The 70,214-nt window shown below is 47.4% G+C and overlaps 3 protein-coding genes across 13 annotated transcripts in view; 1 reads left to right on the top strand and 2 right to left on the bottom strand.

The window, feature by feature from the left end:
- PXN (paxillin) overlaps positions 1-24,859 on the bottom strand; it is a 48,088-nt gene extending 23,229 nt beyond the window's left edge. For 3 of the 10 annotated variants that reach the window (XM_082699699.1, XM_082699705.1, XM_082699701.1), the window contains exon 1: positions 24,662-24,853. In XM_082699699.1, coding sequence (XP_082555825.1) covers positions 24,662-24,674 — 13 coding nt within the window. In that variant the 5' untranslated portion in view covers positions 24,675-24,853. Of the gene's footprint in view, positions 1-24,661 lie in introns of all 10 variants that reach the window. The other 7 variants (XM_082699706.1, XM_082699697.1, XM_082699703.1 and 4 more) reach the window with 4 other exon arrangements.
- A 20,611-nt stretch (positions 24,860-45,470) lies between these two features.
- On the top strand, positions 45,471-57,563 carry SIRT4 (sirtuin 4). Of its 2 annotated transcripts, none has more exons than XM_082699719.1 (5): positions 45,471-45,543; positions 47,942-48,166; positions 51,775-52,069; positions 52,166-52,376; positions 56,863-57,563. In XM_082699719.1, exons 2-4 carry the CDS (start codon positions 47,943-47,945, stop codon positions 52,316-52,318), a joined length of 672 nt encoding a protein of 223 aa, XP_082555845.1. In that variant the 5' UTR covers positions 45,471-45,543; position 47,942; the 3' UTR covers positions 52,319-52,376; positions 56,863-57,563. The 2 variants fall into 2 exon arrangements, with proteins under 2 accessions (XP_082555845.1, XP_082555844.1); XM_082699718.1 differs by having other exon boundaries at positions 47,942-48,439.
- A 4,085-nt stretch (positions 57,564-61,648) lies between these two features.
- Positions 61,649-68,635, bottom strand: PLA2G1B (phospholipase A2 group IB). The gene is made up of 4 exons (XM_082699608.1): positions 68,482-68,635; positions 65,338-65,497; positions 64,486-64,613; positions 61,649-61,857 (listed from the first exon to the last, which is right to left on the bottom strand). Exons 1-4 carry the CDS (start codon positions 68,513-68,515, stop codon positions 61,733-61,735), a joined length of 447 nt encoding a protein of 148 aa, XP_082555734.1. The 5' UTR covers positions 68,516-68,635; the 3' UTR covers positions 61,649-61,732.
- Positions 68,636-70,214: the final 1,579 nt, after the last annotated feature.

The following is a 70,214-nucleotide window of genomic DNA, read 5'->3' as shown; positions in this document are numbered from 1 at the left end:
CTCTCTCTCTCTTTCAAATAAATAAATAAAATCTTTAAAATAGATAAATGACAATTTTATTTATTTGAAAGGAAGAGAAGGAGAGTGTGTGCAAGTGGGGGAGGGGCAAAGCAAGAGGGAGAGAATTTCAAGCGGACTGTGATGAGCGCTGAGCCTCACGCAGGGCCCGATCCTACCACCCAGAGATCACAATCTGAGCCAAAACCAAGAGTTCGACACCTAATCGACTGAGCCACCCAGGTGCCCCTAGGTCTTCCTTTTACAGACAGGCACACGTCTCACCCAAGCCTAACTCCTCCCAGTAAAAAAGTGACAGGCCTCAGCTTCCTCCCTCTGTAAATGTAAATGCTGTTCCCACCTCCCACTAGGGGAAGAGGGGCAGACTGCACTAACACACCAGGGAAACACAAGCCCAAGTTGGGAGCCGGCTTCACGCTGGTTCTCACGCTAGCTCTTAGCTGTCAAGGGTTGCCACTGGCCGGCTAACCCTCACAAACTACTGATGTTCACAAATGATTTGCTTGTAATTTTAGAAAATAAACTGAAGTGGGTTCAAGACTACTCCATGACTGTCAGTCCACCCACATGTGCTCGATCTACTTTATTTTTTTTTAAAGATTTTATTTATTTATTTGACAGAGAGAAATCACAAGTAGTTGGAGAGGCAGGCAGAGAGAGAGAGAGGAGGAAGCAGGCTCCCTGCTGAGCAGAGAGCCCCATGCGGGACTCGATCCCAGGACCCTGAGATCATGACCTGAGCCGAAGGCAGCGGCTTAACCCACTGAGCCACCCAGGCGCCCTTTCTTTATTTTTTTTTAAGATTTTATTTTTTTATTTGACAAAAAGAAAGTGAGCACAAGCAGGGGAAGCAGCAGGCAGAGAGAGAAGGAGAAGCAGCCTCCTTGCTGGGCAGGGAACCAGATGCTGGGCTCCATCCCAGGACCCCGAGATCATCAGAGCCAAAGGCAGACGCTTCACCGACTGAGCCAACCCAGCGTCCCTCAATCTGCTTTCTTAAGAGAAAGAGCTGGGCAGGGCACAGAGCTCCAGGCATGGCCTCAGGAAGAAGGACAGGCAGCAGGTGATTCTCATCTGCCCTACGGTCACCTGTCGTGTTTGTCCTGGTAGAACAAAAGTTGGGACCATTCTCTGAGATGGTCAAGAGCTCTGAAAGGAAGGGGAAGATGATAAAGAAAAAGACGGGACCAGCTGCCCCTGTGCTCCCCAGCTGACCCCCAGTGGCACTTTCACTTCTCTAGAGGACTCGTGCTATCCAGCCCTATTCTTCATGGTCTCACAAATTTTGGAAGCCACCCGCTTCGTTCTGGGCAAGACAAAACTCTCCAGAGGCCACTTGGCAGCTGGTGTCACAACTGATGGATGGCACGTCCCAAGTAAGAGGACAGATGGTCTAGGGAGGGCCCATCACACCTACAGAAGCCCTAAGCCCCTCCAGAGCTCCCCACACTCGCAGGTGGCTTGCCTTGGTGGGATGGTGTCCCTCATCTTCAGAGGAAGGACGCCTCCAGCCATTGCCCTGAGGAGGGCAGGACAAACTTCTCTGGAAGCCCAGATCCTTGCCAACTCTCCACATCAGAAAATCCGCCTCATTCTGGACAGGGAGGGAGCAAATGCAGGCCACAGTCCTCCCAGCTTTGGCTAACCAGAGTCACACTGGAAAACCACAATAGAAAAGGCGGCAGGAAAGGCGGACTTCCCAGAAACAAAACGCGTCCAGGGAGACCTCCGGGCTGTCAGCCTCACTGGCAGAGCTCACATGCAAGGCCAGAAGGTGCAGAGGAGTAGGACAGGGCAGGAAAGAACCAAAGTAAGACCCTGTGGTCTGCGGGCAAGAAGACCACCAACCCCAGAGCTGAGATGATGACCAGCAGACACCAAGACTCCGTGGCCCGGGGCTCAGGCGGCAGAGGGTCCCAACGCTCCAGCTCAACTCAGTGTAGCTGGCCTCCCTCCACCAGGCCCCGCTGGTTACACCAGAAGATTGATGGGGAGGAGGGGGAAGTATCCACCTCACTGCTCATTTGGATTTTATTGCAGGAGACACTCTGAGGCCCTGGGAATCCAACCCAGCAGATCCAGGACAGATGGCAACAGCAGTGCCGGGCCATGATGCCCAGTTTGCTTGGAAGTTGGATTTGAACCACATGGAATGTCTTCTAACAGAAACAATGCTCTGACGACCAGATCTGGGTGACCGTGCAGGGAGACACTTATATCCTTCACTCCCCGGCCACCAGGCTCTCCAGTGTTGGCAGGGAACGCCTGCTCACTCTGTGGGGTCACCGGGAAGGCCCGCCTGGGGTGGGGGTGGGGCAGGCCCGCATGACCCAGGAGCATTGAACCCCACCGTTCCTCACTCGTCATGCCCGCTCTGCGCCTGGCAGTGGGCTGTGCCCTGGACGCCCCTCGTCTAAACTTCCCAAGGATAAGCCTGGTGAGAAATCCCGTGCTTCTGCACACGTGTCTGGAAAATTCACGGATGACCTGGCAACCTCTGATCGGAACAAGCCTGCCAGTGAAGGCTGCTGCCTCTCCTGTCTCCGTCTACAACAGAAAGGAAGTGGTCACCAAGCAAGTTAGCAGGCTATCCAACACCACCCTCTCACTGCCCTCTCTCACCCCACTGTTCTTCCTTTTCAAAAGTGGAAGCTTCGGTCTCCACCTACCCTGCCCTGTTGTTCCCCAGACTGTCTTCCTCCATGGGCACTGTCCCTTGGTTGGGGGAGGTTACCTGGAAGCTAAGGGGATGTCTGGCTCTCTCATGTTCTTACTCCAAACTGAGTGGAGGTAGGAAGAGAGTTGAGATGGGTCAAATCTCACAGACTATGAATAATAACTCCAGCTTCCATGTGACAGGGACAAATCTTAAAAACCCAGGCACAAAGAGCAGCCACAGCACTCTCCCCTGGTCCTCCAGGTCCTCTGAGGGAAGGTCTCGGGGGGCCAAGCCACCCTTGGAGCCATGCAGCTCAGTGTGAAAGAACAGACAAGTGCTACTGGCCTCTAGAGGAGGGAACAGGCACCCGAACTGCTCTGGCCCATGAGAATGGGTTCTCGAGGGCAGATTTCACAGTTCCTTCCTTTCCACACCTCCCTATCTTTCTGGTAAAACAGGCGTCATAAACGGCTAAGGACTGGCCCAGATAAATCTTCCAGGATCTCTTTCAGCAATGAACTTTGATTCTCCTCCTTCCGAGATGAGGGGGATGGGGAGCTCAGGGAGACAACACAGAATACAGCAAAGGCCACCAGCCCAGGGCCCGCACGCTGCACCCTGCTCCCCGATGAATGTGGTTATGCTTCTTACGAAATCGAGTTTGTCTTAAGAAATCGAGAGACTTCACTTGAGAGCCAGGATTTCTGGCTTTCTGGGAGTAGTGAGAAGAGCAAGCAACACTGGTCTGCTCCTGCGGGGCCCCCACTGGCTGCAGCAAGAAACCCCGCTTTCTCCTCTGGCCCACTTCCTCCGTGCACAGCACCTGCCTGGCCTCAGCAGGCAGGTGAGTCTGCAACACAGTATAGTGTGGGGCTTGCTGCTGAACTTCAGTTCAAGTCCCAGCTCTGCCCTTGCTAGCATGGAACCTCTCTGAGCCCAGTTCCCTTTTCTACAGAACAGGCGGAACAACAGCCCCTTACATCATGCGGACTGTGGAATCCCCAAGCCTCACCAGAGCCATTTGGAGGAATAACTCCGAGAATGAACAGAAAGCACACCTGGCGCATCACAAGCACACAGTCCGTACATATCCTTCGTGTCTACCTTGCAGGGGACAGCAGATGACAGATGGGGGCCGAGTGGCTGTCCCGCCCACAAAGCTGGCACCCCTGACTGCCACACCTGAGCAGGTTCGAGAGGCACCCAGCACTACAAGCCACACGTGATCACAGGAAGGTGCTCTAAAAGGTGTCAGGCAGGCAGCCCAACTCCCCCACACAGCCCCCCACCCCAGATCCGGCTGTTAATACACCAGGACCGATCACTGCTCTCTGCTAACAAGATCTTGGCTACAAAGCTGACGGGCTTATGCAGGCCCCAACCAGAACTGTGGTCTCTCTCCCTGGCTTCAGAGCCATCCCCGAGTTCAAGGACTTGCCAAGAGGGAGCATCTGGAGTGCCCTGTGCTCAGGGCATGGGGAGCTCAGTGCACAAAGCCAACAGGAGGAAAGCTACTCACTGCTGGTCTACTCCGGAGTCTGGTCCAAAGTCCGAGCTTCCACCCCACGGTGCCATCTGCTCCCAACAATCCAAGCTCTGAGGAAGGAGGCCCGGTATGGGCCAAGGTAGTTCCTGTTGCACATGCCATCTCAGGGCTCTAACCTCTAACTCGGCCAGAGAGCTCAGCCTTTACAGCAGCACTGACACAAGCCTGCCCCGGACTTACTCCAGGGGCTCTGCGTGTCAGGCATGACAAGTGCTTACCTGCTCTGTGTGGTCTGCACCTCGCCCCACACTCCCCCTCCTGCTGACTCAGTTTAGCGCCCCACCTATGGGGCAAAAGGAGTCCTAGGTCCCATTGAAGGGCGAGAGAGGCAGAGGAGAGCCCCCACAGCAGAGGAGCTTAACCTGACCCGGGAGGTCTGAACCTGACGCTTAGAGGAGAACCCTCTAAGGGATGCGCAGACCCCCTGAAATTACACATGGGACATCTTGTTTGTTTTTGTTTTTGTTTTAAGATTTTATTTATTCATTTGACAGACAGAGATTACAAGCAGGCAGAGAGGCAGGCAGAGAGAGAGGAAGGGAAGCAGACTCCCAGCCAAGCAGAGAGCCGGATGCAGGGCTCGATCCCAGGACCCTGGGATCATGACCTGAGCCGAAGGCAGAGGCTTCAACCCACTGAGCCACCCAGGTGCCCCACATGGGACGTCTTGTGCATGTCCCCATGGCATTACTCCTGGGAGACGGTTCATAATATTCACGGTCCAAAGGGGTGGGGTGCAGGTGAAGCCACTGTGGGAAACAAGGGCCAACAGTGTCCTCTCTGCCCCTGCAACTCAAGTCAGGTCCCTGGAAGACACGTCTGGTTACCCAGGCCTCATCTCTCCTTCAATCCTAAGGGACCGAAATTTCTTCCGGAAGGGGGCTGGGCAGGAGAGGCCCCACTTGGGTATCCAAGACTAACCTTGAAAATGGGTGAGTTCTACATACCTGTCCCACCTGCCTCCGCCAGTCCCTCCATCCTCCCCCCAGGGGCCACCTCATCTTTACCAGTGGTGGCCCCTACGATGTCCATGAACAGGTACTATTCACAGGTGCACGCTGGGGAGACAAAGACCCAGTGTCTGTCCCCAGGCAGCGCTAACTAGCGGGAGACCATCAGCATTGGGGCAGGAGAAGGACGGAGGGGCGTCTTCCAGGCAGATGGAGGAGCAGAGGCAGAGGTGAGAAACAGCCTGGCAGACAGAGGGGGCCGGAGCTCAGAGTACAAGTCTCGGCTTGGTGGAAGAGGAGTCAAGGACCCAGGGCCTGTTGCGGAGTCTGGACTTAGAAGGGCAAGCCACGCAAGGCTGTGGGCAGGGAACAGGGAAGGCAGGACCAGGCTTGTGTTTTGGATCACTCCGACAGTGAGTGCAGGAGAGAAGGGAGGGAGGGGGCCTCGCCCGGAGGAATGTTCTAGATAAAACTAGGTAAAATCAACAAGACCTGGCAACTGAGCAGCTATGGAGAAAGAGGGAGGAAAAGAGGCGGCCCACATCTGCTTCCTGTGGGAGGATGGACATGCAACAGATGAGACTGTAGGACGCGAGGGGGAGCAGGAGCAGGGCGAGGGCGAGAAGGAGCACGGAAGGGTCAGCAGCTGAGGACAGGCAGGACACAGGGCCACGGAGCCAGGCTGAGGGACTTGCTTTTCCCTTGGCCACGTCACCTGTGAATCTTGTAGGGGCCCAGAAGGTAGCTATTTAGGAAATGATACAGTATTGCCTCTCCAGCTTGTTCTTCCTTCGAAAACAAGGAGTTCTCCCTGCCGGGCCTTGGGGGAGCTGTAAACTACAGGCAGTCTGCTCGGGGTTCCTCAGAGTGCCCAGGATACTGTGGGCTCCCACTCTTCTGGTGAAGTCTGCCCTGGTATCCAAATACAAAGGTAGCTCCATCCCCCGACAGCCTCCCTCCGGAAGAGGGACCAGGCCAAGCGCATTATCACAGGAACCAGGTCCTTCCTGCCCTGTGAGCACGTAGGCCAGTGGGCCCAGGATTAAATCTCAGGCCCCAAACTCTCAGGGAAATGCCCTTCTGAACTGGACCCCAGCACAGTCAGAGCGCAACATCTGCCAGAAGACAGAAGAAGCCCCAGAGATGGCCCGGCCTTGGCTGTCATTCCAAGGCCACCCCAAAAGCTCATCCCACTGAAGAAGCAAAGGACAGTAACTGTCCTGCGCCTTGTAGCTCAGGCTATTTGATTAGCTTGTAAGATCAGCTGGGAGCACACAGGGTACCAAATCATAGCCCCCCACCCCCCCACACACACAAGCCTCCTCCCTCCAGCCCTCTGCACGGGCTGTTCCCTGAGCCTAGACCACCGTCCGGTCTTCTTCACCATGCTACATCCTTTCGTATCCCTTGAGACTCATCACACTTCAGTCTCCTCTTCTACAACATGAGGATAAAAAAGATCTGCTTTGCCTACCTAAAAAAAAAAAAAGGAGGGGCGCCTGGGTGGCTCAGTGGGTTAGGCCTCTGCCTTCGGCTTGGGTCATGATCCCAGGGGCCTGGGATCGAGTCCCAGGTTGGGCTCTCTGCTCAGCAGGGAGCCTGCTTCTCCTCATCTCTCTCTCTGTCTGTCTCTCTGCCTATTTGTGATCTCTCTCTCTGTCAAATAAATAAATAAAATCTTAAAAAAAAAAAAAAGGAAAAAAAAAAAGGAATGTGTGTTTTTTTATGATGGGGCCCTCTTCTGTAAGACATTCCCAAATCTTATTATGGAATGGTATCTACTTAAAGGATGAAGGTTTGGGCCCTTTATAAATGTCAACATTCCAGTTAAAATAAACACACAACAAAGAGTGAGCTTAGGGTACCATTTCCTCCAGGAAGCCCTCCTCAACCATATTCTCTGCACAGGGTTCAAGGCCCTTCTCCTTTGAGTTCCCAAAGCATCACGAAGTTCCCCTATGAAAGCATGTATCCAACTGGTAAGAGCCATCTGCCTGGGTGTCTGTGTCCCACCAGCCTGTGAGAGCTCAGTGAGGACAAGAAGTGTGTCTTTATTACCCATCTTCAGTGCCTCCCATTGAGCAGAGCCTAGAACATAAGAGGAGCTCCGTGGACAGGTGCTAAACCAATGAATGCCCCTGCCAAGCCATGTGCAGCAAAGATCTGCCCCACCACTCCAGTCTGTGCAGCTTCTAGGCCCCCCGGGAGCACTCACTACATGCAAAGCATGGGAAGGGTGGGCGACGCATGCGCACAGGGCCCAAGCCGCTCTATTCTTCTAACCAAAGAAATGTCCCTCTACAGGGATCTAACTGCCACCACCTCCCCAACACAGCACCATGCTCACCCTTTAAAAAAAAAAAAAGAAGAAGAAGAAGAAGAAAGAAAGAAAGAAGAAAGAAAAAGGAACACTCCACAAGATTTTGTGGCCAGAGCACAGCAGCCTTCTGTGGGTACATAAGGTTTAAACTCACTGTGTGGCCTGTCTAGCTGCCTCTGGGGGGGAGGTGAGGGGGGCGAGTCGGTGAGGTGGGCTGGCTCCCAGAAGGGAGGCACCTGGAGGGGTCTGTGTAACCCAGGCAGAGTCAGATCCTGGGACTAGGTGGCCCTTTCACTTGGTGCTGGAGGAAGAGGAGGAGGGGCGAGCAAGGGACAGGTCAAGAAAGAAAAGGGAGATCCCATCTTGTCACACCTCTTCCCGTGGGGCAGGCAAGGCAGGAGACATAAGCTGGAATGTGAGGATTTCTGAAACGCGTGGCACTGGAACATGTTAGCAACACCAGCCGTGGGCTCTGGAGCCCAGAGTGGCTGATAGCATCATTGATTCTCATGACCCAGCCGCAGAGAAGCTGAACCACAAAGCAGAGCCCAAAAATAGTGACACTAAGGGAAGCTCCACGGGCAGGGAAACTAGCCAGAGAAAGACAAGTTTTTGAAAAGGGACAGGAAGGGAAGAAAAGAAATGTTCTGCAAACATTTTTTTAATTAATTTCCTTAGATTTTAAAAGGCCCTTTCTACAAAGAAACAGAGAGTACCAGGACATAAATTTGCCTAACAACATAGTGTGAGCTTTACATGTATAGAATATAGATGTAGATGTATGTGTAGAATACAGAATACGTGTAGAAATAAAACTTAGGGCAATTGTAACACAAAGGACAAGAAAGGGAGGAAATGGAAATATACCGTTGTCAGGTCTGACATTGTATGTGAAAGGGTGTCACGTGACCCGATGGCAGACTGTGATGAGTTCCACCTGTAAACCAGAGAGCAACCACTAGAAAGCGTAAACCAATGAAGTATGGCTAAAGAGGCCAATGATGGAGAGCCAATGGAATCCTAAAAAATACTCAGCGAGGGGCGCCTGGGTGGCTCAGTCGGTTAAGCGTTTGCCTTCAGCTCAGGTCATGATCCCAGGGTCCTGAGACTGAGGCTCCCTGCTCAGTAGAGCCTGCTTCTCTCTCTGCCTGCTGCTCCCCTGCTTGTGCTCTCTCTCTGACAAATAAATAGATAAAATCTTTAAAAAAAAAAAAAATACTCAATGAATCCAAAAGAATGCAGGAAAAGAATAAAGAACAGATGGTATAGAGGCACCTGGCTGGCTCAGTAGGTAGAGTATGTGACTGTTGATCTTGGGGTTCTGAGTTCTAGCCCCAGGTTGGGCACAGAGCTTACACGAAATAAATTAACAAACAAACAGATATATAAAATTTTTTTAAAAGATTTTTATTTATTTACTTGACAGACCGAGATCACAAGTAGGCAGAGAGGCAGGCAGAGATAGAGGAAGAAGCAGGCTCCCCGCAGAGCAGAGAGCCCGATGTGGGGCTCGATCCCACGACCCTGGGATCATGACCTGAGCCGAAGGCAGAGGCTTTAACCCACTGAGCCACCCAGGCGCCCCCAAACAGATATATAAATAAGAAACATGGCAAAATGGTAGATTTAAACCTAGTCATATGGCGCAACCCCCGCAGGAGCTTTGTACCATCACTTTGCTATTGCTCAATAAACTTGCTTTGCTGCCCACCAGAAAAAAAAAAAAAAAAAAAAAAACCACCAATAAACCCAATCATATTGATAATTATTGCAAATGTCAGAAAAATCTCTATAATTATATCAATTAAAAGTAGAGATTATATGACTGGATAAAAATGCAAGATTCCACATATGCTATCTATGTGAAACACTTTAGGTACAACTAATAGCTCTTACCAGTTGTGAGGCATGAAACATTGGAGAAAAATATAACACACTGATACCAAGAAGTTGGATTGGTTCTCTTACTATCAGATAAGGTAGACTTCCACGCAATAATATCACCAGAGATTAAAAAAAAAAAAGACATTTCATAATGATAAAACATTAATGCATCATGAACATTTAACAGTCCTAAGTGCATACACATCTGATAACAACTTCAAACTAGATGAAAGAAAAATGGACAGAACGGAAAGGAAAAAGGGGATGTCTGGGTGGCTCAGTGGTTAGGTATCTGCTTTCACAACAGGTCATGGTCCCAGAGTCCTGGGATCGAGTACCACATGGAAGGGGGGTCCTGGCTCAGCAGTTCCCTCTGTCTGCCTGCCACGCCCCCGCTTGTGTGTGGTCAGTCTCTCTCTCTCTAAAAATACATACATACACACATACATAAAATCTTAAAAAAAAGAAGAAGAAAAAGAACTGAAAGGAAAAAGAGACAAATCCCCAACCGTGCGTGGAGATTTTAACTCTCTAATTGAGAAAGACCAGTCATTGAGAAATAGCCCTTCAAAAGGAAGCCAGAGGAAGACATAAGAGGACATAAGCCAGAAGACATCAGACAATAATCGAAGAGCTGAAAAGCAACAAGACATAGAGCCAACAGAGCGCTGGTCTGAGAAGGAGACCCCAGGCCTTGGCTCTCCGCAGCAAAGCAGCAGAGAGGTGGCCACAGAGCAGGAAAGGATCCTGTTCTTTTGCTGGGTCCACAAGCCTACCCAGAGGGAGGGAGGCACTTCAGCTCACACCACACTCCCAGTGGCTTTCGACAAATCTGACGGGGGTCAGTGTTAACAAACCCCGCCCCCATGCCACTGGTTGATCACTTTCCCAAGTTACCACACTCCCAAGCACACTGCGATCCACATACACAGGACACACACACATGTATCCCAGCCTGACTCCCTTCCTCCTTCCCCTCTAGTGGCCCTCGGTGGCATCACTGGGTGGGAATCAAATGGAGTCCAGGGGTGCAGGGTGGCTCAGTCAGTTAAGCCTCCAACTCTCGGTTTAGGCTCTGGTCATGATCTCATGGTTGGGAGATCCAGCCCCAGGTCAGGCTCCGTGCCCAGCGTGGACTCTGCTTAAGATTCTCTCTCCCTCCCCCTGTGCCCCTCCTGCTCATTGCTCTCTCTCTCAAATAAATAAATCTTGGGGGGAAAAAAAAGGAAGGAAGGTAGGTAGGTCTAATCAAAGGGGCTGGATGGGACACAGTGGGCTAAAGCCACCTCCAGATTCCAACCCTGACTCCTCTACCAGGTACCAAGAGTTCCCCTCAGGCAAATCCCTTACCCTCACTATGCTTTAGCACTGGCATCGACAAGATGATCTACTTCAGGGGCACCTGTGGCTCAGTGGGTTAAGCCTCTGCCTTTGGTTCAGGTCATGATCTCAGGGTCCTGGGATCAAGCCCCGAGTCAGGCTCTCTGCTCAGTGGGGAGCCTGCTTCCCCTTCTCTCTCTGCCTGCTCTGCCTACTTGTGATCTCTCTCTCTTCAAATAAATAAATAAAATCTTAAAAATAAAAAAAGGAATATCTACTTCATAGGGTTGTTATGAAGGGAAAAAATAATTTAAGTAAGGCACTTAGAACAATGTCTAGCATAGGGTAAATGTTACAGTAATGGTGGCATAATAGTGGAAATTATTAAATTATGTAAATATATATGCACTGAGATTTTACAGAATGCACTAAAATATTTACTGTGGTTCTCTGATTAGATCTGTGAGTTTTCACCATTTCCTTCTTCGTGCATCTCTGTAGCTTTTTTTTTTTAAAGTAGGTTCCACACCCAACCTGGGGCTCAAACTCACAACCCTGAGATCAAGGGTCACATGCTTTATTGACTGAGCCATCCAGGCAACCCTGTAGTTTTCAAAATTTTCTACAATAAACATGTATAACATTGATAATCAAGAAAAAGACAGCTCAATATTAAAAGTAAAAATGGCGGGGGGGCGCCTGGGTGGCTCAGTGGGTTAAGCCACTGCCTTCAGCTCAGATCATGATCTCAGGGTCCTGGGATCGAGCCCCGAATCGGGCTCTCTACTCAGCAGGGAACCTGCTTCCTCCTCTCTCTCTGCCTGCCTCTCTGCCTGCTTGTGATCTCTCTCTGTCAAATAAATAAAATCTTTAAAAAATAAATAAATAGGGGCGCCTGGGTTGCTCAGTTGGTTGGACGACTGCCTTCGGCTCAGGTCATGATCCTGGAGTCCCGGGATAGAGTCGCACATCGGGCTCCCAGCTCCATGGGGAGTCTGCTTCTCCCTCTGACCTTCTCCTCGCTCATGTTCTCTCTCACTGTCTCTCTCTCAAATAAATAAATAAAATCTTTAAAAAAAATAAAAAATTAAAATTTAAAATAATAAATAATAAATAAATAAATAAATAAATAAAGTAAAAATGGGGCACCCGGGGGTCTCCGTTGGTTAAGAAGCTAACTCTTGATTTCCTCTCAGGTCATGAGCTCAGGGTTGTAGGACTGAGCCTGTGTGGAACTCTGCCCTGGGCGTGGACCCTGTTAAAATTCTCTCTCTCCCTCTGCCCTTCCCCCACCTGGCTTACACACTCTTGCTCAAAAATATGTTGTCTCCCTCTTTCTTCTCTCAAAAAAAAAAAGGTAACATGAATATGATTATAGTCCTTTTATTAGGCTTTTACAACAATAGAGAAAAATAAACTTTAAAAGCAATGAACAGACATAAGCCAAAAAGAACTGAAAACGGGTATGCAAATAAAAATCTGAATATACACGGTCGTAGCAGCACTAGTCACAACAGCCAAAATACGGAAACCACCCAAACATCCATCCATTGACAAATGAATACACAAAATTCGGTATATCCATACAATGTACTATTCAGTCATAAAAAGGAATGAAGTGGGCGCCTGGGCGGCTCAGTGGGTTAAAACCTCTGCCTTCAGCTCAGGTCATGATCCTGGGGTCCTGGGATCGAGCCCCGCATTGGGCTCTTTGCTCAGCGGAAAGTCTGCTTCTCCCTCTCCCACCCCCCCCACCCCGCTTGTGTTCCCTCTCTGTGTATGTCTATCAACTAAACAAATAAAATCTTAAAAAAATAAAAGAAAGTCTCAAAACTTGTGCAACTGCCGTCTTTGATAAAAGTCCAATATATAAATTGATAAAAAGCGCATTACTCTGACTGAGGAAGGTGGTAGGCTGGAGAGCCCCCACCCACACCGTAGGGGATATCCTGAGACTTCTTCGAGCTCTGTCAGTGTAGGGAGTCATCCAAGGAAGACTGGATGGGTCCAGAACCACAGAGAGGGGAGTGCTGACTCATCACACCCAAGAGAACGTTCTGAGGACAAATCGCACAGGCAGGAGAAGCAGGGGAGAAGAGGAAAGGCAGAGCAGAGATGACGTCCAAGCCAGAGATGGCAAAAGGAGCTGCTACCAGCAACACCATCAAGAGTGACCAGCAAACCCGGGGTCCTGGGGGACAGATGGACGGTGACACCCCTGGCCCCCATGCCTCTGAATGAAGTCAGGCAGACAACAGCTCTCTCCAGGTCAGTGTTCCTGCTGCTCTAGAGGCGCAAACAGGATGTTTGGAAGCAAATGACCACAAGTGACCACAGGAAGCTGTGACAACCGCCTCCAGGTGACACTTCTCTTCTTTCCCCAGCTTGTTTCCGGTGTGGCTGCCTCAGGCAGGCAAAATGACTTCAAGTACTGACTTCCAAAGAGAGAAAAGGGGCAGAAATTCTTGGAAAGTTCAGGCTATCTGACAGAAGAGGCTATCTGAGCTGATGAGGCGGGGTGGAAATATGGCCAACCTGCTACCCAGCAGCTCACCCGAAGGGTGCACCTAGGCTGACTCTACTGAGGAAGGCAGAAGAAGCCACAGTCTACTCACGGGACCAAGACAGCCAAGGTGTGACCAAGCAAGCCCAGCTGGGTAGCCACATCGGGTCTCTGAGGCATGGCCTCTCCTTCAAGCCCACCCCAGAAGAACCACCGTGACCTGGCTGTCCTGGAGTTCAGCAGTGATAAAAAAAAAAAAAACCACCCTAGTGGGGTAGCCAGGCCAGGAGTCTAGGGGCGGGGAATGGCAAATCCAGAGGAAACCAAGTGCAGACTAAAGGACGCTCCCATTCCACCTAAGGAAGAGGAATGTTCCCGGAAACAGAGAACAAGGAAAAGCCTGGCCAGGACTCTCTGAGCCACTTCTACCTCCCCAAGGGGTTCAGGGCTGACTTAACACTTGATCTTAGCCAAAAGGCCGAGAAGCAATCAGGGCTGACCTAACAGATCCACTGCCCTGAAAAACGCCCAGAGGCAAGCAGGGCAGCCCAGCCACTGGACCAGCTTCTTGCTATTAGCTGGGCTCACTCAATGGACAAAAACCTCAGTTTATGATCCATAAAACCAAAACCTCCCCTTTCTTTACTGCTACTAGGAGCCTCGGTGGCCTAGACCCATCCCATGAGGCTTTAGAGATGTCACGGGCATCCTTCATGGCTTCCTTGACCGGTGAAAGGCCTCTTAGTTCTGGGAGAAGTCCAGTGCTAGACCAGAAATGGATCCCAGGACCACTCTCTGTGGCAGCTCTCAAATATAGTGTTAAATGAGCAATCAGTATAAACCAAGCCACGGAATGACCTCCTTAACCAGCCACTTCCTTATCAAAGCCACCAAAGAAGCTCTGGGGCAATGTAAGGTCTTATAGCCAAAACCCAATTTCACACCACCAGCACAAGGGGACAACCATTTCACCTGCAGAGCTGCGCCCCCAAGCCCTCTTTACCCACTACTATTCAACGCTGGAAAAAAATTTAAAAAATAACAATTAAAATTTAAAAATAAACAAATGTTTGCCACCAAGGCCGCAGCAAACACAGGCAGCAGACTGGTGAAGTGGAGAGTTGAGAGAGAAGGCCAAGGCCATCGCTTCTTGGCCTTTTGGCCAAGATCAACTGTAAAGGGGTGCCTGGGTGGCTCAGTGGGTTAAAGCCTCTGCTTTCGGCTCAGGTCATGATCCCGGGTTCCTGGGATCAAGCCCCATATCGGGCTCTCTGCTCCTCGGAGAGCCTGCTTACTCCTCTCGCTCCCTCCCTGCCTCTCTTGCCTACTTGTGACCTCTGTCTGTCAAATAAATAAATAAATAAATCTTAAAAAAAGGAAAAAGATCAACTATAAAGAAGGCCAAGGCCCCAAGCAAAGTCTAAATTATTACAAGGAAGAATGATAATAACAACCGTCACCACTTACTGAGTACTTTTTTTTTTTTTTTTAAGATGGACTTATTTATTTGAGAGTGAGAGAGAGTCAGGGAAAATCTCAAACAGATTCCCCGCTGAGCATGGAGCCTGACGCAGAGCTCAATCCCATGACCCCCGAGACCACGACCTGAGCCAAAAGCAAAAGCCAGACACTTGACGGAGCCACCCGGGCACCCTGGCCCCCTTGTTGAGTACTTTTAAGCACTTCAAGAAGTGTGCCTCTTTCACCAAGGCTAAGGGTGTAAAGTGACCTGCCGAGGTCACACGTTAAAGCAAGTGGCAGCAACGATACAGACCCAGGAGGGCTGAGGTCAGAGGCTATGTTCCATCCGAGGGACTATGCGACCTCCCCTCCAACGCAGCAGTCCCTTGCTCGGATTCTCCAGCAGAGAAAGAGCTTTGCTGGAGGTCTGATATCACAGTGGGTGTCTGCAGTTCATATCCATTTAATCATCAACCACCATCAAATATTTATTAAGCAACTGCAGAGAACCGAGGTGAACTTGGCACTGAGAGATGCTTGAAAGGCAGATAAGATCCCTGTCTTCAAGGGGCCTACAAGGCAGAGGGGAGACAAAAGGAGAGATGCCCAATTTACCTTAGATCTGCGAAGTTATACAGAAGTGAGAGGGTGAAGAGGTTGGCTGGTTTGAACCAGAAAGAAGCCTGCTCAAGGTAGGAGCTGCACAGATCTTAAAGGAGGAGGGGGAGGGGAGACAGGTATGGAGGCCGTTTTCCGCAACTTGGACAAAGATTCAGCCTCTAGGCGAAACTAAGTGCTTGGAGTGGTCAGAAATCATATCTAACGCAGAGAATGAAACTTGGGAAAGCCCCTAGATGGGACGCCAGGCTGGCCCAGTCAGTGGAGTATGCGATACCTGGCTCTCAGGATTGTGAGTTTGAGCCTCATATTGGGTGTAAAGATTCCCTTTTTTTTTTTAATTAAGATTTTATTTATTTATTTGACACAGAGAGAAAGAGAGAGAGAAAGAGATCACAAGTAGGCAGAGAGGCAGGCAGAGAGAGGAGGAAGCAGGCTCCCTGCTGAGCAGAGAGCCTATTGTGGGGCTTGATCCCAGGACCCCAAGATCATGACCTGAGCCAAAGGCAGAGGCTTAACCCACTGAGCCACCCAGGCACCTCTACTTTTTTATAAATAAATAAATAAATAAATAAAATCTTTAAAATCTTAAAAGAAAAGAAGCCCCCTAGATTTAGCAAGTGTGTATTTGCCATAAACCTGGGGCAGAAAGAGAGCATTCAAAGAACCTCCCCAAGCAAGCTCACTGCAGGCGAAGGAGAAGACCAGTGAGAGGACTGGAGCTGCTGAGGCCAAGCCCGTGGTGCCTTGGAGGACAGGCATCTGGTGCAGCCAAATGAGATTCCTTCAAAGAGACAACATACGGATTTTTATGTGTAACTCTTAATGGTTTCAATGTTGGCAACCATAGTCAGTTAAGGGCACCAACTCCCTGAGAAGTAGAAAATCTACATGTAACTTCTTCTTTTTTTTTTTAATAATGTCAACATTTTAATAAGTGGCTTGTGTCAGTCAGTTATGAAAATCCACATACAACAACACATAGCCCCAAAATTTAGCGGCTAATAGCTTGCTGCTGACCAGAAGCCTTACTGATAATAGAAGTAGTCGATGAAAACATATTTTGCATATATTTATAATTTATACACTTATTTTATATACTACATACTATACTCTTACAACAGAGTAAACTAACGAAAATAAAATGTTAGGGAAATCTTAAGGAGGAGAAAGTACATTGATAGAACTATTCTATATTTATTAAAAAAAAACACACACACACACATTTAAGTGGACCCACATAGTTCAAACCATGTTGTTTGAGGATCCAATGGTAATCTGGAATATTTTTAAATACTATGAAGGCCAAGTGACACGGGTCTTCAGGCCAAATCCAACCTGTGGTTCCAGTATGAAGAACCAAAAAAAGAATGGGTTTGGTGCCAGGGGACCTAAGGTGACGCTCTCGGGTCAAGCTCTTGCATCAGGGTCTGGGTGACACTGAGTGTGTCCCTAAGCCCCTGGAGCTGCAGTTCAGCTTCCTCATCTGCAAAATGGGGAAAACTAGCACCCACCCTCCAAAGGACTGTGGTCAGAATCTTATCAACAATGATGAAGCACACGAAAACGTTGCCTAAATCTCCAAGTGTTGAGCAAAGGCCCATGATGTCACACACGACAAGAGAAGACAGGGGACAATCACAGAGAAAGCAGACAATGCCTGAGGCCGCAAAGAGAGAGTGAAGAGGAAATGAGCTGGGTCTTTGCTGGCGTGCAGGCCGGAAGAATCTGGACAATAGAATCCACGTCAGGGGTGGAAATATAAATTTAGGAGTTGCCAGCACACGAGTGAAAAAAGAGGTCACGCAAGTAGAAAAACTGACCTAGGCACCTAGGAGCAAAACAGGGAGCCAGCAGAGATCTTGAGAAAAACACAGTGGTGGGCCCCCACAAAGGGACTCGAGAAGGAAGTGGGGAAGGAAGTGGGGAGGGGGGTGTCTATAGAAGCAGATCTCAAGGGAGGGAGGGGGAAATATGTCCGCTAAAGAGCACATTCTTAGCAAAAAAGAGAACATGAAAGAAGGACCCAGGCTGTGTTAACAACAGAAAAGACGAAGAAGTTAGAAGGGACCGATGGGTAAAGAGAGCGAGCCAGAAGATAAAGGGACAGATGAACACGTCAGGTGTACGATGATGGGGTATGTGGGGAGGAAGGGTACAGGGGCTCACAGAAGGCGATGCGGGGAAGAGACACGTGGGGTGAGGGGGACAGCTGCGGGGGGTCTCTCTGCTGGTGCCGGGCGCTCCCACAGCCCTCATCTCCTGCAGGTCCCGAGGACACCAGAGGCAGGTTGCAGGTCCATCCATGCTTTCAACAGGATTCTTCTCTCATAAGCTCATGTTTAACACCCTGCTTTCAACGGGACTGTTCTCTGATCCAGAGCAAGGCCCAGGTCTCCATGGCTTATTCAAAGCGATACACGGGCTGCTGTCCAGGGAGGCGTCTCAGCAGCCTGAGGATCCATGAGCAAACCAGAGAAGAGCTCCCCAGAGCCTTCCGCCCACCTCCACGCTCACCCAGGGCTCTACTATTCAAAACAGCTGCAAATGTGCGCCCTGCTCTCCCCAACAAGAAAACAGAACAGAACATGGCTGTCTCTGCCAAGTGAGTTCTGAATAAGCTGCATTCCATTTCATTAAAACAATTACCTGAGTCCCAGCCAAGAATTACATACAGCTTCCTCACAGCACCGCCCCTCCCCCCCCTTAAAACACACATCGTGCTGCGTTTCCAACAGGCAGAGAAAGGCCATGACACACCACTCTGAGCCCCCACTAGGAAGATCCCCTGGGCTAGAGCAAGTGGCCAGCCTCTGCGTCCATGCATGCCGACAGACACGCATGGGTCTCAAAGGAGACCCTCGAGTGAAGGGCTCCCCTTACAAGAGCCTGACGGCTGCCCCAAATGTTCCTGGTAGGCACCGGGACCTCCAAGCCAAGGGGGCGACTGGTGCCAGAATCCAGCCATTTCTCCCAAACAGACGGGAGGGCCAAGTGGCCCAAGCGTTGAGTCAGCACAAAACAAGAGAAGAGGGACCCAGGAGTGGGGATTCCAGGAGAGGGGTCCTGAAGGCTGGAGAACTGAACGGCCAGACCCTGGGCCGCCAGCAAGAGCCCAGGGGCCACTCTGGCCCACGCTGCCCACAGGCTAGTGGTGTTCTTTTGGCCACAGATAAGAGGTTTGTGATGTGAGGCAAATGGCATTTCATCCCCTCCCCCAGGCTCCAGCTGCCCAGAGGCTAGTCTTTTGTAAGCCTTGATCCGCATCCCACCCAAGCAACCCTCTCCAAACTCTGACCAGAGCCCAGCGTCTCCCTTGCCCCGTGTCTCCCTTGCCCCCTTGCCCCGTGTCTCCCTTGCCCCGTCCAGGGTCTGATTAAGGTCACCACACCCAAAATAACCCCGGGGGCTGCCTTCACGCTGTGGAAACTCTCTGTCCTGTCCTTTTTACTGCATGGGTCACTGTGGTTGTGTGCCCCCGCCCCCCAACTGACAGTGACCAGTCCCGATCATCCCAGGCCTGCTTGGCTCCTGTCGCCCCCCCACCCCGGTCTTTCCTCCCGGGCCACAGTGTCCCAGCAGGCCGAGGGGCACAGACAGACACTTAGGTTCACTCCCGGCTGAATAAGCCTGAGCCCACTATGGCATAAACCATGATCTACTTTTTTTCCAACTTTTGATCATGAAAGTGTCTAAACAGACAGAGGAGTTGAAAGACCATTTCAATGAGCACACACATACCCTCTGCCTAGACTCAGTCATTAACATTTTGCCATTTTGTATAAACAGACACATGTGCTTGAAGGCTTTCTCTCTCTATATATATATATATACATATGTGTGTATGCATATATATATATATATATATATATATATATACCTCCTTTTTTTTTACTGTATCATTTCAAACCGAGATGCAAATATCACGACATTTTACTCCGAAATACTTCTAACATGCACCTAACAATGACAATGTTCACCTGTAAGACCACAATACCACAATCATACAAGAAATAAGCACTAAACGGCCATCTTTAAGGGAAAACTTGGCCACTGGGGGCTCTGCTGGGCCTGGCCAACCACATGTTCTGCTTGCCACTGGCCCAGCGTCCAAGGTCTCCCTGGAGAGGCCAGCCCTGAGTCTCATGGGTTAGGCAATCAATTCGTAGCTGAAGACTTTATCAGGACGTGAATGCACGCTTCAGGCCAGATGTGAGACTCCCAACAGGCCCCCAAATGAAAAGGCAAAGTAGACCTGGGGGCTGGGGAGGCTCTGGGCCTATCCTGGGTGAGGAGACAATTCCTAGAACACCCTTTTTATCAGGAGCTTTGTCAAGGTTTCTGGGAATACTCAGCTCCCCCCAATTCTCTCCCTCCCTCTCTCCCTCACAGAGGACACTCTCAATTCTCCACCTCAAAGTTTTCATCTACTTCCTCCTCTGTAAATGGGCCGGCTCCAACTGGCAGCAAGTCCAAACACCTGAATGAAGACAGAAACACGTCTGTGTGGGTCAGGGGCACAGAGGGCGTGATGCCAACCAGGCCTGGAAGAGGCCTGCCTTCGGCTCAGGTCATGATCCCAGGGTCCTGGGATCGAGCCCCGCATCAGGCTTTCTGCTCAGCTCTCTCTCTGCCTACTTGTGATCTCTGTCTGTCAAATAAATAAACCAAATCTTTAAAAAAAAAAAAGAAGAAGAAGAAGAAGAAGAAGAAGAAGAAGAAGAAGAGGGACCTCAGAGGACTACCCTCTGTCCCAAGGGGAACAGGTGACTGGAGAGGGGGTGACAGGGATGGGAGAGCACTGAGCAGGAGACCCTGTCACAAGTGTCCAGCAGCCCATCCCAAGGAAGATTGAAGGAAAGGGAAGAAGCCCAGAGAACAGGAAGAGGATGGATGGGGGAGATCAGAGATTGGAGGCTGTGGGGAGGGACAGGAAAGATTTTTATCATCCTAGAAATGGAAAACAATCAAACCAACAGGCAAGCAAGATCCGATCCAGTATCATGAACAGAGGTAGAAGGACAGTCACAAGCCCGACTCTCATTTAAACCCCAGCCCTACCACTCACTGGTAAACAGAATTTGGGTCAGGGGGCTAACCCTCTCTGTGCCTCAGTTTCACCATCTGTAAAATGGACAGCAGTAATAATAACAGAACCTGTGCCTCCTGTGGCCATTACAGGTCAGTGAAACAATGCATGTAAAGTGCCCGTACACAATAAGTGCTTAATAAACACTCTGGGAAAGAGCTCTACAGCTGTTTGTTATTATTACTGAAAGGACCGACACTAGGACAACCCAAGGAAGAGCTGCAATGAGGTGAAGGTGGGAGGAGTTTGTCAACTCTCTCCTTCTGGAACCAGGCAAAGGCCCAAGGAAGCCTTGGAGGGTCAGCACACTCCATGCAAGATGGGTTATATGGGGGAGAGGCACTGCTCGGTACCCCGGCAGTAACTCGGACCTTCTGAGGGCCCCTCCAGCCAATGACCCACCCAGCCTCCCAGGGCACGGCCATTGCTGGGGAAGCTGGAGGGAATACCGTGAGGCTCCCCTGGAAGACCTCCAACCCACAGCGGCAGGGATATGGCCCCAGCAACCCGAACCTCTCCACCCTGGCTGGGGCTGCCCAGGCAGCAGACAGCTTGGCACCATGGCAAGCACACCTGCTTAAGAATCAAACACCCCAGGGTTCGGAGCCCAGCTCTGGACCTCACTAGTGCACAGCCCAGGAGGAGACCCGGCCCTGCCGCGGAACACAGCATCACTCCCTGGGGCTGCCTCTGCTGCGGGCCTGGCAGCTGGGTGCCCTGACCCCAGCCCAACACACAGAGGCACCACAAACAGGCAAGCCCAAAGTCCAGACTTTCCATGGAAACAGGGAGGCTCCATAGCCCGGAATGCCCCAGGCAACTCCCCTGCCCCCCTAGTACACCCCCTAAGGACAATGAGGCACTGTATTTCAGAGGGTCAAGACTGCTGAGAAGCTGAAAGAAGACATGTCCAGATTCTAGCAGCAACTGGGCATTGCCAACAGCTGGCTGTTCCCTCTGCAAGAGAAAGGAAGGCAAAGCCATCAAGGTCTGAACTGCACCCGCCCTCTGCCATAGAGGCCATTTATTCAGGATGGCCCCCACGGCCCAAATTTTGAAGGTGACTAGCAGAATTTGGGTCAGGGGGCTAACCCTCAGTCAGCAGGCCCGGGGCTCACCACCCCTCCCAGTTAGTTACCTCACCCAGCACTTAACCTTGTTCTGGTTTAGATGGCCAGATCTGGAATGGGATAGGTCTGGGTTCCAACCCCAGCTTAGCCCAGTGAACTCCCAGAGGCTCGTTTCCCCATCCGTAAAGCGGAGATAAAAACCACCCTCTCTCCAAAGTGTCAGTGATCATAGCCCGAAGTGCTGAGTCCGATGCCTGTCTCCCACCAAGCACACGTGACCATTACTGGGCCGCAGCTGTGGTCACAGCCCCCCAGAAGCACTAGGAACATGAGCAAGAGGAGAGCGAGGAGCTGGGTCCGAAACCGTAATCAGTCTGCATCTCAGTGTTGTGGGAACTCTGTCCAGGAAACTCCAGCCAGAACTCAACAGAGCGAACTCCGGGCCAAACCAGCATCTAAACAGTAATGGGAAAAGCCACCAGCAGCCACCCCGTAGCACAGAGAGGAGAGAACACACAGGGAAGGGCAGTGTTTATGTTTTTCTGCCCAAAGAGCTATAAATTTGTAACTTATTAAACAGCACATGGTGTGTCTGTCACTAGCCGCTATGGGGAGGGAAGAGTTCCCCAACGTTCAAGACCAAAAAAAACAAAGTCACAGCAGAGACTCTGCCCCCTCTAGCCTTGCCACAGCACACACCATAAACTCTCCCCTGTTCCAGGGACCAGGAGGCTCACAGCTGAGAGCACTCTCAGGAGAAAAATAAAAACAAGAGGCCTGGCCTTTGTGTCCACCCTAACTAAGGAAAACAGCTGACGGGCGGTGCGTGGAAGCAGCCATCCAGACAGCTGATGCAGCCGGAGCACAGAGGCAAATTCCTCTCCCCTTCCTGCTCACCCCACTGCTCCCACCCCAGGGGCTCCGGGGCAGCCAGGCGTGGCTGGCCTCCTGGGAGCTTAGGCGGAGGAAGTCAGGCAGCCTGGAACAACTGGGGAGTGTGTGCTGAAAGGTCACAGAAGTTACAGGTGGCAGCCGCCACTCCCTGCGACCCCTCCTTCATGCGCTGCTCACCCCCTCCTCAGGAAGAAAGGCCTCTTGGTACCCAGGAACTGCAGATCTAAGAGCCAAGGACTGCGATTCTAGTCATGATTTGGTCATTCCATGGCAGTGCAACCTGGGGCAAGTCAATCAACCTCTCTCAGTCTGTTTTCTCTATTTGTAAAAAGCAAAGAGGAATGACAGCCGGGGCCCTAAGTAAGGGGCATTTACAAAGGGCTGCTGTGAGCGAGGACGGAGACAAGCTGAGGTACAGCAAGCACTCCGTAAACAGCAGATTTTAGTTCCTGCAGGCCCCTCTGCCAGTATACACTTTCCCCAAGACTCACCAGGTTTCCTGGCCCTAAATGGAAGCCTGTCAGAGGACAGGAATTCTGGACTCCAAGAGTACACTCTACAAAACTCTCTCAGACCTTCAAACAGTACTGTGTGGAAGGGATGTTGAAGAGCAACAGAAACACATCGGCATTTTAGAAACTGTAACTCTGCTCCCTGGTTCCTGCTGGGAAAGCATCGAGACTTTCAGGTACTGATTCAAAAAATAATCCCCCACTCTCCTTTCAGCTTATTTTTTTATGTGAACAAAATACCTGCCTGGAGGCCATGCCAACCTCGAATGTGTTGGAAAAATGGGTGCCAAGCCTGACCCAAAGGCAGAACTATGCTTGGCAGCCATCGCACCCTGCAAAACAGGCAGGACTATGCACCATTCCCAGCACCAGGATCTCTCGGCGGCGGCGCCCTGATCTTTTTCAAAAGGAAGCTGGGGGTCCTCTTCCCTGTCTCTTTGGAAGTCCAGAGCCTACAGATAGCCAGTCTTAACTTAGTGCCCTGTGTGGTTGGGGGCGGCCACTCAGGGCCGTCTGATGAATCTACTCCTCAGAGCCTGGGACAGAGAAAGCATCAGTGGTCACACAAGCCACCCACAGTACAGAGGAAGACAAGGCTCCTACAGAAAAGAAACTCCCCCCCCCCATTACCTCCCCAGCTCAAAGGCCCTCTGGCTACAGGCATGAAGAGGAGGGAGGGAGAGTGAAGAGTGAATCCTCTCACTCCCGAGTTCAGGCCACTCAAGGCATTCCTAGAACCCTGGCATCAACCCCCATGGGTTTAGCGTCAGGTTCCAGGAGATTCTTTTCCCCATCCTAACGCCAGATCAAGGCTGGACTGAAAAGAGTAGTTTGGGAGCTCTGATAACATGAAAACAGTAAAACTCTGTTCTGGGCATCCTGTCCTCCTTACCTGTGTGGCCTCCAGCAAGGTTGGATGGTGCCGGGTGGGAGGAACCTTTCCAGCCCGGACAAGCCCAGAGATGGCCATACCCTGGGGCCCACTTCCCACTTCATTCCCCTGGCACTGCACCAGACCCCGGCAGTGGCGGGGGGGGGGGGGGGGGGGGGGGGGGGGGGGGGGGATCATATCTCCTCCACTTACTCTTCTAGGATTAGGCTGATCTGTGATAGGAAAGGGGAGGGGCTGGTCCACAGAGTGGACAGAGCAGCCAGGAAACGGAATGACCAGTCCATAAAACAGGGTGCCCAGACCTGGATTGGGGGGGGGTGGGGACAGATGAAAAACCTGTCTTTGTGGGGGTGTGGTCACTGGAGGCTCATCTCTAACTTGTGAAATGAAAAAAGCTATCCCTGGAAAGGGGGTCCTTAAAGGGGTGGGAACAGGTTCTGGAAATGAGGGACCAACAGAGAGTTTCGAGTTTCCGCAGCTGTTGTTCCCCGAGTTGGGCCGCCGATCAGTGAAATGGGGGGTGGGGGAGCCGTGTGTGAAGGGAGGGTCCCACAGCGGGGGGGGGGGGGGGCAACGTGGTGCAGGCAGTGGGGGGTCCGTCCCTGGGGCGGACGGGGCGGGTCCCTGAGGTGCAAGCGGGCCCCTACGGCTGGTCTGGGAGATGGCCCGACGTCCGGGGTCCGGAGGTGGGGCCGTCTCCGAGGCGGGGGCTGGTAGCTGTGAGGACGGCAGCAAGGCCGGCCTGGCCCAGGACTCAGGCCCAGCCGGGGATCCCGGCCCAGCGGAACCCTGGCATTCAGCTAGCAGAGCCCGGACCCCGGCCGCGGGGGGCGGGATCCCGCTGCCCCCGCCGCTCGCTCGCGCCCGCCCGGCCCGGGGCCGCGCGCCCCTCGCAGCCGCCTCCCTCGGCCTCCCGCTCACTCACCGAGGTCGTCCATGGCGCGACTGCGGGCGCCGGGAGCCGACTCGGCGTCCCGCTCTCTGCCCGTCCCGGGGCCGCTCCTCTCCGCCCCACAACTTTTCCGCCGCGAGCCTCGGCCGGGAACGGAACGCGCCGCCACCGCGCGCGCCCGCGCCCGCCGCGCGCCCCGCCCCCGCGAGCACGCGCGCCCCGCCCCCGCCCACGGTCTCCCCCCGGAGCAAGCTGGCCCCGCCCGGTGCTCACGCTAACCCCGCCCCGCCGCCGGCCCGCGAGCGCGCGCCCGGCCGGCAGAGGGCTTCGCCGGGCGAGCGGCAGCGCCCTCTCGCGGCCGAGCCGGCAGGTGGGAGACTCTGGCCTTCAGGCTCTGTGGTCAGTCTCTTCAAGTCCTGTGGTCAGTCTCTGTCCGTCTCAAAGTCACCTGTGTTGACATCTCAGTCTGACCTGCGTCTGTCCATCCATCAATCATTCACTCATCACATGTCCATCCGCTGGAGAGTTAGATTTGTCCACCATTCTATCTGCCTGTCTCCCAGTAGGTCACCTCCCAGGAGGACCCTAAGTCAGTACAGGCAAAGCACGGAACCTTTGGAGGACCTTTTTTCGGGGCCGCCCTCTGGACCGATGGCAGTGCAGCTCTCAATCCGGACTTTGGGGCCAGGTTCAACACTTTTGAAGTTATATATCCCTTAATCTTCCACATGTCCACCCTCCTAGAGGGAAACTTTCCCAAAACATGGAGCAGAGGGGATGCCACCTTAGACATTAAAGGAAAAAGTTCAAGGGCTTTACACCCAGGTCCAGGCAGTTTCCTGAAACACCCTCAGCCACCCCAAAGCCCAGAGGAGATGTGTAGAAATCAGGTAATAGTAACAGCTGCCATTCACAGAGTGCCAGATACCAGGTAGCTACTATGGAAGTTAATTCTCATAGAGGCTTCCATGACTATCAGCCCTTCCCCCCATCTTTGCAAAGGGCAAGGGTAGTTTGTTGATTCTATATAAAAATGCCCTGTAGGCACAACTTTGAGTTCCCCCGCCCACCAGAACCCAGCCCCCAAGACCCTCTGGTTCTCCAGGGAGCAAATGTTGAGATGGGGTTGGGGGTGGGGCAGGTAACGTTTGTGAAAGAGAAAGGGGAAGAAACAGGATCCCGAAAGCACTTAGATCTGAGAAAGATAAATAAGCTAAAACTCCTTGGAGGAGCCTCACTGGGCAGAAGTGTTCAGGCCCCAGACCCCCCCACACACCCCCACACCCCCTACCCCCCACCCCCGCATGTTCAGCCACTGGCCGGGGTTGCCCTAGAGAAAGAGTTCAGCCTTGCCCCAAAAACCCTGCATGTGGAAGCTGTCATTCCTCCATCTCGGCGCCAAGCTCTTTTTTGTTTTTAAAAGATATTTATTTATTTGAGTGAGAGAGAGAGCATGAGAGGGGAGAGGGTCAGAGGGAGAAGCAGACTCCCCACTGAGCGGGGAGCCTGATGCGGGACTCCATCCGGAGACTCCAGGATCATGAGCTGAACTGAAGGCAGTCGCTTAACCAACTGAGCCACCCAGGCGCCCATCAAGCTTTTTTTTTTTTAACGATTTTATTTATTTATTTGACAGACAGAGATCACAAGCAGGGAGAGAGAGAGGAAGGGAAGCAGGCTCCCCACTGAGCAGAGAGCCTGATGTGGGGCTCCATCCCAGGACCCTGAGATCAGGACCCAAACTGAAGGCAGAGGCTTTAACTCACTGAGCCGCCCGGGCACCCCATCATCAAGCTCTTTTTTAGAAGGCAGAAGAACCAGGAGCCTCATCTTTGGCTACCACAACCTCCTCTATTAAAACTCAAGACCCAAGACTGTTCCACAACCAGGCAAGTCACGCTATCTCCTGCCCTCCCAACACCTTTAATGTACCTCTGTTTTGTAGACACTTCTCACTCCTGCAATTTACATGTAGTGGTTAGATTATTTGATAAATGTCCCTCATTCTCTTAGAGGAAAAGCACATGAGGGCAGGAACCATGTCCATTACTACGTGTTCAGCGTATAGGAGGGGCCGCTCCATATATATTTGCTGAATGACTGGTGGGCATTATGCCTGGCACTTGGAATGAAGCAAACCACAGTCCCTTTCCTCAGAAAGTTCCTGGTTTAATTGAAGATTCAGAAAATAATTAGTGAAGTCACTCATCAATTCACTCAGAGGTGAGATATTTAACAGTGCCAGCACTGGACCAAGAGCTGTGCTCAGGCTGGAGATACAGTGATAAATAAAACTAATACGGTGTCTGCCTTCTCCAGGGATACAGTCCAAAAGGGCAGGCAGAAGATCAAATAAGCCTGTATGAAGAATGATAGCCTCACAGCATTCCCAGCTGCCTGGAACAGCATATGCAAAGGCTTATGGTTAAGACAAAGGCCATGGTGCATTGGAAGGACTGGAAGGAATTTGCAGCATGAAATATGAGATGGAGAGTGAAAATGGGGAGACAAAAGGGTGAGCAAAGCCACACTTTTTTACATTGATTATAGGTTAATACAGTAACATTTAGAATATATTGGAGTAGATAAAACAATTTTACTTGTTTCTTTTTACCTTTTTTATTTTTTATTTTTTTTTAAGATTTTATTTATTTATTCGACAGACAGAGATCACAGAGGCAGAGAGGCAGGCAGAGAGAGAGGGGGAAGCAGGCTCCCCGCAGAGCAGAGAGCCCGATGTGGGGCTCGATCCCAGGACCCTGAGACCATGGCCTGAGCCGAAGGCAGAGGCTTAACCCACTGAGCCACCCAGGCGCCCCCTTTTTTTATTTTTTTATTTAAAAAAATGAATAGGAGGGGCGCCTGGGTGGCCCAGTGGTTTAATGCCTCTGCCTTTGGCTCCGGCCATGATTCTGGGGTCCTGGGATCGAGCCCCGCATCGGGCTCTCTGCATGGTGGAGAGCCTGCTTCCCCCTCTCTCTCTGCCTGCCTCTCTGCCTCTGTGATCTCTGTCTGTTGAATAGATAGATTAAAATCTTTTAATAAATAAATAAATAAATAGGGGTACCTGGGTGGCTCAGTGTTTTGGACCTCTGCCTTCAGCTCAGGTCATGATCTCAGGGTCCTGGGATGGAGCCTCCCATGGGGCTCTCTGCTTGGCAGGGGGCCTGCTTCTACCCCTCTCGCCTGCCTCTCTGCCTACTTGTGATCTCTGTCTGCCAAGTAAATAAAATCTTAAAAAATATATTTTAAAGGATTTTATTTATATGACAGAGAAAGAGAGATCACAAATAGGCAGGCAGAGAGAGAGAGAAGCAGGTTCCCTACTGAGCGGAAAGCCTGATTCGGGGCTCAATTCCAGGACCCTGAGATCATGACCTGAGCCGAAGGTAGAGGCTTAACCCACTGAGCCACCCAGGTTCCCAAAAATAAATAAATTTTTTTTAAGATTTTTTATTTATTTATTCAACAGAGAGAGATACCGGGTTCAATCCTAGGACCCTGGGATCATGTCTTGAGCCGAAGGCAGAGGCTTTAACCCTCTGAGCCACCCAGGCGCCCCAATAAATAAATTTTTAAAAAATATTTTATTTATTTATTTGATGAGAGAGAGAACACAAGCAGGGCGAACAGCAAAGATAGAGGGAAAAGTGGGTCTCAATCCCAGGACCCTGAGATCATGACCTGAGCTTGAAGGCAGACTCCCAACCAACTGAGCCACCCAGGCACCCCTCTTTTTACTTTTTTAAAAAATTAAATTAAATTAAATTTTTTAAAAATTAAAAATTAGTCCATGAAATATCTCTGTGCTGTTCCTTCCACTCTGATGGCTATGGCTGTCCCAGCACAGTGGTGCTGGTACTCAGTAGAGTGGGGTAGACGTTAAGTGCACATTGGTTAGGCAGAAGGACTCCACCGGGGGTTCAAACCCCCACTATGCTTCTTGCTGGTGGCGAGTCTCTAGCTGTTTACTCTCTGCACCTCAGGTTTCCACCTCTGCAGAAAGATGAATACTAGCCACCTCTGAGAGACACGGTCAGATTAAATGAGGCACCACACATTGAGTACTCAGAACGATCCTTGCTACCAGTAAGCATTTTCTGGAAACATACCCACTGGAAACAAAATGCAAGCCACAGATGTAATTTAAGACTTTCCAGTAGCCTCATTTAATAGAGGGATGCCATAACTTGATTTCAGTCAAGTTATGATCTCAGGGCCCTGGGATCGAGGCCCCCATCAGGCTCCACACTCAGCACAGAGTCTGCTTGTCCCTCTCCCTCAGCTCGTGCCCTCTCTCTCTCTCAAATAAGTAATTTTTTTAAACAAATAAATAAAAAGGTAGAAAACAACTGGTAAATGAATCTTAATATATTATCCAGGGTGCCCAGGTCACTCAGTTGGTCGGCTCAGGTCATGATCCTGGGGTCCTGGGATTGAGCCCCACATCGGGCTCTCTGCTCATCGAGGAGCCTGCTTTCCCCTCACCCTCTCTCCTCTGCCTCTCCCCCTGCTTGTGCTCTCTCTCACTCACTCTCTCTCTCAAATAAATAAAATATTACAAAAAATTAAATTTAGGGCACTAGGGTGGCTCAGTGGGTTAAAGCCTCTGCCTTCGGCTCAGGTCATGATCCCAGGGTCCTCATTTCAACTTTGTATTTATTTACTTACTTACTTACTAATTAGAGAGATAAGAGAGACTGTGTGAGGGGAGGGGCAGAGGGAGAGAGAGTGTTAAGCAGATGCAGCTCAGAATGTGGAGCCTACGTGGGACTCACTCTCAACGACCCTGAGATCATGACCTGAGCCAAAACCAAGAGTCGGAAGCTTAACCGACTGTGCCATCCTGGCACCCCCCCCTCATTTTTAATCAGTATGAAAAGTATCCGAAATATTTTACTTTTTTTTTCCAGTGTGTATTTTACATTGAGAACACTTCTCAGTTTGACTAGCCACACATCCAGTGCTCAGCCGCCACGTGGGGCCAGTGGCTACCCCACGGGACAGTGCAGCTTTAATTGTGAGCTGGCATCATTATTTTGGGGATTTCGACCTAAAAGCCATTGCCTTAGAAAACCATGCCCTGACCTGCGAGGCCCCTGTTATTAAGATCTTTTTTTAGCACCTGGAATGCACTCCTGACAATTATAATTAAACAGTTCCTGTGCACTCATTTGCAGATCTCTGTCTCCTGCTAGACTCTAGACTTCAGGAAGCCAGAGACCATGTCTTAACAGTTGACACTGGAAAGAAAGAAGGAATGAAGGGGGAAAAAGATTTCCAAGAGTAAATTCCAGAGCTTACAATATAGATGGGGAAGTTTTCTGTACGGTAGTTCACGGTAAGAAGAAATTTAGAAAAAAAACAAATCAATTAAAAGATTAAAATTAAGTATTCATAATACAAAATATATAAATATGGGAGTGCATCTTTTTTTTTTTTTTTTTTTTTTTTTTAATTTTACTTATCAAGATGGCTGGGTGGTTCAGTCGGTTAAGCATCTGCCTTTGGCTCAGGTCATGATCCCAGAGTCCTGGGACCCAGTCCCTCACTGAACTCCTTGCTCTGCAAGGAGCCTGCTTCTCCCTCTGCCTTATGTTCCCCCTGCTTGTGCTCTCTCTCTCTCTGATAAACAATTAAATAAAAATATGTTTTAAAAATAAAGATTTTACTTATCTATTTGAGAGATAGCGTGAGAGCAAGAGAGAGCATGAGCAGGGGGAGAGGCAGAGGGACAAGGCAGCTGGTTCGGGTTTTTTTTTAAGATTTTATTTATTTATTTGACAGAGATCACAAGTAGGCAGAGAAGCAGGCAGAGAGAGGAGGAAGCAGGCTCCCCGCTGAGCAGAGAGCCAGATTCGTGGCTTGATCACAGGACCCTGGGATCATGACCTGAGCCGAAGGCAGAGGCTTTAACCCACTGAGCCACCCAGGCGCCCCCAAGGCAACTGCTTATATGACCAAGCCCCCCAGGGCCCCTACAGTGTATCCTTAATATTTCCTGAAGATCAGTTTCCAGGGGTGAAAGCGCTGTATCAGAGGTTAAGTGCACTGTTGTTGTTTTGTTTTAAGATTTTATTTATTTATTTGACAGAGAGATAGATCACAAGTAGGCAGAGGGGCAGGCAGAGAGGGGGAGGGAAGTAGGCTCTCTGCTGAGCAGAGAGCCCAATGTGGGGCTCCATCCCAGGACCCTGAGATCATGACCTGAACTGAAGGCAGAGGCTTAACCCACTGAGCCACCCAGGTGCCCCAGGTCCACTGTTGTTGTCAGTTCTTTTGCTGGGTGTTGACAAAGAGCTCTTGCCCCTTGCCCCTAGCTGTGTCAGACCATGGGATCATGACCAGAGCCTGAGCCGAAGGCAGATGCTCAACCAACTAAGCCACCCAGGAGTCCCGAAATATATAGTTAAGTCACAGCACGGTGGGTTCTCAGGGATAGCAAAACTCCCGATGGCGCTTGGGACACTTCCCGAGGCTCAGCCACCGCCCAGGGACACTATGTAGTGGCAGGAGTTGAGCGGGGACAGAGAACTCAGGAAAAACCAGACAATGGAACAGAAGTGAGACCTCGGCTGGAATTCCAGCCTTCCTGTTACCCAGTCTCCCCCACAAGGTGGCGATGGTGAGGCTGCTTCTCTGTCACTGACAATCCACTGACAAGCCTGGGAAGGGAGGGATTTTCCAATTTTACACCAAGAATTGTAGGGGCGGATAGGATCTCAAGAGACCGTCCGGTCCTTCTGGGAGTGAAGGGGACTGGATTTCCCTCCAAAGCTGCTCCATCCTCCATGTCCGATGTCAGCTATGGGCCCACAAGTTGACAGGGGCACAATGGGAAGTCATCCCCAGTCCTCTCTGTCCTATGTTATACCTAATAAGACACACCAGTAACAAGTGGGCTAGTTCAATGGGCTTTGACAGGTGGATACACCCACGGAACCCCCACTGCAATCAAGATACAGAACATTCCATTGTTTTTTCCTGCCCCCTGCTTTTCATTCCTTGCCCCTGACTGCTGGCCCCAAGTAACCACCGATTTGCTTTCTTTGACTATCGATTACTTTGCCTTTTCTTTCTTCCTTTCTCTCTCTCTCTCTTTCTTTCCTAAGATTTTATTTGAGAGAGAGAGTGAGCAAGAGAGATCACAAGTGTTGGGGAGGGGACTGGGAGGGGACAGAGGGAGAGGAAGGAAAAGCAGATTCCTGGCTGAGCAGGGAGCCCCCGGGGTCATGACCTGAGCCCAAGGCAGCCTATGGAAGCCACCCAGGTGCCCCAGCATTTTCTTTATAATGCATTTATGTAAATGGAATCATACAACATGTTTTCTCTCTCCTTTTCTGTAGGGTGTGGGGACGCCTGGCTTCCTGTCCCCAGCGCGTTCATGAAATTCATCCACGTCGTGTGTATCAAGAGTTTGCTCCTTTTTATTACGAGTAAGACGCCTGTGTACGGTGGTACCACACTTTGATTCTCCACTGTCCTGTTGATGGCTATTTGGGCTGTTTTCCCAGTTTGGGCCACTGTGAACAAAGGGGCTATGAATATTTGTAGAGAAGTCTTTGCACAGACATAAATACGCAAGAGTGGTATGGCTGGGTCACAAGGTAGTATCTAAAAAACATACATTGTCCCATTGTCATTCCCCTGCTTCACCCGTTCAGTAGTTTCCTGTTGCACTGGGAATAAATCCAAACTCCCGAGGCTCTGCAAGGCAGCACCCCAGATCTTGTTGTTTTCCAGCCTCCCCGATTCTTCTCACTCCAGTCACCCTGGCCTCCATCACGTCCCTCGAACACAGCAAACTAGTTCTGACTTTGGAGCCCTCGAACCTGTGAGCCTCTTTCTGGAATGTTCTTCCGCGATCTTGGCACGGCTGTTCTTGCTCATCGTTGAGATCTCACTTCATGAGTCACCTCCTCAGATCCTGGGCATGTTATCCTCAAACTCCCCAACCCCCTCATCAGACCCTGTATCCCTTTATGCCGGTTTATTTTATTTACTTTCACCTTTGGACATTATGTCCTGTATTTATTTGTTTACCTGTTGGTTATTTGTCTCTCCCTTCCTCCCCCATTAAAATGTCAGGATTATGAGAAGAGGGTCTGGGCTTCTCTTCTCCACCAGTGTCTAGAATGAGAGGAGTTTGATAAATTTTATTTGAAAGAAAGAAGGGCTGGGACACTGAGGCATAAAGAGATGTATTGCCTGGGCTGTAAGATTAGTTGCGTGATCAGGACCAGAACCCCAGCCGCAGCCTTTCTCTCCATCACAGACGATTCACGGGTTTCCCAGGACTGACAAAGTCTCAAGTATGGGGGCCTTTAGCTGCAATGCTGTTTTGTCTTGTTTTAAGATTTTATTTATTTGTAAGATTATTTATTTATTTATTTGACAGAGGCAGCGAGAGAGGGAACACCAGCGGTGGTAGGGGGGGAGGGGGAGAGGGAGAAGCAGGCTTCCCACTGAGCAGGGAGCCTGATAAGGGGCTCGGACCCAGGACTCTGAGATCATGACCTGAGCCGAAGGCAGAAGCTTTAATCCACAGAGCCACCCAGGAGCCCAGATTTTAAGTAATCTCTACACCCCACATGGGACTCAAACTCATGACTCTGAGATCAAGAGTCACATGCTCCACCAACTGAGCCAGCCAGGCCCCTCCGCAGTGCTGTGTTTAAAAGCAAAAGACTTGGGACGCCTGGGTGGCTCAGTTGGTTAAGCAGCTGCCTTCAGCTCAGATCATGATCTCAGGGTCCTGGGATGGAGCCCCACATCAGGCTCCCTGCTCAGTGGGGAGCCTGTTTCTCCTTCTTCCTCTGCCTGCCACTCCCCCTGTTTGTACTCTTTCTGTCAAATAAATAAGTAAGTAAATAATCTTAAAAAAAAAAAAAAAAAAGACACCAGAATAAAACCCAGTAGTTTTCCAGGACTTGTAACCCCATTAAAAGACCCAGTGTGGCTACTTTCTCCCTTCTCAGCTCCAGTCTCAGGGGCTGACTTTTAGTTCCTCTGTCTCCAGACCCCTGCAGGGGCTGTTAACTCCTGTAAAAAGTCATCCTCTCTGTCCTGGTTAACCACTCTCTTTTAGTTAACTGCTCTCTTTTAGTTCACAGCTCAGCTACCCCCTTTTCCAGGAAGCCTTCCCTGACCACCACCCAGGCTTGGATAATTGGTCCTATGACCCCTACCAAAGCATTTAAGTCTGGGTCAGGCATCATCGGAAGCACTTTTCCTATATCATGTAAAATTTCCTATATCATGTAAAATTTTTTATTTTAATTTTTAAACTTAACTTTCAATTTTTAATTTTAATTTTTTAAATGATATATATAATTTTTAAAAAGTAATTATGATGATGATGATTTTATTTATTTTTGCCCAGAACTAATGCTCAGAAATTCTGATTTAATTGTCTTAGAATGCAACCTGGGCTTCAGAATTTTTATTTACTTATTTATTTTTTAAAGATTGTATTTATGTATTTTACAGACAGAGATCACAAGTAGGCAGAGAAGCAGGCAGAGAGAGAGGAGGAAGCAGGCGCCCTGCTGAGCAGAAAACCGGATGCGGGGCTTGATATGGGGCTCTATATGGGGCTTGATATGGGGCTGGATCCCAGGACCCTGGGATCATGACTGAGCTGAAGGCAGAGGCTTTAACCCACTGAGCCACCCAGGTGCCCCGGGGCTTCAGAATTTTTTAAAAGCTCCCAGCTGATTCTTACAGATATCCTGAAGTGACTTGAACACTAAGAAGATTGTTTGGGGGGCTGGTGGGTCATTTCCTTGCTGAGATGGTCCTCAGGCTCTCTGTCCCTTGGAGTTAGGGGTCCAGATTGGCTGGGGTAACAGGGAGCGAGGGTGGGATGACTGTTGGCTCCATGGAGGGTGTTGGTGTTTCCAAAGCTATTTCCCTGTGTGGTGGGGAGGGCCAGGACTACCTCACCCAACAGTCTTTTCTTGCTCTCTGTCTGGAAAGGAGCTGGAGAACAAAGCAGGGTTGAAACTGGATGTGAATTCACACCCCTCCCTCTTCCCTTCCCTAACGGGAAAACTGCTGAGACATCCAAACATATACATCAGACATTCTCCAGGTGCTCTCCCTACGTGGCTTTGTGGGTGAATACATTGGAAGAGTCTCGAGGGAGCTGATTTGGGGACACCTCTCAAATGCAAAATAGGCATGGCCTTTGTGCAAGCAATCAGATCTATAGAAATTTTCCCTAGAAATACCCGACAAGGGGCACCTGGGTGGCTCAGTGGGTTAGAGCCGCTGCCTTCGGCTCAGGTCATGATCCCAGGGTCCTGGGATCGAACCCTACATTGGGTTCTCTGCTCGGCAAGGAGCCTGCTTCCCTTCCTCTCTCTGCCTCTCTGCCTCCTTGTGATCTCTGTCTGTCAAATAAATAAAATCTTAAAAAAAAAAAAAAAAAAAAGAAATACCCCACGAGTAGGCAAAGCTGCACATGCAAGGATGTTCATAGGAGCTTTGCTTCTAATCAGGAAAAATGAAAATATGTCAAATGTCCATGTTCAGGAGACTGGTTAGCTGAAGTGAGATCTACCCATACAGGAAGAGGGGAGCTATGTACTGATACGGGTAATAAGCCACCAGTGTATTATTTAGCAGAAAGAAAAAAGAATTAGTAGCACTGAGGTAGAATACAATCCAATGTTTGTTAATAATAATGTTGACATAGGAATAGAACAATTTGGAAGAATAGTCTCACTTACCTGTGGCTTTCTCCTCTAGTAGCAGAGGCAGGCTTATGGTGGGGGATCTTTGTGTATACAATGCTTGGATTTTATATGCAAAATTATGTGCAGTAATTTTGTAATCAGAAAAAATTATTGTGAAATAATTGTGAATTAATAATTATTGTGAATTAATAAATATTGTGAAATACTATTATTGTGAAACAGAAAACAGTATGTTAACAGCTTATGGATTCACTTTCAAACACCTATTTTTTATGTTGTCTGATTTTTACTGCAATTAAAAAAAAAAATCAGGGGCGCCTGGGTGGCTCAGTGGGTTAAGCCGCTGCCTTCGGCTCGGGTCATGATCTCAGGGTCCTGGGATCGAGTCCCACATCAGGCTCTCTGCTCGGCGGGGAGCCTGCTTCCCTTCCTCTCTCTCTCTGCCTGCCTCTCTGTCTACTTGTGATCAATCTCTGTCAAATAAATAAATAAAAATCTTAAAAAAAAAAATCATTGCAACTCAAATTACCCAGCCAAAAGAAGAGTCCAGTAGAGCTGAGAGCAAAATGTCACATGGATGTTCTGTAACTTTTCCCTCTTTTATTTTTTTAAATTTTAAAAAATATTTTATTTATTTATTTGACAGAGACACAGCGAGAGAGGGAACACAAGCAGGAGTGGGAGAGGGAGAAGCAGGCTTCCCGCCAAGCAGAAAGCCCAATGGGGGGCTCGATCCCAGGTCCCAAGGGCCATGACCCAAGCCAAAGGCAGATGCTTAACGAATGCCTAACTTTTCCCTTTTTAAAATAAAAACATTATTTTGTTTTCTTTATTTGTTCGTCTTTTCAGTGGTTTTCCCATGCTTTTGTGTTTGCCCACAAATTAGTCATTATTTCACTTACTTGCCATTAGAAATTCTAAGAAAATCACACACACACGCACACCACATCACATAGATCAGTGTTTGCCAGAGCGTCAGCTGACATTCTGATCAATACAGAATTTGCCACAAGAGCACCATCTTTTATTTCCTCCAGACCTGGGTCAGTACTCTGATCAGCCATCTCGGCAAACCAACTAAGGTGGAAAGAAATGGTTGGGGCGCATTTCCAGACCACACCATCAGGGACAATTATATCAACATTTCAACCTCTGGGTAGCACGCCTGCCTCCTTTTGAATTTCTTAATCAATCAACATGGGGTCTCCAGGATGTTCCCCCTTTTTCTTTTTTTTTCAAAGTATTTTTTTAAATTTAAGGTATGTACTTTTTTTTTTTTTTTTTTTAAGATTTTATTTATCTGACACAGAGAGAAAGAGCATAAGCAGGGGGAGTGGCAGGCCGAGGGAGAGGGAGAGGCAGACTTCCTCGGAGCAGGGAGCCCGAAGCCCCCTCGGTGCCCTGCCCCTCTTTTTCTTCCCAGAATGCCCCTTTGAGAAATGCTCACTGACCTCTTCTTGCCATCATGTTTGCTCAGTTCTGATACATTGGCTTCTCGGTGGCTCTCGAATTCCTGTCCCGAACGCAGGGCATCCCTCGGCCCCTGGAAACCTATCCGGGATTTTCCAGAGAAGGAGTGACATTAATTTATCTTAGTCAGATCTGATGACTGATCAGGAAGTAGTTTAAGAAGGTAGTCATGGAAAGCAAAGGCTTTTAGTCTCAAATGGTTTCTATGGCAAGTGTTCATTCCACAAATTACTGATTACTTTTATAGTAGAGGCAGAGCAGTTACCTTAACCAGGTGCTTAAATTCAGCTTCACTGACAGTGGAAGATGCAGTGCAAAGTTCACAGAGACGCCCTTCAACTTCTCTTGAATCTAATCAAGTCCTGGTTATAGGAAATACAGGGTGACAAAGGAATATGTTTGTCAACACCTCCCCAGGACACCATCAGATGAAGTCAGAATGTGGGACTTCTGCAAGATACCTATCTTGAGCTCTTTAAAAAAAAAAAAAAAAATCAATATCATAAAAGAAAGAGGAAAGGCTGGGAGGCTTGTCTAGATTTTATTTTATTTTTTAAGATTTTATTTATTTGACAGAGAGAGAGAGAGAGAGAAATCACAAGTAGGCAGAGGCAGGCAGAGAGAGAGGGGAAAGCAGGCTCCCCGCCAAGCAGAGAGCCCAACGTGGGGCTCAATCCCAGGACCCTGAGATCATGATCTGAGCTGAAGGCAGAGGCTTAACCCACTGAGACACCCAGGCGCCCCGCTTGTCTAGATTTTAAAAGACTGCACATGGAAAGTAAAATGATGCAGCTAGTCTGGAAAATAATCTGGCAATTCGTTACAAAACTAAACATGTAATTTCCCATATGGCCCCAGAGAATTAAAAATGTATGCTCACACAGAACTTGGATTGTTCTTTTCCTTCTCCTTCTTTAGGAAGCCCTATGGTCCTATGGGCTTGAACTCATGACCCCAAGATCCAGAATCACATGTTCTACTGACTGAGCCAGCCAGGGGGCCTCACTCACCAAAACTTGTACAGGAATGTTCTTAGGAGCTTTACTGGTCAGGCAGCAACCCACGTGTCCTTCAGTGGGTGAATAATTGAACAAACTCTGATACTTCCATCAACGGAATGCTTCTCAGTGAGAGAAAGGAATGAATTATGGATTAATGCAACAACCTGGATGGACCTCAAGGACATTAGGTTTGGTGAAAAAGTCAATCTCAAAAATTTACATACCCTATGATTCCATTTATGTAGAACTCTGAAAAATGCAAATCATAGTGACACAAGGGAGTGGGAAGAGATGGGAGGTGGGGATGGATTAAAAAGGAACACCAAAAATTTAGGGGCAGTGATGAACGTGTTCACTCTCTGGATGGCAGTAACGGTGTCATGGGTGTACATTGTCTCAAAACTTATAAAGTTGTGTGCTTTGAATATGCGTGGTTTATTGAATGTCAATTATAACTCAATAGAGCTGTTTGTTAAAAAAAAAAAAAAGGAATGGAGAGTGGTTTCTGTGAGAACTAAATGAAATGAAGCATATTACGTACTTTTTGTGTAGTCTGGTACACAGTTAAGTACTCAGTGGCTGCTGTCGGAACTTGGCTGGTCTTCTGGATGGCTCCATCACATCTCCCTGCTTCTGTTCTTCATAGCACTGGAATCATCTGTAATTTCCGAGTTTATCTGTTCGTTTGCTTACTTGTGGTCTCAAGACTGTGAGCTCCCTAAAGCAGGGACTGGGTCTAATTTACCGCAGGGGTGGTTTTCCCCTGGGCCACACATCCTTTTTTTTTTTTTTTTTAAAGATGTTTATTTATTTGACAGAGAGAGAGATCACAAGTAGATAGAGAGGCAGGCAGAGAGAGAGAGAGAGGGAAGCAGGCTCCCCACGGAGCAGAGAGCCCGATGCGGGGCTTGATCCCAGGACTCCGGGATCATGACTTGAGCCGAAGGCAGAGGCTTAACCCACTGAGCCACCCAGGCGCCCCATACACATCCTTTTGTTTACAGACCAGTAAAGTGTTTGATGGGTCACGACGGTCCACCCATGTCCAGCTGGATCTGCCATGCGCAAGGGTAGGACTCCCGAAGGCTTCTGTCCGGGGACGTCCCTGGCCTTCCTAACATAGGACAAGACTAGAGGTAGCCAGTGTCGTGGAATCCAGTACACCCCTAGATGTGAGGGCACTTGGTTCCAAACACAGCTTTACCTTCCGTTGGCATCTGGGAGGGGAGCCTGGTACAGCGGGTTATAAATCTCTGCCTTCGGCTCAGGTCTGATCCCAGAGTCCTGGGATCGAGCCCCGCATCAGGCTCTCTGCTCAGCGGGGAGTCTGCTTGCCTTCCTCTCTCTGCCTACTTGTGATCTCTGTCAAATAAATAAATAAAATCTTTAAAAAAAAAAAAAGGCATCTGGGTGAGGAATGCCTAGGTGGCTCAGTGGGTTAAGCCTCTGCTTTTTGCTCGGGTCATGACCCAGGACCCCCACATCAGACTCCCTGCTCAGCAGGGAGTCTGCATCCCCTTTTCTCTCTGCCTACTTGTGATCTCTGTCTCTGTCAAATGAATAAATAAACCCTAGAAAAATACACTTTGGCGGAAATAACTGCACATTACTATGAAACAGAAAGCCTCAGACTTAAAGAAAGGAGCCCAGAAGGAAAGCAAAACATAGACACACCTCATACTGCTTTTTAAAAACAAGTATATTCAGTCTCCGTAGAGACTGTCAAAAATTGCCAATGCCGACTATATTTCAAGTCGTCATGGCGGGGTATTGGGAAAAGTTTTCAATTAGCAATAATCGCGCCTCGGATAAACCTCATTGGCTACGATACTGCCACTGCGCAAAGCTGAAAAACTGCCTCACGCACCCTGCTCCCCCACGGATGACAACTATCTTATCAGTGACGGTGAGTTACTGCCAGCGAGTTCGTGGATCTGATGCGTTCGGCTTCTAGCAGTTATAGTTAAGGTCCGTCTGCGCCGGAGGCTTGTGCTTGTTGGATCATCTCGGTCGAACATTCAGATTTTGGAATTGAGAATGCATTCGCAGGGGATGCTGGGTAACCTTATGCAAATCTTCATGACATCACAGACATGACCAGGTTAGATCTGAATTTTGAGTTAAAGAACCTGGGCGGCGGTTTTGAAAGCGGGGAAAACGAATGAACCAGAAAAAGACGAGTGACTGCCGGCGGAGGTTCAAAGAGCCAGGTGGGTAAAGGTCTCAGGAGATATCTGTGCAATCTCGAACGTTACTAGGGCAGAAATAAAAATATTGACCAAAAAAAAACAAAACAAACCACACCAACGCACGTTGTTACGGGGCTCGGCAAACAAAATATGATAATAAACGCACGTTGTTACGGGGCTCGGCAAACAATATATGATAATAACCGCATCCTGCAAATCATAACTAACGCCCCCAAACCCCACCAATACCAATAAAAACAGCCTACACAGAAACACTTACATTAAACCAAGGAAATCAGTCTCCGTAGAGACTGTCAAAAATTGCCAATGCCGACTATATTTCAAGTCGTCACGGCGGGGTATTGGGAAAAGTTTTCAATTAGCAATAATCGCGCCTCGGATAAACCTCATTGGCTACGATACTGCCACTGCGCAAAGCTAGCGAGTAACGCCCCCCAATCATTATCCCCAATAGGTAAGGTTCCTATTTCAGAAATGCGAGTTTGAGTCTCATAGAAAAACCATCAATTCTTATTTGATTGAAAATTATTCAACCGTATAAGGATCCCTCGAAAATGCATAAGCTATTTCTGAGGATTTATTTCTTGATTTCACTTAACTAAGTTTTGATGGAGCACGAAGCAAAGCATTATGGGAGGGAACATGCTAATAGCTTCATTCATAGAGTGAATTGGGGCCGATGAAAAATGGGCTGTGTCAGCGTGTGTTCACTTGGCTACCGATTCACCGCGTACTATCATCTCCAAAATAGATTTTTTCATAAATTGGAGAAACTACATATATCATAAAATTCACCATTTTAACCATTTTTAAGTATACAATTCAGTAGCATTAAGTACGTTTATTCTTTGCAACTATTACTCCACCTTTCACAAACTTTTCCATCACCCCAATTGAAACTCCGTACCCATTAAACACTAACTCCCCTACCCATTCCTTCCTCTTTCAGCCCCTGGCAACTTCTATTCTACTTTCTGTCTCTACAAATTTGACTCCTCTAAGTATCTCATATAAGCAGAATCATACAATATTTTATTTTTTGTGTCTGGCTTTTTTTTTTTTTAAAGAATTTATTTATTTATTTATTTGAGATAGAGAGCGCCCACGAGAGAGCACAAGATGGACTGGGGAGGGGTGCGAGGGAAAGGGAAAATCAGGCTCCTAGCTGAGTAGAGAGCCCCATCTGGAGCTCCATCCCAGAGCCGAAGGCAGACACTTTACCAACTGAGCAACCCAGGTGCCCTGGCTATTTTTTTTTTTTTTTTAAGTTTACTTTTTTTAAAGTTTACTCACTTAAGTTTACTTTTTAAGTTTACTTTTTTTAAGTTTACTTAAGTAATCTCAACACCCAACGTATACACCACCATAGATCAAAAGTTGCATGTTCTTCCTACGGAGCCAGAGAGACGCTTATTTCATAGGGTAATGGTTTAAGATCTATCCATGTTGTAGTATATATCAGAATTTCATTCCTCTTTACGTCTGATTAGTATTCCATTGTTTGGAATTTTATTACCCATCCATTATTTTATGAATCTGCATTGCTTCCACTTTTTGGCATTGTGAATAATCCTACAAACAGAGGCATACTAGTATCTGTTTGAGTCCTTGTTTTCAACTCTTTTCTTTCTTTCTTTTTTTTTTTTTTTTAACATTTTATTTATTTATTTGACAGAGAGAGAGAGATCACCAGTAGGCAGAGAGGCAGGCAGAGAAAGAAGGAGAAGAGGAAGCAGGCTCCCTGCTGAGTAGAGAGCCCAATTCAGGGCTCTATCCCAGGACCCTGAGACCATGACCTGAGCCGAAGGCAGAGGTTTAACCCACTGAGCCACCCAGGCGCCCCTCAACTCTCTTCTGTGTATAATTGGAAGTTCTGAGTCATGTGGTAATTTTGGGGGGGGGAGTAATTCTTTTTTAATACCAAAAGATTGTTTTGTTTTGTTTTTTTAAGATTTTTGTTTACTTGTCAGAGAGAGTGAGAGTGCGTGCACAAGCAGGTAGAGTGGCAGGCAGAGGCAAAGAGAGAAGAAGGCTCCCCGCTGAGCAAGGAGCCCAATGCGGGACTCGATTCCAGGACCCTAGGATTATGACCTGAGCTGAAGGCAGTGACTTAACCCACTGAGTCCCTGAGGTGTCCCTAATGCCAAAAGGTTTTTTGTTGGACACATTAATTCAGAGAGAAGAGTCTGAAGAAGGCTACTTTCATAGAAATGTTCACAGTTTAGGGGCACCTGGGTGGGTCAGTGGGTTAAGCCTCTGCCTTAGGCTCAGGTCATGATCTCAGGGTCCTGGGATAGAGCCCTGAATTGGGCTCTCTACTCAGCAGGGAGCCTGCTTCCTCTTCTCTTTCTCTCTGCCTGCCTCTCTGCCTACTGGTGATCTCTCTCTCTCTGTCAAATAAATAAATAAAATCTTAAAAAAAAAAAAAAAAGGAAATGTTCATAGTTTACAAAGTTTGAAGTAATTTTCGCTCCCACTGCCTGTTGTCCTTGGCAAGTGGAAAGCTGTCAGAAACTCATGTCTGAACTTCTTTCTTCCCTGAACTATATTCTCTAACATACTTTTACTTTTTGCTACCCATTAAGATGTAAAAAGCAGTCTCCAAGAAAGTGACGTTTTTCCTAATATTTATTGTATTTTAAAAATTTTTATTTATTTACAAAAATGTTATTTCTTTGTGAGAAAGATTGAGAGCATGAGGAGGGCAGAGGCAGAGCCCGAGGGAGAAGCAGACTCCCTGCTGAGCAAGAGAGCCTGACGCAAAGACTTAGGACCCTGAGATCATGACCCCAGCGGAAGGCAGATGCTTAACTGACTGAGCCACCCAGGTGCTCCCCAACATTTTATTATAAAAAATTTCAGGGGTGCCTGGGTGTCTCAGTGGGTTAAAGCCTCTGCCTTCAGCTCAGATAATGATTATAGGGTTCTGGGATCAAGTCCCGCATTGGGCTCTCTGCTCAGTGGGGAGTTCACTTCCCTTCCTCTCTCTCTCTCTCTCTCTCTCTCTCTGCCTGCCTCTCTGCCTACTTGTGATCTCTGTCTGTCAAACAAATAAATAAAATTTAAAAAAACCTTTTTTTTTCAGGGCACCTCGGTGGCTCAGTGGGTTAAAGCCTCTGCCTTCAGCTCAGGTCATGATCCCAGGGTCCTAGGATCAAGCCCCCCATAGGGCTCTCTGCTCAGCAGGAGTCTGCTTCCACCTCTCTCTCTGCCTACTTGTGATCTCTGCCTGTCAAATAAATAAAATCTTAAAAAAATATATATTTTTTCAAACATGAGAGGTTCCTGGTGGGCCCAGTCGCTAGAGCATGAGACTCTTGACCTTAGGATTTTAAGTTTGAGCCCCACTTTGGGTGTAGAGGTCACTTAAAAATTTAATCTTTTTTTTTTAAAGTAGGCACCACGCCCAGCATGGAGCCCAACACAGGGCTTGAACTTATAACCCTGAGATCAAGAAACCGAGCTGAGATCAATTGTTGGGTGCTTAAACACCTCTAAAAATAAAATCTTTTTTTTTTTTTTAAGATTTTATTTATTTATTTATTTGACAGACAGAGATCACAAGTAGGCAGAGAGGCAGGCAGAGAGAGAGAGAGGAGGAAGCAGGCTCCCTGCAGAGCAGAGAGCCCGATGCGGGGCTTGATCCCAGAACCCTGGGATCATGGCCCGAGCCGAAGGCAGAGGCTTTAACCCACTGAGCCACACAGGCGCCCCTAAAAATAAAATCTTAAAAAAAAAAAAAATTCAAACATGAAATGTTCAAAGTGTTGTTTCAGTGAACAGTCATCACCTAGATGCAAAAATGACATTTTTAAAAGTCCTGTTTGATGCCGATGTCAATTTTTTTCCATAGGGTAAGAAAAATTAGCGGGGGCGGGGGGGAGATTAACAACTTGATTAATTTTAGATTGTTTTACTTTGATCAAATCAAAGACTTAGTCACTGAATTCCTGGTGTGGTGAAATTGTGTGTTTCACCAGCTGCCTTGGGTGATTTCATTCTCCACGGATGAGTTTCCAGCACTAAGAAAAATGGAAAAGTCAGCTAATTTCTCCCTGGAACATGAGATTCTTTGGGGCCTAAAAGCACAATCGCCCTGTATCAGGCAGTCTGGCAATAAATGATGCTCATTCCACTTGGCAAACTGAGAAAACAATATGGGTTGGAAGTTTTTCATAATAAAATGTGGCTGGGGGAATGTCCGTGTTTTGCCATTTCAATAGGTTTTGGTCAAATACCCATAAATGCAGAAAATATTGCTGATTACAATTTTTTTGACTTAGTAAGAATTTCCAGTCTATATTTTGGGCCTTTCTTTCAGCCAGTGTGGTCAGGTTAACTAGGGCACAAAAGGCTGTCATGTCAGGTGATTATCCCAGCAGGGTGACCTATCTGAGCTGTTGCTGGAGGTCCTACCCTCAAACACTAACCTGGGTGATTTTACCAATATTTACCTCCACACATTCAGTGAGAGGATCAGGAGTCAAACTTTGACTCCAACTTCTAGAATACTCTTCGGGGCTTCAGTTTATCTTAAAATGGGTGAAGTTGTTCCTTAGGTGATCGTCAAGGTCCAGGTTAGCTGGCCTTTGATAATGTTCTCAACACAAATTGATAACTTATTTAGGTGAGGCTAGAGAACAAAGGTTCTCTTTGGTTACATGTTAGGAACAACTGGGAACTTTGTAAACTGATTGATGCCCAGGCATCTCCCCAGACCAATTAAATCAGAATATCTGTAAGTGAGACCTAGGCATTGTGTTGGCTAATTTAATAAAAACAAAGAAGGAGAAATAAAATTGGAGAAGCCAAGTGGGCAAACACACTATTCCCTGTATATTATGTGTGGAGCTAGTTGTTCATATAAACTCCAAAAACATCAGTTTTTCAGATATTTGTTCACAAACTGCTGCAAGGTGGAAACTTGATTTCCTCATGGTGAGTGCAAAGGATCATAATCACTAAAGTTGAGTATGAGTCTAGTCTAAATCCATTATTAAAGTTTCTATTTTTTAAAAGATTTTATTTATTTATTTGAGAGAGAGAATGAGACAGCAAGAGAGGGAACACAAGTAGGGAGAGTGGGAGAGGAAAAAGCAGGCTTCTGGCTAAGTGGGGAGCCCCATGCAGGGCTGGATTCCAGGACCTGGGATCCTGACCTGAGCCAAAGGCAGAAACTTAAGGACTGAGCCACCCAGGCACCTTCACAGCTTCTATCTTAAGAATGAATTCCTAACTTAGTGCTGTTTGGATGTATTATTTTGCGCTTAGCACTCCGGTGTGGAAAATCTAACCATTTCTCTCAAAGGGACACTGTGTTAGTTTAGAAGACAGCCGCCCATCTCGAACCAAGGTTCAAAATCTCTGACCCTGAAACGCAGACAGGTGGCGCTACTAGACAATCTGGGCCTCTAAACTGTGAAGCCCGGAGGATTGTGGGACTTGTAGTTTTTATGCAGCATTTCCTCTTCATGAACTACATTTCCCCAAATGCAAAAGTAGTCAGTCGTAAAGTGTCGTTTAAGCTGTGAAAGGTGAGTGTGTTCTGGGTGAGCTTCGGGTTTCTTGAAGGTGTTTGTTGTAAGGGGCATATTGTAAGGGGTACTATATTAACTCTTTGCCCTTTGGTGGAACCTGGCAGGGTGCTGCAGTTCTAATAGAGCGTGTTTTCAGAGGGGTTTCCCCAGCCCTTTGGTCTCAGGAATCCAGACCAGATTTGTTTAGCCGTTCACGTGTTGCTGTGGAATGTCTAGAGAAATCAGGGTCCTGAACCTGGATCTGAAAAGGCAGGCATAAAATAATGTTTACATACGGGGTGTGATCACTAGAGAATTTCTGCACTATGTTAGATAATATGTTAAAACCTTGTTTTTACAGCTAGAAAGTTGGGGTAGAATGTCCTGCCAGACCCCTCTATTCTGCTGTGTCCGCGATTCAGGGTACACTAATAGAATATGGGAGAGAGAGAATAAAAGATGTGCATGTGCTTAGTTACATTAATAAATAAGGAGCCATAAAAAGCTAAGTCTGAAATGTCTGAGCAACGACTTCAACACCTAGCAAACTAGAATTCAGGTGCACTCTTTGTTACTTTTTTTTTTTTTTTTTTTAGTAGAGAGAGGGACAGAGAAAGGAGGAACACAGTAGGGGGAGTGGGAGAGGGAAAGCAGGCTTCTTGCTGAGCAGGGAGCGCGACCTGGGGCCCATCCCATGACCTTGAGATCATGACTGGAATGGAAGGCAGACGCCCAACGACTGAGCCACCCAGGCACCCCTGAAATGTGCTCTTTAGTTTATGAAGAAGTACTTATTTAGAAAATGGGAAGTAGGTTTATGGAACACACAGTCTCCCAAGGGATGTTAGTAACTAAAATTATAAATGTAGTCCTCGGGGACGCCTGGGTGGCTCAGTTGGTTGAGCGGCTGCCTTCGGCTCGGGTCATGATCCCAGCGTCCTGGGATCGAGTCCCACATCGGGCTCCTTGCTTGGCGGGGAGCCTGCTTCTCCCTCTGCCTCTGCCTGTGCTCGCTCGCTCTCTCTCCCTCTCTCTCTCTGACATATAAATAAATAAAATCTTAAAAAAAAAATAAAGGTAGTCCTCCAATGGAGACTCTTTAGATGTAGTCTAGATGGAATAACAATGAGCTATTAAAGGATTTAAAAAATATATTGGGAGTAGGCCATTAATATTTTGAAATCTATACGAAATTTTTTAAAAAAGATTTTTATCTACTTGACAGAGACGGTAAGTGAGAGAGAGAGAGCGCGAGCGAGCACAGCAGCAGGGGCAGAGGGAGAGGGAGAAACGGATTCCCCCGCTAAGCAGTGAGTCCAACCCACAGCTCCATCCCAGGACGCTGGGATCATGATCTGAGCTAAAGGCATATGCTTAACTGAGGCACTAAGGAACCCCTTATAAGAAATTTCTTTCTTTCTTTCTTTCTTTTTTTTTTTTTTAAGATTTTATTTATTTATTTGACAGACAGAGATCACAAGTAGGCAGAGAGGCAGAGAGAGAGAGAGGAGGAAGCAGGCTCCCCGCTGAGCAGAGAGCCCGATGCGGGACTCGATCCTGGGACCCAGAGATCATGACCTGAGCTGAAGGCAGCGGCTTAACCCACTGAGCCACCCAGGCGCCCATAAGAAATTTATTTCTAAATAATTTTATTTATTTATTTATTTGACAGAGATCACAAGTAGGCAGAGAGGCAGGCAGAGACGGGGAGGAGGGGGGCACGCAGGAGGAGCAGGCTCCTTGCTGAGCAGAGAGCCTGGATGTGGGTTTCGATCCCCAGGACCCTGGGATCATGACCTGAGCTGAAGGCAGAGTCTTTAATCCACTTAGCCACCCAGGTGCCCTGAAACACTAAGGTTCTGATACATTCTTCCTTCTAGTCGCTGGCAACTACTAATTTACTTACTGTCTATATATTTGTGTACTTTGGACAAGTTATATAAATGGAATCATACAGTATTTGTCCTTTTTGGCTGACTTCTTACACTTAGCATAATGTTTTTAATGTTTATCTGTGTTGTAACATATATCAGAACTTCATGCATGTGGTGCCTGGGCGGTTCAGTCAGTTAAGCCTCGGCCTTTGGCCCAGATCATGATCCCAGGAACCTGAGATCGAGTCCCGTTTTGGGCTCCATGCACATCACAGAGCCTGCTTCTCCCTCTCCCTCTGCCCACTGCTCCCGCTGCTTGTGCTCGCTCTCTGCCTGTCAAATAAATAAAATCTTAAAAAAAAACCCTTCATGCTTATAGGTAAATAACATTTCATTGAATAGATATGCCCCATTTTATTTATTCATTCATTGGTTGATGGTTGCCTCAGTTTTTGTAGTTGTTTTTGTTTGTTTGTTTTGGGTTTTTTGGTTGCTTTTCTTTTTAAAACCCGGTTTCTCACATCAGGTTTTTTTTTCTCTAGAATGAGGATGAGTTGTGGGTTGACTTTCAGGGCAGCAAAAAGCCGCTGGGTGGTGAATGTCAGCCGGCAATGCTCACATGGATCCGTTGGGTTATTTGTGCCACCAAGTCCTCCTCTGGACCCTGAGAAGGTCAAAGAGTTACAGCGCTTCATCACTCTTTCCAAGAGACTCCTAGTGATGACCGGGGCAGGAATCTCCACCGAGTCGGGGATCCCAGACTACAGGTCAGAAAAGGTGGGACTGTACGCCCGCACTGACAAGAAACCCATTCAGCACGGGGATTTTCTACGGAGTGCTCCAGTCCGCCAGCGGTACTGGGCGAGAAACTTTGTAGGCTGGCCTCGATTTTCCTCCCTCCAGCCTAACCCTGCACATTGGGCTTTGAGCAATTGGGAGCGACTTGGAAAGCTGTACTGGTTGGTGACCCAAAATGTGGATGCCTTGCACACGAAAGCAGGGAGTCAGCGCCTGACAGAACTCCACGGATGCATGCACAGGTGCAGGAAGTTCCAAATAGTTTGAATGCAGCAATGTGTGCTCCTTAAGAGCAGAGACCTTGGCTGTCTTGATCACTGTGGTTTTCATTAGCCTTTGAGGAAAGGATTTGGAGCAAACTGTTTATTTTGGAGTCGATCTCAGCAAACTCACAGAGGAACAAACTCAGTGGGGACATGAAACAGGGTAGGGAAGAAAAGCCAAGAAAAGGGTAAATTAAGGAATGGGTTGCTGCTTTGGGGAACTGAGCCTCAATCCTTTGAGGAACCCTCTGTCCAGAGCAAGCTTCAGAACTGTCTCACTGAAAGTCAAGGAAGCTGGGGCATTTGTCCATCATGTCCCATCCCTCACTGGTTGAGGGCCAGTTTAGGGGAATTAAGTCCTTAACACTGACTCTTCAACTCTGGAGGAGGCTTCCTTGGCCAGTGAATACCCTAAGAGAGATGCAGGAAGTTGTTTACAAGGCAACTGTGTGCAAGTGGCCTATAGGGTGTCTTGCGGGGACTATGAGCAAAGTGCCAACAGCACAGGCTATAAGCCAGTAGATCTCTGGTGCCTAGACACGTAGAACACAGTACAGCCTGGCATATAGTCAGAACCCAGTAATACTGATGGAAGGAAGACATGTAGCCCTGGCAATAACTTGAAGCTAATTGGAAACCATTTCCTTATTTTTAAGCCCCAGAGATCTTGCCAATCATAAAATATTTATTGGGCGCCCACAACATGTCATGTGCTACTTGGTGGTAGGGAGGAGTCAAAGCCAACCTATAAAACATGGTCTACTTTATATACGAGAACTTTGTGATCTTTTTGGGGTTGGGGGAGGGATCCAAAAAGAACATGTTTAACAAACAACTCCACACAATTATTAAATTATGTGGTCCTTGATAGGCATGTTTTGTAAGTTCAGAGAAACAGATTTAGGAAAGTTTGGAGTAACTTTTTGGCTTTTATGGGAAAGATGGGGCTTAAGCCTAGCTCAGTTCTTTTTTTTTTTTTTTTTTTTCTTTTAAAAAATATTTTATTTATTTGACAGAAAGAGATCACAAGTAGGCAGAGAGGCAGAGAGAGAAGGGGAAGCAGGCTCCCTGCTGAGCAGAGAGCCTGATGCAGGGCTCAATCCCAGGACACTGAGATCATGACCTGAGCCAGAGGCAGCGGCTTAATCCACTGAGCCACCCAGGCGCCCCAAGCCTAGCTCAGTTCTGACTAGGCAAATGAAGGGAGAGGGCTTTCTAAATGAAGAGGACTTGCAGAGCCCAGAGAGTCTGGCTTGGCCTATGTGGAGAGTTACTATGAAATCAGATTGTCTGGGAAGGCTAGACTCAAATCATGGGTGCATCTGAAAATAGTACAGTGCAATTTGGGTCTGTCGTGAGAGACCAAAGGGGAATATTAGTGGTTTCTGAGCAAGAAAGCAGTATGATAAAAATAGCATTTGAGGAAAGCCACACAGAATTAGAACGACTCCGGGAGGTCAGCCCAAAGGACCTAGACCCAGGTGGTATCAGGGGAATTCAAGAGCTAATGATGGCCATGGGTCCATTAAAACTTTCTTTGCATGATAAAGATTTCAAATGTCCCTAAAAGGAAAGTAGCATAATGAACTCCCATGTACTATCACTCAGATATAAAGATTTTATCTTGTCTACTTTACCCTCTCTCTCCTTGTCTCTTAAAATGTTTTAAAACAAATCCAAGACTTCTTGTCATTTCGTAGGGGGCCTTTAGTTGTTTTTTAAAGATTTATTTATTTGAGGGAGTGTGTGTGTGTGTGTGTGTACACAAGTTGGGGGCGGAAGAGGGAGAAAATCTCAAGCAGACTTCCCACTGACCGTGGAGCCCAACATGGTGCTTGATATCACAACCCTGAGATCATGACCTGAGCCAAAAAACAAGAGTCAGATGCTAAACTGACTATGCCATCCAGGCACCCTTTTTTTTTTTTTTAAAGATTGTATTTTTTTACATAATCTCTGTACCCAAGGTGGGGCTTGAACTCAGAACCCTGAGACCAAGAATCACATGCTCCACCAACTGAGCCAGCCAGGTGCCCCTCATAGGGGGCCTTTTAAGTAAAATAATCAACATAATATGAAGGCTGACTAGATAAAAAGGAGCAAAATGAGTAACAAGTTTTTCCAAGGGTTCCTGCCCAAGTAACTGGAGAAAGGACAGTGTTGGAGAAGTTGGGGAAGGTGGGTGAAGACAGAGGTAAGCTGGACAGGACAGTCAAGATGACTTGGAGTTTGGGAGAGAGGCCAGGAGTGGAGTCCTATACGGGGAGAGGACTGTCAGCACAGAGGCATCGTGGCAGTGAAAATGGAGAGTCCCCAGGGTGGAGAAGGTAGAAGAAAACTGGCTGGAAGATTGAGGAGTAGAGAAGAAACCAACTAAACCGTCTTTTGTTTTTTCTTTTAGCAGCTATTTAGAGAATGCCCACTGTCTGTAGGCACTGTTCTAGTGGCGAGCATAGCACAGTGGTCAAAGGACTCAAAGTTCTCGCTCTCCTGGAGCTCATGATTAGAGAGGTAAGAGGAGAAAGAGAGGGGCGCCTGGGTAGCTCAGTGGGTTAAGCTTCTGCCTTTGGCTCAGGTCATGATCTCAGGGTCCTGGGATTGAGCCCTGCATCAGGTTCTGCTCAGCAGGGAGCCTGCTTCCCCCTCTCTGTCAAATAAATAAATAAAATCTTAAAAAAAAAAAAAAAAAAAAAGGAGAAACAGAAGACACTGGGTAAAGACACCAGGGGGAAGAGTGTTTTAAAGAGACAGTGATAGACAGCGACCATCACCCCAGAGAAGGAGAGGAGAGGGAAAAGCATGGGTGTGGGCACTAAGGAAGTCATCTGCAGTTGTCTAAGGATATAAAAATGAGCCAACATGGGGCGCCTGGGTGGCTCAGTGGGTTAAGCCGCTGCCTTCGGCTCGGGTCATGATCTCGGGGTCCCGGGATCGAGTCCCGCATCGGGTTCTCTGCTCAGCGGGGAGCCTGCTTCCGCCTCTCTCTCTCTCTCTGCCTGCCTCTCTGCCTACTTGTGATCTCTATCTGTCAAATAAATAAATAAAATTTTAAAAAAATGAGCCAACAGGGTAAGCAAGGAGTCTGAGTAAGGAAAACAGATATACATTTCTTGTTTTATGGGTTGGCAGTAGAAGGAAAGTGAGAAATGGTGGTACTTAGAGGTCACGAGAAGGTATTCCTAACATGGGGAAAAGATTCCACGTTGGGAATGGCAAGCGCTGTTGGAGGAGTTAAAAATGGTTGGACATGAGACATCTTTGGCAGCTTCCTGCCTCCTTGGAACCAACCATTGAGTCAGCTTCTTTGGTTTCAGGGTCCTTTGCTTGGACTGTGGTGAAAAGATTCCCCGCAGAGCGTTGCAGGAGCGTTTTGAAGCCCTGAACCCCACCTGGAGTGCTGAGGCCCATGGCCTGGCTCCTGATGGCGACGTCTTTCTCACAGAGGAGCAGGTGCAGAGCTTTCAGGTCCCATCCTGCGCTCGATGTGGAGGCCCCCTGAAACCAGACGTCGTTTTCTTCGGGGACACAGTGAACCCTGACAAGGTTGACTTTGTGCGCAGGCGTGTAAAAGAAGCCGACTCCCTCTTGGTGGTGGGATCGTCCTTGCAGGTATCTGACTTGGGATGGAGACCTCCGGAGAGGCTCCGTATTTGGTTTATTTCTTCCTGCATCGAGAGTTCTCACCTGTGTTTTCTTGTTTTTAAGGTGTACTCCGGCTACAGGTTTATCCTCACTGCCCGAGAGAAGAAGCTTCCAATCGCGATACTTAACATTGGGCCCACACGGTCAGATGACTTGGCATGTCTGAAACTGGATTCTCCTTGTGGAGAGTTGCTGCCTTTGATAGACCCACACTGACCAGAGCCTGATGCTCCTAAGCCAGAAACAGACTTTCACTCTAATCCTGCTGTTAAAGGTAAATGCTTTTTTAGATAACAGTTTCCAGTTCCCATTCAACTGAGAGCACTAACAAAATACAGAAAGTTCTAGGATTTTTTTTTTTTAAAGATTTTATTTATTCATTTGACAGACAGAGATCACAAGTAGGCAGAGAGGCAGGCAGAGAAGTGGGGGAAGCAGGCTCCCCGCTGAGCAGAGAACCGGATCCCAGGACCCTGAGATCATGACCCAAGCTGAAGGCAGAGGCTTAACCCACTGAGCCACCCAGGTACCCCAGAAGTTCTAGGCTTCTTAATGTATGTCTATTCTTAATTAAAACAAATTTGTTTATTTCATTTATTTATTTATTATAAATTTTTATTTATTTATTTTTAAAAGATTTTTATTTATCTGAGAGAAGAGAGGGAGTGCCGGCATGCGAGCTGGGAGGAGGGGCTGATGGAGAGGGAGAGGGGCAGAATCTCAAGCAGATTCCGCGCTGAGTGCACAGCAGGACTTGGGGCTTGATCTCACAACCCTGAGACAATCTGAGCTGAAAGCAAGAGTCTGTACCCAATGAACTGAGCCATCCCAGGTGTCCCATTAATTGAAAAATAATTTTTTTTTAAGATTTTATTCGTTTATTTGACAGACAGAAATCACAAGTAGGCAGAGAGGCAGGCACAGAGAGAGAGGAAGAAGTAGGCTCCCTGCGGAGCAAAGATCCCTATGCGGGGCCAATCCCAGGACCCTGGGACCATGACCTGAGCCGAAGGCAGAGGCTTTAACCCGCTGATTTATTTATTTATTTTAGAGAGAGAAAAAGTGTGAGCCGGGGTGGGGGGCAAAGGGAGAGGGAGAGAGAGAGAAGTAGACTCTCCACTGAGTGTGGGTGGAGCCCCACTCCCAGTTCAGTCCCTTGACCCTGAGATCCTGACCTGAGCCAAAATCAAGAGTTGGTTGCTGAGCCAACTGAGCCCCCTGTGCACCCCTTAATTAAAACTCATTTTTTTAATGTGCATTAAGCTATATATAGTGTTTGAAAGACTATGATTTTTAGTTCTGTGTATGTGCTATCTTTCTCTATCTAATCCATATAATTATTTAATTAGTTAACTAATTAATTAGAGGGAGAGAGAATCTTTTTTTTTTTAAAGATTTTATTTATTTATGTGGCAAATTACAAGTAGGCAGAACAGAGATTACAAGTAGGCAGAGAGGCAAGCAGAGAGAGGAGGAAGCAGGCTCCCTGCTGAGCAGAGAGCCTGATGCGGGTCTCGATGCCAGGACCCTGAGATCATGACCTGAGCTGAAGGCAGAGGCTTTAACCCAGTGAGCCACCCAGGCGCCCGAGGGAGAGAATCTTAATCAGGCTCCACGCCCAGCTCCAGCAGTGGCAGGGCTCAATCTTATAGCTCTGACCTGAGCTGAAATCCGAGAGTTGGATGCTTAACTGACTGAGCCACCCAGATAATCTTTCAAAATCTGCCATTGCTTTCTTTCCCCTGTTTTAAAAAGATAACAGCTTTATTGAGACATAATTCACGTACCATAAAGTTCACTCTTTCGAAGTTGTCTTACAGTACACTCACAAAGTTGTACATTACTCCCCACTGTCTAATTCCAGAATATCATCATCCCAAGAAGAAACATTGTACCCATTAGCAGTCACTCCCCATTCCCAACCCCACCACCATTCCCCGGTCCCTGGCAACATCTAATCTATTTCTGCCTGTTCTAGACGTTTCATATAATCTGTGGCCTTTTGTGTCTGGTTTCTCCACGTGGCATAATAGTTTGAAGATTCATCCCTACTGTAGCATGTGTTGTACTTCATATCCATTTTAATCTATGAATACAACCACTTAAGCTTTGTTGAGATACAGTTCATAAACCATACAGTTTACTCATTTAATTTGTACACTTCAATAGTTTTTAGTATATTGCTAGAGAAGTACAACCACTTAAAAAAGAAAAGACTTTGGGACACCTGGGTGGCTCAGTAGGTTAAGAAGCTGCCTTTGGCTTGGATCATGATCCTGAGGGGGGTCCTCGGATCGAATCCCTTGTTGGGCTTCTTGCTTAGCGGGGAGTCCGTGTGTCTCTCTGCCTGCCACTCCCCCTGCTTGTGTGCTCTTGCTCTCTCTCACAAATAAAATCTTTTTTTATTTTTTAAGATTTTCTTTATTTATTTGACAGAGAGAGAGAGGTTACAAGTAGGCAGAGAGGCAGGCAGAGAGGGGGGGAAAGCAGGCTCCCTGCTGAGCGGAAAGCCTGATGCGGGGCTCAATCCCAGGACCCCGAGATCATGACCTGAGCCAAAGGCAGAGGCTTAACCCATTGAGCCACCTAGGTGCCCCACAAATAAATAAAATCTTTAAAAGGAAAAAGAAGACTTTAATTTTTGGAGTAGTTTTAGGTTCACAGCCAAGTTGAGCAGAAAGTACAGAGAGTCCAACATGTCCCTTTGCCCTGGGCACTCACACAGTATTTATCATTCACCTACTGACATCTCGGTTGTTTCCAAGTGTTTGGCAATTATGTATTAAGTTGCTGGGCATAAGTTTTCAACTCATTAGGGTAGATAGCAAGAAGCAAGATTGCTGAATCATATGATAAAAGTATGTTTAGTTTTGTATGCAGCTGCCAAACTACCTTCCAAACTTGCTGCCCCATTTTGAGTTCTGAGTGAATGAGTTCCTGTATAAGCACTTTACAAAAACGATTTTAACTGAAGTATACTATACATACAGAGAAGAGCATGTATTATAAGTAGACAGTTTGATGAAGACATATAGCATCTAGATCAAGGAACAGAACATTACTAGCCCCAAAGAAACCCCCTTAGCATACAAACTTTTTAAAGTAGTAGCCTCCAACCCCAGAGTGGAGCCCAGTATGGGGCTTGAACCCACAAGCCTTGAGATCAAGACCTGAGCCCAGATCAATAGCTGGAAGCTCAACCGACCGAACCACCCAGGCGCCCCAACACACACTTTTTTTTTTTTTTTTAAAGATTTTTACTTTATTTATTTGACAGGCAGAGATCACAAGTAGGCAGAGAGAGAGGAAGGGAAGCAGGGTCCCCGCCGAGCAGAGAGCCCAATGCCGGGCTTGATCCCAGGGCCCTAGGATCATGACCTGAGCCAAAGGCAGAGGCTTTAACCCACTGAGCCACCCAGGCGCCCCCCGCCCAACTTTTTTTTAAAGATTTTATTTATTCATTTGAGAGGGCGGAAGAGAGAGCACAAGCAGGCAGAGAGGCAGAAGCAGACTCCCTGCTAAGCTGGGAGCCAAATGTGGGGCTCAATCCCAAGATCTGGAGATTGTGACTGAACTGAAGGCAGATACATAGCCATCTGAGCCACCCGGGAGCAACCCCCCTCCCCAGCTGCCGGCTTTTTAATACATTTTTTTAAACTAGGTTCTTCTTCTTCTTCTTTTTTTAAGATTTTATTTATTTATTTATTTATTTGACAGAGACAGAAATCACAAGTAGGCAGAGAGGTAGGCGGGGCTCCCTGCTGAGTGGAGAGCCAGATGGGGGCTTGATCCTATGACCCTAGTATCATGACCTGAGCTGAAGGTGGAGGATTAACCCCCTGAGCCACCCAGGTGCCCCTAAACTAGGTTCTTATTACCAGAATACTACATATTTATTATAGAACATCAAGATGATACAGATAAGGGATGCCTGGGTGGCTCAGTTGGTTAAGTGGCTGCCTTTAGCTCGGTTGTGGTCTTAGGGTCCTGGGACTTGAGTCCTTTCTCAGCAGGGAGCCTATTTCTCCCTCTGTCTGCCACTCCCCCTGCTGTGCTAATAAATAAAATCTTTAAAAAAAAATGACACAATTAAGTAAAAAGAATATAATACAAATCACCCATTATCCCATCACCAAGATAACCAAAGTTTAACATTCTGGTATAACCAAATCTTTTTTTTACAAAAATTGAATCAAGGTTGTTCATGTTTTTTTGTTTGTTTTTTTAAGATTTTATTTATTTATTTGACAGAGAGAGATCACAAGTAGGCAGAGAGAGAGAGAGGAGGAAGCAGACTCCCTGCTGAGCAGAGAGCCCGATGCGGGACTCGATCCCAGGACCCTGAGATCATGACCTGAGCTGAAGGCAGCGGCTTAACCCACTGAGCCACCCAGGCGCTCTTTTTGTTTTTTAATTTTATTTATTTATTTGACAGAGATCACAAGTAGGCAGAGAGGCAGGCAGAGAGAGAGGAAGGGAAGCAGGCTCTCTGCTAAGCAGAGAGCCCGATGCGGGGCTCGATCCCAGGACCCTGAGACCATGACCTGAGCCGAAGGCAGAGGCATAACCCATTGAGCTGCCCCAAGCGCCCCAAGGTTGTTCATGTTTTATCTTATCCTGTTTTCACTTAACTAGATGTGGTGGCCATCTTTACACGCCCCAGAAGCTGTTTTTTTTTTGAATGATAGGCTGATGTTCACAACCATTACCCCCACCCACTCTGGGCTTATTCAGCATTAACTTGTTTCCTTTCTTTTCAGATCTGTGATAAGGATTCCTCCCTTCTTCCTCTACCTAATCAAAGCTCACTGAATGCAGCCTGTAGAGGGCAGCAGACTGACATCTTTCTCCAGCCCCTCTCTGAACTGGGCAGGTTTGAGTGTGACTGATGAGATTTGACCCTGAAGACAAGACTTTTTCAAAGCAGTGGCTGCTCTGGATAGGGGAAAACTGCCCTCATTTGCTCTTTATCTCACCAGGCGGAAGAAACAGCTTGGGAAATAATTTAGGCCAGAACAGTCTGGAGTGCTAGCTAACCCAGGAATCTCACTAAGGTGGGGGGGTGAGGGGAGAAGAAAATGACTTCATTTATAATTACAAATGGTTAAGTGTCTCTAACTGAAACATTTTGATATATTTTTTTAAGATGAGTAATGGTATGAGTGAATTTTTTATGAACGAAGGAATAAAGGAATATTTTTAATAGCACACTGGGTATGTGGGCTGTAGGTTTATATTTTTTTAATCAGCTAAAAGAGAATGGGCTTTATGACACAGTTCTCTGAGGATTTCTGCTGGATTTCAGCTGCCAGAATGAGACATTTGCCTTGAACCTGGTCTGTAGAGAGGAAACATGTGGGCTCTTAAACTGATTTGTTTCTGCCAAGTAAGGCAGCAAGCCTGTACCAGGCTAAAGCTTTCAGCACAATCTCATCAAAAAATAAAGCGGATGAAAGAGTCATAGCCTTTCCTAGCTAGTCTTTTGTCTAAAATTAGGGCAAGGAATACATGTTCATCCTGCACCTGCCTAGGAAGTAAATTCTAGTTAACAGGGATAATCCAGGATCTTGAAACCAACAGAGTTCTTTTCATCTGCACAACTGTATGTTTTCCCATAGCCACTTATTCGGAAGAGTGTACGGTTGTTGTAAATCTCATTTCAGCTTTTTTTGCAGAGGATCCTAAGGTGCTTTGAATCAGATTTGCTCAGTTACCAAAAGTCAGTACCAGTAATTGTATTCAGATCTGGGTCTTTCGGATCTCAAGCTATTCTCATCCCCAAATTTCACCAGGGGTTACTATATCAGTTACAGATACTATATTAAGGTACTAGGCGACAAAGATACAATCTCTTGGCTTCAAGTGGCTCACAGAAAATGTGCTATTTTCCATCCTTACTCTCTACCACAGAATGTCACAGATTCATGCATGAGATGAGACAGAATGAGAGCAAATTAAATGCATCCCCCTCATTTTATTTTGAGGGAAACTAAGATCCAGACTTACTGAAGGCCATACAACATAGTTTCAGAGCCAGGACTAGATCCAAGACTTTCCTCCCAGTTCTTTTCTTTTTGAACAACTGCCTCCTATTTGTCTGAGGCTTATGCTTAGAAAGAAGCCTGAATTAGAAGCCAGCAGTACAACTGGCCAAGGATACCAGGAATGATTAAGCTGCAGCAGGCCCTGGGGAGCAGGTTAGGTTGCCAGGGAGGGACAGGCTCTACCTCCTAATGCTGGCATGATTCATGAAACCAAGTCTTCAGGACCTTAGGAATGTTCATTTTGTTCATAGTTCCTCCTGAGGTGGAATTCCTCCCCCAAAATTTGTCCCAGGACAAACTCTGCAAAGATCTCACATCTCCTCACTTTTTGCTTTTTACCAGCATGGCAGTTCCTAACCCACTATAAGTGTCCTCTGTTGGAATAACAAACTGACTAGTGGGTGCTATCAGTTTGTCACTGCCCCAGTTACAGCCTTCTAGCTGTAGCTGCATGTAGCTGTGGGCATGACCTTCCTCAACTGCTTTTATGGCTCTGCTCTGCTATCACAGTTTTAGTAAGTAGAAGTCACAAAGGCAAACAAGTACATACCACTCAAAACCAATTTCCCACTAACTTATATTCCTTCTTTTATACTGTCATAAATTATCTTTTAGCTCTCCCTTAAATAATAACATTTATTGAGCACACTATATCCCAAACACTATGCAAAGTATTTCACAACACATTATCAGCTCACTTGATGACTTAACCCAGTAAGAAATGCTTGGCCATGCGTAAGGGTCAGTCTTCAGTCAGTGAATGCCAAACTTTTCCTGAGAGGATCCATTAAGGACCAATAGGAAATTCAACACTCCTAGGTAGGGTACTGACTGTCCCAGATTGCCTAGTACTGAGGGGGTTTCCTGGGTTGCAGGACTTTCAGTGCTAAAATCCCTGCTCCTAGGAATGGGGTATAAGTTATCGGTTAATTGAAATAGTTAATTCCAGATATATTATCCTTTTTGGGATTCCAGATAGTGCTCAGATCCAGATTTATTTAATCTTTATGTCACTAAACAGATAAATTCCACTTTGTGAAAGGGGGGGGAGTTAATCTCGTCCAAGAAAGGAGAGTGAGTGTGTGTCTGTTTCCTCTATTAGAAAAGGGATATAGATTGAAACTCTTAGGATACAGACAGACCTGGATTTCCTTCCCTGTCTTGCTACTTACTAGTTATGTGAATTTGGGCAAGTGATTAATCTCCAGTCCCTTTGGATGAGGATACCAGTAGCTACCTCACTGGGTTTTTAGGAAGATTAAGAAAGGTAGGGATGCATCTGAAACTCCTAGCACAGTGCCTGGCACACAGTAAGCAAATGCTGGCACACAGTAAGCAAATGTCAGCCATGACCAATTGGCTAAAACTCTCCTCTACTGAAGACTTCAACTAGACTCGCATGGGTCTCTTCCAGAGCTACATTCCTTTTTGTGTGTCTGTCGTTTTTCAGAAGATTACAAAAGCCAAGTCTTACCTGAAGAATAAAGCCTTTCTAAAGAAAATAAAGAGTATCCTTGCCTCTCCTTCCCCTTGGGAAAATAGTTATTTATGGAACATTTACTATGGAACAAGCACTGTAGGAAGCATTTTACAAGGCGTTGGTCACCTAATTCCCACAACCCTATGATCTGCACACTATTATTTCTTTTGAAAGATGAAGATCCTGAAGCTTGGAGATTTTATGTGACTAGCCCAAGGTCACCTGGGGTGACCCGGCCAGTAACCAAAGCCAGTCCCTCCAGTTCTGAACTCTCTTTCTTTAATGATCTATAGAAGCCCCGTGAGGTGACTGCGCAACTGCACTTTGGGAGCGAAGAAGGGCAAGACTCAAGAAACTTCTTGAGGTGACCCCCAACTAGGTCCTGAGCGATGAACAGGCAAGCACCAGGCGGGAAAAGGGGGAGCATTCAACCGGAGGTCAGAGCTACAAATCCCCTTCACCTTCTGTTTCCCCTCTTCGAAAATGGGGACTTTGGGCACAGAAGCCCATGGCTCGCCCAACATCCACTCGCCTCTCTCCTCGCACCGGTTTGGCTCCCCGCACCCTAGCTTCCCGGCCCCCTCGTCCCTCTCCGGGATGGCAGCCCAGGAGCAGCTCCCCACCGGAAACCGTTATGGGGCTGGGGAGGAAGGGGCGCGTGTGGGGCCGACACACCCACAGGCACGCGCACCGCAGGAAGGTGGACCCCAACGTCATACCCACGTGAGTTCGCTATTTTCTCACACTCGGCCCGCCCACTCTTTCCTTCCCGCCGGATTCTGACCATGGAGAACAGCGCACCGAGGACCCAGGAAGCCGCGCGAGGAGCCGTCGCCGCCACCTCACCCTGACGTGGGCTGGAGCAACCGTTACCGACCACTGCGCCTGCGCCTGCGCCGGCTCACGCCAACGCGCGAGGGGGCGGGGTCAGAGCCTGGACGGCGCGGAGGTGGGTCGGGGGCTGGGCCGCTTTTCCCCAGTGTCAGGGGAAAAAAAAGGAGGAACCGGGTACCACGTGTCCAAAAGATACCCAATCACATTTCCTATTCTGAAATCCCTGCGGGCAAGGAAATGCCGGGGTTGGGCTCGGGATCACGTGATCTTAAGAGGTAAATATAGCCACGTGGCTTTTCCTCGACTGCCACAAACCTTGGCGCCTAGAGATGTCTTCGCTGAACAGTTATTTAATGAGCGTGTGAGATGTGCTAAGCACTGTGAAGACGCTGTGGCTGCTGGGATGTAATCGCTAATTCAGAATACTCACAATTCCGTTTTTTCATTTAAATCTCTGCCACGGGGCGCCTGGGTGGCTCAGTGGTTTAGGCCTCTGCCTTCAGCTCAGGTCATGATCTCAGGATCCTGGGATCGAGCCCCACATCGGGCTCTCTGCTCAGCGAGGAGCCTGCTTCCCCCTCTCTCTCTGCTGCCTCTCAGCCTACTTGTGATCTCTATCAAATAAATAAATAAAAATCTTTATAAAAAAATAAATCTCTGCCACTGTATATTCCATTTCCTTTAATAAGCACCCAGCAGATGCTCATTGGAACATTGTTAAAGGGGAGAGGCTGGGTGGCTCAGTCGGTTAAGCATCTGTCTTTGGCGGGGGTCCTGGGATGGAGCCCCATATAGGGCCCTCTGCTCCCCGGGGAGCCTGCTTCTCCCTCTCCCTATGCTTGCTCCCCCTGCTTGTGCTTTCTCTTGCTCTCTGCCAGATGAATGAATAAAATCTTACAAAAAAAAAATTGTTAAAGGGATTTTTTTTTTTTTTTTTTGTCTCTCTCCCCCAGCCCTGGGGATAAGGAAACAGGGGTAGGATATATTACTTCAGAGGTTATATTATGTAGTTCAATCTGGCACAGAGTAAATAATCAGTGCTTGTTAATCAGTATTCAGGACTCATGGTGTTCATTTCCTAAAAATACCCCCCGACATCAATTTCTAAGACTAGAAGGAATGATGCTTATAAAGAACTAGGGAGATACTTAGAGACACAGAGAATAAAACAATTTCCAAACGGAGGCCTTTCATCAAAGTGCTTTATTAGAGGACACAGGCTAAGGTGAAGGCAATGAGGCATGTAGGGATGATGATTTCCAGAAGGGATACTCAACTTTTACAGTACTTCTTGGTGTCAATGTTCTTGTGCTCCTTGTTATATGGAGCCTTTGAAAAGCAGATGGCAGCATTACGGTCACAGTTGCAGATGAAGGCCTGACAGTCTTTGTTTTTGTCTGGAAAAGAGCAAGACGAAAGGACTGAGCCAAGGCAGATCCTGCTTTGTCCCATGTGGGTCAGGAAGAATTAACGAATAATCTGGTGGCCATACCATTGATACCAATTTAGGGTTGACAAATTTAGCAAATAAAAATACCGGAATATCAGATAAACAATAAATGTGATGTTTGGAATGTAGAATTAAAAAACTTCATTGTACATCTGAAAGTCAAGTTGAATTGGGCATTGTGGGATTATTTTTTTTTAAGATTTTTATGTATTTATTTGAGAGACATAGAGACAACGAGAGAGGGAACACAAGCAGGGGGAGTGAGAGAGGGAGAAGCAGGCTTCCCGCTGAGCAAAGTCTGATGCGGGGCTCAGACCTAGGACCCTGGGATCATAACCTGAGCCAAAGGTAGGTGCTTAAGGACTGAGCCACCCAGGCATCCCTGGGCAACATGTGTTTAATCTGGCAATCCCAGGTGTGATAGGTGCCTTTTGGAAAGTTCCGTCTATTTAACTTAAAATGAGCTCTTTTTTTAAAAAAGTCGGGGGGGGCGCTTGGGTGGCTCAGTTGTTAAGCATCTGCCTTCTGCTCAGGTCATGATCCTGGGGTCCTGGGATCGAGCCCTGCATCGGGCACCCTGCTCTGCAGGGCGTCTGCTTCTCCCTCTCCCACTCCCTCTGCTGTGCTCCTTCTCTAGCTGTGTCTCTCTCTGTCAAATAAATAAATAAAAATAATTTTTAAAAATAAAAGATTTTATTTGTCAGAGAGAGCACAAGCAGGGGGAGCAGCAGGCAGAGGGAAAAGCAGGCTTCCAGGGAGCCCGATGTGGGACTCAATCCCAGGACCCTGGGATCATGACCTGAGCTGAAGATAGATACCTAACCAGCTGAACCACCCTGGCATCCCTTAAAATAAGCTTTTAAAACCCATATAGCTATAGATCTCTGATAACATAGGCAAGCAATATGAAAAAAACTAAAGCATATACTCAAGGAATGAAGTATTATACATTTGACCTTACTGAAGTTTAGCAAGACAATTTATCTATTTTATAGCACATATTTTTAAAATTATAGAATGTTCTTACAGTAGAATATTATATAGATGTTTAAAATAATTAAGTACATCTATATGTAGAAATGTTTCCAAGATATTTTATTTTTATTTTTTAAAAGATTTCATTTATTTATTTGACAGACAGAGATCACAAGCAGGCAGAGAGGGAGGAGAAAACAGGTTCCCTGGTGAGCAGAGAGCCCCATGTGGGGCTTCAGGACCCTGGGATCATGACCCGAGCCGAAGGCAGAGGCTTTAACCCACTGAACCACCCAGGTCCCCCTTCAAGATATTTGAATTAAAGGAAAATGAAAGTTGGGGCTCCTGGGTGACTCAGTCATTAAGTGTCTGCCTTCGGCTCAGGTCATGATCCTAGGGTCCTGAGATTGAGCCCTGCGTCGGGCTCCCTGCTCAGTGAAAGCCTGCTTCTTCCTCTCCCACTCCCCCTGCTTCTGTCCCCTCTCTCACTGTGTCTTTCTCTGTCAAATAAATAAATAATTTTTTTAAAAAAAACTGTCAATGAGGAACTGTTTATAAATGAATGAATGAATGAATGGATGGAAATGAAAGGCAATATATCCAACTGTTTGTTTTGGGAGGTAAGATTATAGGCAACTTCTCCTTTCTATGATATGTTTCTGAAGAGTTTGAAATTACATTACTTTGACCTCGCTTACTTTTTTAACTAAAAGAAACAACAACAATAACTTTTAAAATGAATTTCAATTTTGTTAACTACAATTTAATTATGTACCTCTGCTTACATTCAATAATTTCTTTTAGAAGAGATTTCATATATTTATTTGACAGAGAGAGCACAAGCAGGGGGAGAAGAATGGTGGGAGTCCTGGTAAATTTTTCTTGGCCTCCTAGATTTGAATTGTGGTTATCCCAACGTAGTATATACAGTTTTGAAAGGTGGGACCTGTCTCTGGGTGCATAGTAGAGAGTAGTGCAAACCAGAATGCTGACCTAGCATGACAATACCCTTCACCTCTATTCTTCACAGCCGCCTCCCTGGAGGGATGTACTTCATCAGGAGCTCTGCACAACTTAGTGGTTAAGACCAAACCCTTTGATATAGAAACAACTGAGTTCAAATGCAAGCCCTACCACTTAGAAGCTGTGTGATTTGGGGCAAGTAGCTATTTTGAGTCTCAGCTTCCTCACCTGTAAAATGGGGTCATTAAAACCTATCTCATCTATACCTGGTATGTAATAAAGAACTCATAAATGGTAGTTCTGAGCTCTTTTTATGAAATAACGAAGCTGAGTAGCATGGCAGTTAACAGCAGAGACTCTGGAGTCATATAGACCTATGTTCAAAACCAAACACCACCATTTATGAGCTGTGTGCCCCATGGCAACTGGCTCAGCTTTCTGAGCCTCAGTTTTGTCACCTGTAAAATGGGTATAATAATAATGCTGATCGCCTAGGGTGTTGCCAGGATTCAAGGAGCACCTTGAATTCAAGGAGCACCTGGCACCAATGAAGTGATTGATAAATGGTGGCTCTCATTACTATTCTTTCCTCCCTTATCTACTGAGGGGAGACGAGCCAACGAAAGATTCAACCTACCGCTGCAGGTGATCTCAGAGCCAGAGCATGAGTATGAGTAGACTTTGGTGTAGGGGTTGTCCAGGAGGAATTTGCAGCTGTCCAGTTTCTTGGCTTCTGAATAGCAGTGGTCGTGGGTCTGGCAACACCTGGAGAGGGGGATGGACAGAGCTGAGGCTGGTGCCGGGAAGCAGGTCAGCCTCGGGAAAATGGAGGGATAATTAAGCTGACACGCTCTGGAAGATATTGGTCCTGTGGCTTGAAAAAACTTAAGTCCTTTGATCATATTTATTGAAGGCGATTTAAAAATGGTCACAAGAGGGCACCTGGGTGGCTCAGTGGGTTAAGCCGTTGCCTTCGGCTCAGGTCATGATCTCAGGGTCCTGGAATCGAGTCCCGCATCGGGCTCTCTGCTCAGCAGGGAGCCTGCTTCTCTCTCTCTCTCTCTCTCTCTCTCTCTCTGCCTGCCTCTCTGCCTACCTGCGATCTCTGTCAAATAAATAAATAAAAATTTTTAAAAAATGGTTACAAGTTTATAATACAATCATATATTCTGAAGACGAGGTGAGAGTCTTAACCATTGCTGAAAGAGGACAATTGAATCGTCGCTATGGTGTCTTGTATTATGATGTTCTGCCACTGGAGGGCAGAAGCACCCGCTCCTACTTTACATTCCCACTCTGGTTTTCCTCCTGATAGAGCACTGGATTCAGGGTCCTCTTGGAGTATGTTTGTTTATACGGCAAGACGGGAAAATATGTTATCTTTAGCAAATATGCAAACCCCTTTTCTGTGCCTCCTCGTGAGATCTTTGGCTTGTGCCCTCCTCCCACTCCACGGGCACCCCGCTCTCCCTGCTGATCCATCACTCACTCGTCCAGCTCATCCACAGGGGTGCCAGATCCACCCAGGCCACAGTAGCAGCCGTAGTCATTGTAATCCTTCAAGGGGTCGCTCCCAGGGATCGTGCACTTGATCATGTTGCGGAACTGCCACACTGCCCGCGGGCTGATGCCCCCATCCGCCGCGGTCACTGCAAGAAGACACGTCCAGAGTTTAAATACGTCCTGATCAGCTCTGCCAGCTCCCAGGGGCCCTGCTCACTGCCTGCCTGCTTTCTGGCCCCCCACCCCGGACCCCACCAGATGCCTCCTCTGAAGAGAGCTGGATGCCGGAACCTGGTAATACAAGTAGAGATTTTTTTCTTTCTGTAAAACTTCAAAAAAAGTTGTTATTGAGATAAAATTCATATAACATAAAAGTTACCATTTAACCACTTAAAATGTACATTTCAGTGATTTTTAGTATATTCACAAGGTTGTGGAACCATCACCACTAATTCCAGAACATTTTCATCACCCCCAAAGGAACACCCTGTACCCATTAGCAATCATTCCCCCTCTCCCCTCTGGTAACCATTAAAATGCTTTCTGTCTCTATGGATTTGCCTATTCTGAACACTTTACATAAATGGAATCATACAACATGTAGCCTTTTATGATTGGCTTCTTTCCCTTGGCAAAATATCTTTGAGGTTCATCCACATTATACTATATAACAATACTTCATTCCTTTTTGTAACTGAATAGTATTTCACTGTATGTATGGACCACATTCTGTTTATCCATTCATCACATGATGGACATCTGGGCTTATCCATTTTGGCTCTGATGCATAGTGCTGCTATTAACAGTTACATCTTAGTTTTTGCATGAACATATGTTTTCAGTGGAATTCCCTTTATTTATCCAACAAATACTTATTGAGCACCTACTACGGACCCAGTCACTGCCCTAGGAACTGGAGATGCACCCAAAAGCAAGTAGAAAGTCTATAGCCTCACTGAGCTTACATCCTAGTGGAGGAGGAAAACAATAAGGCAATAAATGAAAGAAAGAAGGAAACCGGATATTGTGTAAGAGGGTGGAAAAATTGGAACATGGTAAAGGGAATCTAAAATGGGTTATGTTGGGAATGGCAGGGTTGAGATGGCGCAAGAGTGTAAGGGATAGTCAGGAGACTTGGGTGGTCTACCATTCTCAACAGGACAAGCTCCTTTCTGCCTCAAGGCCCATGTATCCGTTGTTTCTTCTGCTTGGCACACTTGTCATCTCACTTTTCAAAAAATCTGGAGGATCTTGGTTTAATTGCCACTTGCTCTGGGCGCCTGGGTGGTGAAGTTGGTTAAGAGCCCGACCCTTGGTTTTGGATCAGTTCCTCATCTCAGGGTCATGGAGTTGAGCCCTGCATCAGGTATCACACTTGTGGAGTCTGTTTGGGATTCTCTCTCCCTCTCCTTCTGCCTCTCCCCTTGCTTGCTCACTCCCTCTTTCTCAAATAAATAAATGAATCTTAAAAAAAAAAAAAGCTGACTGGCTCCTCTGCTATCACTTTTCTTTATGTTCATTGTCTCCTCGTTCCTCTAGCAGTCTGTATCTGTTTATTTAATACCTCCCACTCACTAGAGCATAAATTCAAGGACCGGCCTCTGGGCAATTTTAATTCCCCAGGGCCTGACGCATAGTAAGCACTCCGTAAGTATATGATGAGTTATGCGAATGAAATAATCAACACACCAATTAAAGAAACTACATGGCACATAGTAGGTGCTTAATAAATATCCAATAAATAAGGTGGGTTTTTTTAAGTTTCCTTGTAGCACAAAGTTTGACACAGAAGACACAGGGAGCAGGGCCCCTTCACCTCATTTTCAGAGCCATACCTTGTGAGATATGGTGCCCTAAAGAGAAGAGGACACTATATAATTTGGGGGTCCCATTCCATCAGCCACCGGTATCATCTCTTTGCCCAGCATCATGCCCTTTCTTCCCTTGATCTGCTGTGCGCACTGGAGCTGCTCCGTATGTTTAAACCCAGAGCAGGGGAGCCTTAGTTGGCTCAGTTATTTAGGCATCCAACTCTTGGTTTTGGCTCAGTTCATGATCTCAGGGTTTGTAGGATCGGGACCCACGCCAGGCTCACGGTCAGGGTGGAGTCTGCTTAGGCTTCTCTCTCCCTTCACACCTCTCTGTGGTCAACTAAATAAATAAATCTTAAAAATAAAACTAAACCCCAGGACGAAGGAAGGGTGACAGCTGCTCACTCTCCCCTATGAGCAGCCTCCACACTGACAGCAGACGGGAGTGACCTGGCCACTTTGGCCCATCTCCAGACCTCTCTCCTGCCTCCCTGTTTCCTCTGTCTCTGATCCAGCCAGCTCAGCTCTTTGCACAAAGCACTTCTCATGTGTGCGCCTGTGTGTGTGTGCGTGCTTGTGTGTGTCTGTTCCCTTGACAGGGAGCACGGCTTGCTCATCTATGAGTCCTCAGCCCCAACCTAGAGCCTGATACCTTGGAGCCTCTGAGATATCGGTGTGGAATGCATGAAAGAAGGTTGGATGAATGAGGTGAGATCTGAATCCCAATGTATCTGATTCCATTCATTCATTCATTCATTCATTCATTCAATAAATGGCGCAAACAGCTCTATCCCTGCTCTCCTGGAGTGCATGCTTCTATGGGGGTGGAGAATAAAAAGGAAATGAAGTGGGACACCTAGCTAGCTCAGTTGGTAGAACATGCAGCTCTTGATCTCAGGGTCTTGAGTTCAAATCCCATGTTAGGGATAGAGTTTACTTAAAAATAATTAATTAATTAGCTGATTAATTAAAGCTTTGAAAAGGGAAATGAATCAACAAAAACCAAGATACAAATGGCAGGCAAAGGTAGGTGCTGGGAAGATTCCATACCAGGGCTGTATGGTAGAGAGAAAGGAGAGAGGTCTCTCTTGGCTCAGGTGGGCAGACAGGCCCTTCTGAGAGTGATCTGAGTTCAGACCTAAAGGTTGAAAAGCTGGAGCTGTGGGGGGATTTAAGGGAACCCAGCATGGGTGCTGTTAAGCCTGATAGAGAGCCCTGAGTAAAGGCTCCAGGTCCAGCCAGCCCTGTGAGCTGGGGCCCCCATTTCTGAAGAGTGAGATCTTAGCACTGAAGAGGTGGGACTGGGGAGACTTGCTTACCTGTGAGCAGAGCAGCCAGTACAAGGAATTTCATTTTGTTGTCAAGTTGCTGAGCAAGAGAAAGGACTAAAGTCACCTATGGCGTCCCTCTTTATACCCACACTATGTCCCCAAGATAAGGCTGTAGTGTTTGCTTTGCTTTGAACCTGCTCTGAGTTGGCCTTGACTCTGTCTGTTACAGGAATAACCTTTCCTGACACGCAAATCCTGTCAGCAAGGGATCCTTGGAAGTAGTGTATGTATTTTCATTAGCACTTTTTTTTTTTTCATTAGCACCTTTTAATGGAAGGGATTATTTCTGGAGTTCTGGAACCTTGACCCTCACCCCACCTCCTTTGCACTCAACCTAATTCTACCATTGTCTCCCCATCTTCTCATGGGCCTGGGTCTCCATGGTGGGTCTCAGTGAATAGTCCCTACCAGTCATGCATCTCGCAGATGAGTGAACAAGTTCAGAGAGGTGAGGTAACTTGCCTGAGGTCACACAGCCAGCAAATGGCCAAGCAGGGGCTCAAACTTAGGCATGCCTGATTCTAAGGCACATGTTTTATTTTTCCCCACTCTGTTAATACCACCCCCTCTCCCGTTCCCCAGCATGGGTTTGTAAGGAAACCCTGGGCTTTGGAGTTCCAAAGGCTTGGATCTGACTCATAGAATTAAAAAAAAGGGGGGGGTCTTCTCAAATGTTTGTATGGCATTTTTTTAGGAGAGATTCACATAGCATAAAATTAACCTTTTTTTTTTTAAGATTTTATTTATTTATTTGACAAAGAGAGAGAGATGACAAGTAGGCAGAGCAGCAGGCAGAGAGAGAGGGGGAAGCAGGCTCCCCGACAAGCAGAGAGCCCAATGCAGGGCTCAATCCCAGGACCCTGAGATCATGACCTGAACCAAAGGTAGAGGCTTTAACCCACTGAGCCACCTAGGCGCCCCTAACCATTTCATTTTTAAAGCAAACATTTCAGGAGCAGCTGGCTGCCTCTGTTGAAAGAGCATATGCCCCTTGTAATCAGGGTTGTGAACTCAAGCACCATGTTAGGTGTAGAGATTACTTTAAAAAAAAGAAAAGGAAAGAAAGAAAAAGTTAAAGAAAAAATAAGGTAAAGCGAACAATTGAAGGGCATTTATTACATTCACTGCTATGCAACCACCATCTCCAGTTCCAGAATGTTTTCACCCCCCACCCCCTGCAAAGGCAGCCCCTTCCCATTAGCAGTCATTTGCCCCAGCCCCTGGCAACGGCTAATCTGCCTTCCCTCTCTATAGATCGACCTGTTCTGGACATTTCCCGTAGTATGTTCTATTTTGTAATTGGTGCTCTCCTATTGACTACTGACGTGGTCTCTGCAACAGCCCTGAGTTGGGAGGCCCTCTTGTTTTTTTTAAATTATTTTTAAAGATTTTATTTATTTATTTGAGAGAGACAAAGAGAGAGAGTGTGCATGAGTTGGGGGGAGGGGCAAAGGGAGAAGCAGGATCCCCTGCTGAGCAGAGAACCAGACAACGGGAGGCTTGATCCCAGGACCAAGAGATCATGACCTGACCCAAAGGCAGATGCTTAAAGGACTGAGCCCCTCAGGCACCCCCAGATTCACTTAGTGTTGATGACCTTGACCATCGTGAAGATTGCAGCTAGCTACATCATCGGATGCGCCTCTGTTAGAATTTGTCTGATGTTTTTCTCATGATTACAGTAGGGTTAGTTAAAGGTTTAGGGGAGGAAGAGCACAGAG

The sequence above is a fragment of the Mustela nivalis genome (assembly GCF_964662115.1).
Source record: "Mustela nivalis genome assembly, chromosome: 14".
NCBI classification, from domain to species: Eukaryota; Metazoa; Chordata; class Mammalia; order Carnivora; family Mustelidae; genus Mustela; species Mustela nivalis.
Note: the sequence above shows the minus strand (reverse complement) of the source record. Positions and strands in the feature narration are given on the sequence as shown.

What these genes read in the sequence shown, in the direction of transcription:
- SIRT4 (XM_082699718.1), top strand. Translation starts at nt 47,943, where the DNA reads ATGAGGATGAGTTGTGGGTTGACTTTCAGGGCAGCAAAAAGCCGCTGG. An exon ending in CTCCACGGATGCATGCACAG is followed by an intron (nt 48,440 to 51,774) that starts GTGCAGGAAGTT and finishes CTTTGGTTTCAG; the next exon opens with GGTCCTTTGCTTGGACTGTG. An exon ending in TGGTGGGATCGTCCTTGCAG is followed by an intron (nt 52,070 to 52,165) that starts GTATCTGACTTG and finishes CTTGTTTTTAAG; the next exon opens with GTGTACTCCGGCTACAGGTT.
- PLA2G1B (XM_082699608.1), bottom strand. Translation starts at nt 68,515, where the DNA reads ATGAAATTCCTTGTACTGGCTGCTCTGCTCACAG. An exon ending in ACTGGCTGCTCTGCTCACAG is followed by an intron (nt 65,498 to 68,481) that starts GTAAGCAAGTCT and finishes GTCTTCTTGCAG; the next exon opens with TGACCGCGGCGGATGGGGGC. An exon ending in CCTGTGGATGAGCTGGACGA is followed by an intron (nt 64,614 to 65,337) that starts GTGAGTGATGGA and finishes CCCCCTCTCCAG; the next exon opens with GTGTTGCCAGACCCACGACC.